The sequence below is a fragment of the Lepidochelys olivacea genome (assembly GCF_965140295.1).
Source record: "Lepidochelys olivacea isolate rLepOli2 genome assembly, chromosome: 14".
Lineage (NCBI taxonomy): Eukaryota > Metazoa > Chordata > Testudines > Cheloniidae > Lepidochelys > Lepidochelys olivacea.
Window position 1 is genome coordinate 37,607,799 of NC_140424.1, and position 71,882 is coordinate 37,679,680.

The 71,882-nt window shown below is 45.1% G+C and overlaps 3 protein-coding genes and 1 pseudogene across 4 annotated transcripts; 1 reads left to right on the forward strand and 3 right to left on the reverse strand.

Annotated features, from left to right (window-relative positions):
• Window positions 1–5,623: 5,623 nt before the first annotated feature.
• LOC311530604 (olfactory receptor 14A16-like) lies at window positions 5,624–6,583 on the reverse strand (the record flags this gene model as incomplete). The annotated part of the gene is made up of 1 exon (XM_084647421.1): window positions 5,624–6,583. The coding sequence occupies one exon, from the start codon at window positions 6,581–6,583 to the stop codon at window positions 5,624–5,626; it is 960 nt and encodes a 319-aa protein (XP_084503547.1).
• Window positions 6,584–15,926: 9,343 nt separating this feature from the next.
• Window positions 15,927–45,181, reverse strand: LOC311530305 (olfactory receptor 14A16-like; annotated as a pseudogene). Its single transcript has 2 exons — window positions 44,669–45,181; window positions 15,927–16,366 (listed from the first exon to the last, which is right to left on the reverse strand). The product of its transcript is annotated as an olfactory receptor 14A16-like (transcript).
• On the forward strand, window positions 32,807–33,787 carry LOC311530593 (olfactory receptor 11A1-like; the record flags this gene model as incomplete). Its single annotated transcript, XM_084647410.1, has 1 exon — window positions 32,807–33,787. The coding sequence occupies one exon, from the start codon at window positions 32,807–32,809 to the stop codon at window positions 33,785–33,787; it is 981 nt and encodes a 326-aa protein (XP_084503536.1).
• A 10,069-nt stretch (window positions 45,182–55,250) lies between the features above and the next one.
• LOC311530601 (olfactory receptor 14A16-like) lies at window positions 55,251–56,571 on the reverse strand (the record flags this gene model as incomplete). Its single annotated transcript, XM_084647418.1, has 1 exon — window positions 55,251–56,571. Exon 1 carries the CDS (start codon window positions 56,208–56,210, stop codon window positions 55,251–55,253), a length of 960 nt encoding a protein of 319 aa, XP_084503544.1. The 5' UTR covers window positions 56,211–56,571.
• Window positions 56,572–71,882: the final 15,311 nt, after the last annotated feature.

Consider the following 71,882-nt stretch of genomic DNA (forward strand, 5'->3'; position numbering starts at 1 on the left):
GACCAGTAAAAATACAGATAGACCAATAGATAGATAGACCAGTAAACCAATGGATAGATTTCACTTGGACCCAAGTTACTTGTTTAAATTCTATCCTCTTTCACATTCCTTTAACCATCCCACCTTCCCTCCCTCTCCAATAAGGATACACAGTTTCTGACTTGTAATTAATAAGGAACAGATTGACTACACTATATTCTAACTGACACACTATGCAGGTCCCCAGGTGGTGCAGATCAGCAAAGCTGCTTTGAAGTAAATGGAGCTATGCTGATTTACCCCTAGAATTCCATCTAATCAGCACAGAGTTTTCTGCCCTGCTCGGTGAATCTAAAGCAGGGGTGGGCAAACTTTTTTGGCCCGAGGGCCACATCTGGGTGGGGAACTTGCATGCGTAGCCATGAATGTAGGGCTGGGGCAAGGGGCTGGGGTGTGGGAGGGGGTGTGGGGTGTGGGAGGGGGTGCGGTGTGAAGGAAGGGGCTCAGGGCAAGGGGTTGGGGTACAGGAGGGGGCTCAGGGCAGGAGGTTGGGGTGCAGGAGGGTGTGTGGAGTGTGGGAGGGGGCTCAGGGCAGGGGGTTGGAGTGCAGGAGTGGGTGCAGAGTGTGGAAGGGGACTCAGGGCAGGGGTTGGAGTGAGGGGTGCAGGAGGGGTTTGGGGTGCAGGTTCCAGCCCTGCGCCATTTAACTTGAGTGGCTCCGGGGTGGCAGCAGTGCGCAGCGGGGCTAAAGCAGGCTCCCTGCCTGCCCTGGCCCCGCGCTCCTCCTGGAAGTGGCCGGCACCATGTCCCTGCGGCCCAGGGGGCGGGGGGCAGAGGGCTTCATGCGCTGCCCTTGCCTGCGGGTACCTCCCACGAAGCTCCCATTGGCCGTGGTTCCCCTTTCCCAAAGAATGGGAGCTGCGGCACATGGGGGCCGCAGGGACGTGGTGCTGGCCGCTTCCAGGGGCGGCGCGGGGCCAGGGCAGGCAGGGAGCCTGCTTTAGCCCCACTGCGCCAGAGACTGGCAATCCCATGTGCCGCCTCCAAAGCCCTAATGGGCCGGATTCGGCCCAAGGGCCATAGTTTGACCACACGTGATCTAAAGTATGAACACATTACCAGAGACCAGGAGGATGTGACGACAGATCTACCAGGAAATATAACAACTGTAAATAGCTATGAAGAGAGATGTAACAAAAAGTAGAGCTGGTTGAAAATTTTGAGGTAAATGTTTTCCCCATAACAAAATGCTAATTCAACAAAATCTAAATGTTTAGCTGCAATGCATTGATTTTGTCAAAATTTTCCAGAGGAAATTGATAAGATTGAAACATTTTGTTTTCTCTATATCATTTCATCTATCATATAATATAACGTAATATTATATAATATGATATAATGATAACGTCCAAATGAAATGTTTCAACCTTATTTAAAAAAACATTTTTCCTTATTGATATGCAATATTTCAGAATATTTTGTTTCATGACCAGCTCTGAAAAAGAGGTAAGGCATTGCTCTTATTCTAATTTGTAATGAATATATTATAATAATAATAATTAATAATAAGCCAATTCTTTGAGCCCATTATGCTCGACTTACTGATTGCCATTTCAATTGTTCCATGAGCAATTCCACAGAAACCATTGTGATAATTTACAGAACAAGGTCCCGTTCAATATGAAGGTATCACAATCTGTCACCTCTGAACTACGAACATCAGTTGTGTCTGCCTCACTAACTCTGGCTGAGGCAGGTCAGTATTTACCCCATTTCTGCAGATGGGGAAACTGAGGTACAGAGAGGCTAGACATGATTCTCTTCTCAGGTTGCATAGCTAACATGTGGCTGGGGCAGGAAGAGATTCCAGATCTCATAAATCACCCTGGTCTAAGCACAGAACTGCCCCTGAATATTCCCTCTAGATGTGAGAGTATACACCTCTGCAGAAAACCAAATATATGATTAATCAAACGACTGAGATGGGGGTCATGTATATATACAGAGAGATAGACAGACAAACAGTTCATTTCATGCGCCCACCAACCATCAACACAGTCCCATTCTTTGTAGTCTCAAGCTGCTCCATTCTAAAGACACCAGTTAAAGGCTGCATGAATACAGAGGCTGCAGAGACCAGAGCCTTGACAGCTTGGATTTGGTGAATAATAATTGTTAGTTTATGTTAATAATTCAGACCCCAGAAGGGGAGAGTAATTCCAATGCACCAATTGTAAGGCTTTCTTTGACTGGGAAAGGAGAGAAATGGAGACAGTGTCAGGGTCTGACACCAGTTTGTTGTTAGCCTTCAGCCCGAGGCATAGCCCTAACCCGTATTCAACAGGGACTTCAGCATGAGTTTACCTTTCAACCTTCAATGGGGCCACTCATAAGAATGTGCTGAAGTGGCTGTGAATCAGGGTCTTTGTATAGAATATTCAAAGGGAGTGAGTTTTAAATTCATACTCATGAGTGTTTGGAACGGATCTTCAGCTGGTGAAAATTCTCAGAGATCTATTGACTTCAATGGAGCTATGACAATTTAAACCATCTGAGGATTGGCTCCTTGATTTTTAAGGATCCCCAGTGTGATACTTTCATTTGTTCACAGAAGCAAAAGGGAGCATGTTAAAAATGTATCCTGTCAAAACAGCTCAAAGGTCAAACACCGAGTATTTTACAACGAACTGTTTGTAAATGACAGCTAGAGTAAGAGATAGCCATAAAAATCTTTGTTAAATAATGTTTAATAAGAAGTCCTTATAAGAAAATCATGATCTGGACATAGACAACCGTTAACAGGAAAAGAAGCACAATAATTTGCACAATAATTTCCATAGATTATTCATTATCTAGCAGGCTAACATAATTCACAATCAAATAGAAATCTATCATTATGACAAAATGAGGTTGTCCGTTCGGACAAGGAAGGTCCTGTCTGTCTGTCTCTCTATCTAATCACATACTCTGATTTTCTCTATCATATATGCCGTGTACACAACCATGCACAAAGATGATATCCTAATACTTGTAAGCAGTGTCAGGATGAGCTCCACCCTGACATCTGGTGGTGAGGTGTGGCAAGTTGTGGAAAAGAACTTCAGGGGCCGATCTCATTTGCATAGGCACACCCACCACGCCTAGAATGAGACCATAGCTGCCCAAATGGTCACTTTGGCTGCTGTGGGATCCCCAGTGTCTCTGTTATTGGGGCAGGAAGAATAAATTGTTATTACCCTGATTATGGGAACTGTGCTTGGAACTGTATGTGGCCTTTTGTTATGATGGAGGGATTCACCATCATCTAAGTAGCACTCGCTAGGCAAGGGTCATGGGTTCCAAAACTGTGTGAATGGAGAGAGGCTGGGGACAAGTATTAATACTTGGTGGCATAGGCCCCTTGGTGAGGGCCTTACATGCTGATTGCACTTCCTCCTCTCTCCACTGTGGAATATCAGAGCTAATTTTGATTTCATTAGAAGTCTAGTTATAGGCTGCTGAGCTCACTTTGGGCTGACAGTGCACCAGCACTGGGGCTCCCCTACTATAAGCTGAATTCACCTAAGAGCTGACATCACTGAGTGTTGTGTTAAGTAGTGGGGGAGCCTGAAGATATATTGCGGAGCAGTTTGCAGGACAGCTGGTGAAGCAGTTCGACGCGGAGCAGTGTGTGGATGGCAGAAGCTGCTTGTGGGCCGTGGAGCTGAGCGAAGGAGTTCGTGGGGCGGCTGGCGGAGCGGAGCGCAGCTGAGCGAAGGAGTTCGTGGGGCGGCTGGCGGAGCGGAGCGCAGCTGAGCGAAGGAGTTCGTGGGGCGGCTGGTGGAGCGGAGCGCAGCTGCGCGAAGGAGTTTTGTGGGGCGGCTGGCGGAGTGGAGCGCCGCTATGGAGCTATGGGGTGGTCAGCTTCAGATCACGTAAGGTGCCTCTTACCCCCGTCCCATTTCCACCCAGGTTGGGAGGTAAAGCTCCGCCGATAAACTTTCGAACTCTGGGGCTGCCCTGACCAGGGACAGAGACTTTTGGGGCATTGGACTTTTGGGACTTTGGGTGATTTGGGGTTGCTGGACTCAAGAACCAAAGGGAAAAGGGCATGCCCCAATTTGCCTGGGGTGGGGTTGTTTTTGCTCATGGGTTGTGTTAGGAATCCTGTTGGTGGTGTTTCCCCAACATAATGCCACATTGTTTCTCTCTGTTATTAAAAGACTTTTGCTACACTCAGACTATGTGCTTGCGAGAGGGGAAGTATTGCCTCTTGGAGGCGCCCAGCGGGGGTGGTATATATTTGTCCCAGGTCACTGGGTGGGGGCTCGAGCCGGTTTGCATTGTGTTATTGGAATGGAACCCCTAGATATTGAACCCGGCCCTTGTTGCTGCCAACTCTGACGGGCAGAAGGGTTACATACTAATCACTGGCCAGCTTCTGAGATCCTTTCTCAGTTTGGATGTGAGTAGATCGACACGGGAAGGCGTATGGAACACCAGATCAGTGTAAATGATGGCACTTTTCCATCTACACCAAGGTTAGAACAAAATGACCCCAGACAAGAAGCTTACACCAGTGTTCATGTCACTACTGAGTGCTGCCCCGTGACTTTGGGCCAGAACCACATCAGTAGGAAACGTGTGATGTCATTGGGTCTACTCTGCATTGGTGCTGGTCTAGCTGAGTTGGGAAATCAGACCCTGACCTCTCTGTCACACTCACTTTCTTCAGGGTGCTGTCAGCCAAATCTGAATCCTTGTGTATATAGGTTATTGGCCAAATCCTGATCTCCTTTAAGTGATGGGCTAAACCCTAATGTCTTCCATGGAATACAAATCTGACCTCATTATCCTGTGTCAGGTTTTCTTTAGGAAACTCTGGAAAAAGTTTCTCTTCAAAACACCCTTTTCACCATAGCAAGAATGACACCGTTTTTACATATTCAATAGGTAAAAATAATAGAAAAGATGCCTACCTCAGATTGTTATTTCTCTAACATCATTAATAATACAATAATACCCCAACAGTCGATACATAATCATTTCATCAGGAACTCAGCCAAGCAGAAACCTCTTTTGCACCCTTTTATCATTGTGGGGAGCAAACCTTCAGCTCACTCAGAGAACCCCATCAAAGAGATGACATAGTGGCACTTCCAAGGGAGGACAAACATTGAAAATTCTGTCAAACCAAACACTCACCATCTCCCCAGGCTTTCCCACCTCCACAACTTCCTGGAACAAAGAAACAAAACAAACCACCAACCAACCAGTTAAGCCACAAAAAAAATGCTAAAAATCTGACAAACAAACAAACAAACAAAAAGCACAAAGAACAAATGCATTGATACCTCAATCAGAGATTTTATCCCCCAAAACAGGAAGAGCCAGAGATCTCACTACGGACTTTGCTTTGGCTACTGATTTTATGGGCAAAGTGCTCAGATAGTATGGTGATGGGTAGCAGTATATGATAGATAGATTCCGATCTTATTTACATTGGTCTAAACCTATAGTAACCCCATTTTTCTGAGTCATGTTTGTCTGGATTTTTCCTAGTGTAAATACCAAATTCTGCATAAACAGAGTGCACAGTATTTTCTCATGCAGGCGATAATGTCATCAGCTGATTATATTTATAAAGAAACACAGAATGAAATTGTTACTGAAGAAGAAATAAGGACATTTTATTCTTAGAGAATAACCTCCAAACTATCAGTTTACTCAATGCACCTTTGAGCTCCTTGCTCCTCATGCCGTAGATGATCGGATTCATCATTGGTGGCAACACAGAATAGAGAACAGCCACCACGAGATCCAGACCTGAGGTAGAGCTGGAGGTGGGTTTCAAGTAGGTAAAGCTCCCCGTGCAAATAAACAAGGAGACCACAATGAGGTGAGGGAGGCAGGTGGAGAAGGCTTTATGCCTGCCCTGCTCAGGGGGGATTCTCAGCACTGTGGTGAAGATCTGAACATATGACACAATTATGAAAATAAAGCAGCTTGAGGCTAAGCACACACTAAAGATGAGAAACCCAACTTCACTGATTTCTGAATCAGAGCAAGCGAGCTTGAGTAGCTGGGGGACTTCACAGAAGAACTGATCCACCATGTTCCCTCCACAGAAGGATATTGCAAAGGTGTTTCCAGTGTGCACTGCAGAGTAGAGAAGAACACTGATCAAGGCACTGGCTGCCATTTGGACACAAGCTCTTCTGTTCATCACTGTCTCATAGTTCAGTGGTTGGCAGATGGCAGTGTATCGGTCGTACGCCATGATGGTCAGTATGGCAAAATCTGCTGAAGTGAAGAAGACGACGAGAAAGACTTGGGCAACACATCCAGCATAAGAAATCGATCTTGTGGTCATGAGGGAGTTAGCCATGGATTTGGGGATGGTGGCAGAGATGGAGCCAAGGTTTAGAATGGACAGATTCATCAGGAAGAAGTACATGGGGGTGTGAAGGTGTCGGTCTAGGGCTATGGCTGTGATGATAAGAAGGTTCCCCAGTAGGGATATCAGGTAAAGCACTAGAAACACCACAAAGCATAAAATCTGCAGTTCTGGAACATCAGAGAACCCCAGGAGAAGGAATTCGGTCATGGTGGTTTGGTTGGACATTTTCTTCCTCAGTACACTGTGTGATGGCTGCTGGGGGAATGAGAAGGACCATGGTCAGGATTAGAGCAACAGAGGGAATTGCCCTGATTCCCCTTTCTCTAATATCTCATTATATGAATGTCAAAGGTGCACAGAACTCGTCACTTACAATGAGTAGGTGTTGGCAGTGCTCCTCACCTCTGACAATCAGTCAGTAATGTTATCACACTATTGTAAATTGGGTCAGATCCTTTAAAGTCAATGGAGCTTCGTTACTTTACCCTAGCTGACGATTTGGCCCAAGATGTGGCTTGTTAAACGCAGCCTGATTCCCATGTACACTCACCCTGCATCATAAGTAGCAGCTCAGCTCTGATTTTTCTACCCCAAGCTCTCTGCCTAGACGGCCGGCTGCCTGCTTCCAAATTGATTTATGGCACCAACTCCCAGCTGCACTTTGGCCTGCGTGTTACAATGGACTAGCAGCATCCCTCCATCATCACTATGTTGTATCATTTACTCTGTGCTGTGCGGTGCAGGGGTTGCCAGGACACTTGGGCTCTACTCTTGTCTCTGCCAGTGACCTGCTGTGTGACCTTGGGCCAGTCATTTCCCCTTCTTTCTGCCATGTCTACTAGGACTGTAAGGGCTTTTGGAGAGGGGACGTGGGGCAGATTTTTAAAGGTATTGATGCACCTAGTGGGATTCTCAAAATCATCAGGGCCCTCAACACCCCTTGAAATCAACAAGTTATAAGCTCCTAAGTGCTTCTGAAAATCCCACTAGGTGCCAAAATGCCTTTGGCAGCAGTGTGAAAATAGGACAGGAGCTCTCAGTTCTACTCTCAGTGAGCTCCCGTATGTCCTTGAACGGGTCAGGATAGACAGGGGTTGTCTGCTTGGCTCAACTCTAACTCAGGGTTTAAAGGGGCTAGTCTGTATAAAACAGAGTCTGTGAGCTGTCAACTTTACCGGTTATTCAGTTGTTACCTCCTCGCAACTATCCCTTTGAAGGAGTAATCACACAGATACAATAGAATAAATGGTTTGAAATTAAGGGTTTATCAGGCAATATTAATGTTCTCCAGTTTATTTGAAGTTTAAAGCTGGTTGGAAATTTTCAGCTGTGTTCTTTTTAATCAAGACTGGGTTTTCAGCTAAACAACAACAAATCTCAGAATCTGTCTGCTTTTCTCTAAACATTTTTGGATTGTTCACTAAAGAAACTGAAAACTCAAAACCCAAACATTTTTGTTTTTTCGATTAAAAAAATCCACTTTTCAGCAGAAAGTTTTCATTTGCCAAAAACTGAGCGGGGGCGGGGGGGAATGGATTTGGGGTTTTCAGTGAAAACTCAAAATTTTCCTGAAAGGTGGAAAAATTCCAATCAGCAGTAAATATCTGATTAATTTGAGAGTAAAAGTCTTAACGAGTTAAGATCGTAATTCATATTTATCCTCTTAATTTTCCCTCTATGTTCATCCCCAAACCTAGTTAATTGAAAAAGCAAACTTACTGTGCTGATCTTTGTGGATTTTTTCCCCAATGTATGATCCAATCAGTCATCCAGCACTACGATTCTTTGGTCAATATCTATCTATGTACCAGAATCTAGAAGCGAAAAGCACATGCATCTGAGAATTCTTTCCCCCTTCATTTTGAGACTGCACTGCCAGAACTAGACTCATTCCTGTTGCTCTCTGCAGATGAACTGCGTGTAGCTGGTGCTGGGCATCACTGGCATTAAAGGACTGATGCTGCAGGAAGGTAATTTATTCATGTCTATTTCCTAAGGGCGGGTGAGACTCACTCCCTGGAGCTCTGCACAGCTCAGCAGCAGAGGCCCAGAGGCAAGTGCAGAGATGCCTAGCTGATGAAGCCAAGAGAGCCATTCTGTCCCTCCAGTCCGACCCTCACATAGCTTGGGGCCTATGATCTCCCCCAGCATTCCCTGATTCCAGCCCTGCTTCTGTGTTATCTGTGGGCCAGGATCACAAAGATGGAGACAGGCACCTATGGGGATTTATCAATGCTCCGAAATGAGCTCGGTGCCTAAGTCCCATGGTCATTCAGTCGGAGTGAGGAGCATAACCTGCTTAGATGCTATTGTAAATCCCAATAGGCAGCTATCTCCTTCTTTAGGTACCTAAACCCCTTTGTAATCCTGGCCCTGTCTCTCTCATTAACTTCCAAGGCCTGGGCTTCTCCTGAATTTCAGAAAATCGTGCCTGGGATTGGCAAAGGAGCAGTGTCATGGAAAAATTAACTGCACGGTGTGTTTGGATCAGAACAAAGCCTGAGGTCCGTTTATTCAAGCGTGCGCATACAGGGAGAGTCAGCCGGAGCTCCTCTGCCGCAAACAGAAAATACAGGAGCTAATAAAGCTGAAAACCACAATCTGTTAAGCACACTTCCTTCAACAGCATTTTTCCTTATTTGGCCTACAGTGCAAGCTTCAACGGTAGCTTTACCTAATTTGGAATATAGCAAAACAAGCTTTACCGGTTATTGACAGGTGCTTCCTTTGCGGTTAACGGTCTTTTCTAACTTCTAGTCGTTGTGGTTACATTTTTAAGCTGACCTACTAGATTTTTCCTCCACAGCAGTAAGGCATGTACATCTTGGGCTCCTAACTCCCTTAGATGCCCTATCAGCATGTAATGATAACTAGGACAGCCAGTAGAGGTGAAATTAACTTACAGGACGTACCGGTACGCCGGAGTCCTGAGCAGGGGGGCGGGGCCTGAACCGGAAGAGGTGGGGCTTGATATCCCTGGGAACTTTAAATCGAGATTTAAAGGGCCTGGGGCTCTGGCTGCAGCAGCAGTGTCTGGAAGCCTTTCAATTACGGCCAGAGCTACCAGATACGGAGGCACCTGGGAGCCCCGGGGTTTGGGGGCAATTTAAAGGTCCCGGGACTCCCCACAGGGACAGGAGCCCCAGGCCCTTTAAATCACCACCCGAGCCCTGCTGCTGGAATCCCCGGGGTAGCGGTGGTGGCCGGGGGCTCAGGCGGTGATTTAAAGGGCCCGGTGCTCCCGGCTGCCGCTACTGCAGGGGCACCCCGTGCCCTTTAAATCGCCACCCGACCCCCGGGGTTCCCGGCCACCTCCACTACCCGGGGGCTCCAGCAGCATGGCTCTGGCAGCAATTTAAAGGTCCCGGGGCTCCGGCCGCTGCTGGGAGCCCCAGGCCCTTTAAATCGCCAGACGGGGAAGCTGGTCCGGTCTGGTGTACGGGCTTTTGCTGGTATGCCAGACCGGACCGGCTTACTTTCACCTCTGACAGCCACGCATCTAGAGAAAGGAGCTCAAGATGCTAAGAATTCCTGTGATCTAAGCCCAGCTATGCAGCTATGTTACCTCAACTCTCTGTGCCTCTCTTTACCAAAACCTGGGGGATAATAATTGAGACTGGATCAAAAATTCATTAAGAAACTTTGTTTAGAGATGATCCATGATTCACCCAATGAACCCATCTTACCCGAGACTAGTGGTTCTCAAACTTTTGTACTGGTGACCCCTTTCAACTAGCAAGTCTCTGAGTATGACCCCCACCCCCTTAGAAATTAAAAACACTTTTTTATATATTTAACACCATTATAAATGCTGGATGCAAAGCAGGGTTTGGGGTGCAGGCTGACAGCTCACGACCCTGCATGTAATAACCTCGTGACCCCCTGAGGGGTCCTGATCCCCAGTTTGACAATCCCTGCTCTAGACTCTGAGTGTTTCCTTCCCTCTCCCTCACTCAGGCCACACCCCCAAGCAAACACCCACAGCCCTTAATCTTCTCCCACCCCTCTCACAACCCCCACCCCACAGACCCTCTCAGCCCTTGTTCTTTGAGATTTCCCCCTTCCATGGCCAAGAGCCAATTCCCCACCCAGAGTTCCTGACTCAGCTTCCTCAGAGATCCCTGTTCAACCCCTCTGCCCACCAGTCCCCTCTTCTACCACTAGTCCTCTCCTCTGCTCAGGCCCACTCCCATGACATGGCGCCAGCCCCAGGGAACAGCCACTCACCCCGGCTCCAAATACTTGCCCATTCTCTCCTCCTTCTCCCCATTGGCAAGCCCTGGACACCACTTCCTTCCTTCCCCACTCTCCTCCTTCCTCTTCCTGGCCCAGCCCCTTTTCTGAACAGTATTTTCAGGGTGGCCTCTGCCCAGCACACAGCTAAGCTGGGGAACTCACTGCCACAAGGGATTGCTGAGATAAAATGACCAGCAGGGTGAGACATTGCCATGGATCACCAGAGCCTTCATGGTTACATTAGATCACAGAATGAATTAAACTGCCATGGTGTAGGTCTCCAGCCAGCCATTAACTCACAGGGAACATCCCTGACACGGAGGTTATTGCAGAACTGTCCACTGAGGGGGTTCCTCTCCCTCCCTCTCCAGCAGCTGGTGCTGGTCCCTCCAAGAGTCACAGCTCTGAGCCGAGCTGTTTCCAGGAGCCTGTGGAAAGAGGCACAGTTAATCCCATAAAGCTCTGCTGACTCTCAGGACTGGATTCAGACACTCCAGGGGCATTCATGGGGTGGGGGGAGGCTTCAAAGAGAGGCTGGGCCAATGGCATGGAACCCTGCTCTGTCCCAGAAGAGGAGCAGGTGAGTCTCCCCCAATCCCTTGGGATCGGCTAGGTGCCCACAGACAGGCAGGGGGCAGTCATGGTCCCCCAAGTCCTTACCTGGGGCAGTTCCCCTCTCCCAGAGCCATTATCTCAGGCTTTTTTCAGACTCAGGCTGCAGCTGCTGCAGTGGGGGCAGATCTCCTCATCCCACCCCAGTTGTTCCAGGCTGTGGGTGACGCAGCATCCGTTGCTGGCCCCAGTCAGACCCAGGGCACGGGACACCCCCACCCCAGCATGCCCCGCTCCTGGTACCGAGTCATGCCGTACTTGGCGTGGTACAGCAGGCTCTCTGGTATCAGGGGGTCTCCTTGAGATTCACCAGGTGTGGGGTTTGCAGCAGGGGGCAGAGGGATAGAAAAGTAGGGAAGGAGACACTATGGTCAGTGGGGGCTGGAGGGCAGAGCACCCCATAAAGAAGGGCCATGCCCCAGGGGATTCTGGGATTGAGGGTCCCAACATCTCATAGAGAAGGGCTGTGCCCCAGGGGATTTGGGATTGAAGGGCCCAGGACCACACAGAAAAGGGCCACACCTCAGCAGGGGCTGGAGTCAAAGGACTTGAATCTCCTCTTCCTGAGACCAGACATACTCCATTGGAACACCATGGACTTACCCTGGGGTGAGGGAGGGAGAAATCAGCCCCATTGAGTCCAATGGAGTTACTCCTGATTTACATCAGGGTGAGTGAGAGGGAATCAGCCCCATCGACTGGAAAGAAGTGACTTCTAACTTTTCTTAACGTTGATGTGTTTTGGTGCTCATTTATTGTGCCCAGACAGAGATCAAACCAGGGCTCAGATCCTCATAGCAGGGAGCATTTCCAGTATTCAAGGGCCACTCACCAGCTCTTTGGAGGAAATAAAGTCATAGTGTTATTAGCCAAAAGGTTTAGCTCTCAGTTAGGCCTCTCAGCCTTGGAAGTGCTTGGAATCGCGCCAAATGGATTACGCTGTGCACGTGTATGGAGAGAGGATGAGCTGGTTGAAAGCTACCTCTGGCTCACCGGCTGTGAGTCCTTGAAGGGGGAATGTCCAGTAGCGGCTGACAAACCCGCATGCCATCTGGGCACTTTGAGTTCAGATCTAACCCTTAGCTGAAATCTGAACCTAAGAATAAGGAGGTACCTGGCTCTGCCTGAGGGTTTCGAATTGTGGGGAAATGTCACCTGGGCACCACAGGATATTTAGTAGGTGATGGACCAATTTTTGAAATGCACTTACCTGCTGGGAGGGGAGGATGATGGGGGTGGGAACTGGGGAGGCGGCTTTTTGGGGCAGCGAGGGGAGGGGTGATTATGGAGTGGGGGACAGAAAGGGTGGGTGGGTAGGAGATGAGCTGGGGGTCAGGAGATGAGGAGGGGTGGGACACTGGGAAGAGGGGACATGAGGGTGAGTGACAGGGGGCCTGGGAGAACAGAGGAGTGTGATGTCCCGTCTCTTTCAGTGTTCAGGGGGCTCTATGCTCTAAGAACATAAGACAATAAGAACGGCCATACTGGGTCAGGCCAAAGGTCCATCAAGCACAGTATCCTGTCCTCTCTCAGTGACCAATGGCAGGTCCCCCAAAGGGAATGAACAAACAGGTTATCGTCAAGTGATCCATGCCCTGTCACCCAATCCCAGCTTCTGGCAAACAGAGGCTAGGGACACCATTCCTGTCCATCCTGGCTAATAGCCATTGATGGACCTATCTTCCATGAATCTATCTAGCTCCCTTTTGAACCCTGTTATAGTATTGGCCTTCACAACACCCTCTGGCAAGGAGTTCCAGAGGTTGACAGTACGTTACATGAAAAAATACTTTCTTGTGTTTGTTTTAAACCTGCTACCTATTAATTTCATTCGGTGGCCCCTTGTTCTTGTATTATGAGACGGAGTAAATAACACTTCCTTATTTACTTTCTCTATACCACGCACGATTTTATAGACCTCTATCATATCCCCCCTTATTTGCCTCTTTTCCAAGATGAAAAGTCCCAGTCTTATTCATCTCACCTCACACGGAAGCCGTTCTATACCCCTAATAATTTTGGTTGCCCCTTTCTGAACCTTTTCCAGTTCCAATATATCTTTTTTGAGATGGGGTGACCACATCGGCACGCAGGATTCAAGGTGTAGTCATACCATGGATTTACGTAGAGGCAATATGATATTTTCTGTCTTATTATCTATCCCTTTCTTGATGATTCCCAACATTCTGTTTGCTTTTTTGACTGCCGCTGCACATTGAGTGGATGATTTCAGAGAACTATCCACAATGACTCCAAGATCTCTTTTTTGAGCGGTAACAGCTAATTTAAACCCCATCATTGTATATGTATAGTTAGGATTATGTTTTCCAATGTGCATTACTTTGCATGTATCAACATCAAATTTCTTTGGTCATTTTGTTGCCCAGTCACCCAGTTTTGAGAGATCCTTTTGTAGCTCTTCGCAGTCTGCCTGGGACTTAACTCTCTTCAGTAGTTTTGTATCATCTGCAAATTTTGCCACCTCACTGTTTACCCCTTTTTCCAGATCATTTATGAATATGTAAAATAGGACTGGGCCCAGAACAGATCCCAGGGAGACACCACTATTTAGCTCTCTCCATTCTGAAAACTAACCATTTATTCCTACCCTTTGTTTCCTATCTTTTAACTAGTTAACAATCCATGAAAGAGCTTTCCCTCTTATCCCATGACTGCTTATTTTGCTTAAGAGCCTTTGGTGAGGGACCTTGTCAAAGGCTTTCTCAAAATCTAAATACACTATATCCACTGGATCTCCTTTGTCCGCATGCTTGTTGACCGCCTCAAAGAATTCTAGTAGGTTGGTTAGGCGTGATTTCCCATTACAAAACCATGTTGACTATTTCCCAACAAATTATGTTCATCTAGGTGTCTCACAATTTTGTTCTTTAAGATAGTTTCAACCAATTTGTCCAGTACTGAAGTGAGGCTTACCAGCCTGTAGTTGCCAGGGTCATCTCTGGAGCCCTTTTTAAAAATTGGCGTCACATTAGCTTATTACTGTTTAGTTTATCAGTTTGTTGCAAAACCTCCTCTAATGACACCTCAATTTGGGACAGTTCCTCAGATCTGTCACCCAGAAAGAATGGCTCAGGTTTGGGAATCTCCCTCACATCCTCAACAGTGAAGACCGATGCAAAGAATTCATTTAATTTCTCTGCAATGGCTTTATCATCTTTGAGTGCTCCTTTAGCATCTCGATCATCCAGTGGACCCACTGGTTGTTTAGCAGGTTTTCTGCTTCTGATGTATTTAAAAAAAATGCTATTACTTTTGGAGTCTTTGGCTAGCTGTTCTTCACATTCTTTGTTGGTCTTTCTAGTTATATTTTTACACTTCCTTTGCCAATTTATGCTCTTTTCTATTTTCCTCATTAGGATTTATCTTCCACTTTTTAAAGGATGCCTTTTTGCCTCTCACTCTCTCTCTCCTCCCCAGCGCAAAGCTTCACTTTCCTGTTAGGTTCAGTTTTGCAGTGGGAACAATAAAGCAAGCACAGCACCCAGCTGTGTTTCCGTTAGCGATATCTGCGCCTGTGTGACTATCTCCTTCTCTGCTGGATACAGAACTAGAACAAGGGGCAGGGGGCCTGACAACCCCACATTCCCCTACCTTGTGTGTGTCAATATCAGAGGGCTCTCGATGCATCTATGGGTGTCCGATATGCCTCCTTCTCCCCCTTTTGTGATCTTGGGGGCTTTCTCCTTGCCTTTTGGCACGAGGGGGACTGAGTCTGTCTCCCTAATCACCACTCCCGATGTGTGCCAGGGTCTAGGGAATTGCTGCCCCTTGGGGTGTGAAGCTGGGAAGAGGCAAAGGGGGACATGAACCCACAACACACTGAACAGCCTGCTGGCACCTGGGTGACCGATATGAGTGGAGCAGTTCACACCTCTCCAAGCATTTGTTTCAGGCTGTACCATCTCCTGCAGGTGTTTCTCACTCCACTGAGAATAGCTCATTGAGATGAACAGGCCACTTCATCCCTCTCTGAGCCTGCATTACTGCAGATGGCTGTGTCCAGCTTTGCGCTGCGCTTACTGACAGATTTGGGTGTGAGGAGACGATGTGACGGGAACCCAGATTGGCCAAGCAATGCACAGAATACAGCTCCTTTCCAGTAAAATGTGATCATTCTTAAAAGCACCTTTTGCTTCACTCATCATCCGTATCCATGGCCACCTACAGCTGCCACAATGACCACTGACTCCAACCAACAAGCTTGCTTTCTCTTAAAAAACTAGGAAATAAAATGGTAACAAACTTCATTAACACAGAGTTAAGGTTTCCCAGTGACAGCTCATGCCTGTTCAGAAGGTCAAGTTCATAGAATCCCAGGAGATCATCTCATCCAACTGCTGCTCAAAGCAGGACCAAGCCCCAGTTTTTCCCCCGGATCCCTAAATGGCCCCCTCAAGGATTGAACTCACAACCCTGGGTTTAGCAGGCCATTGCTCAAACCACTGAGCTATCCCTCCCTTAAACTCATGCATCTCACAAAGAAATGCAGAATTGAATTAAATGCCCTCATAATGTAGATAGATAGATTCTTCTCTAATTCCCAGTAGAGTAACTCCACAGACTTCAGTGAACTTAGTCTGGATTATTACTACTGTGAAGACAACATTTTTGCATAAAAAGCCTGCACATCACATTCCCATGGAGACAATCATGTCATCGGTTGATTATATCGGTAAAGAAGCAAAGAATGAAAACATGGTCATGGGAGAAATCTGGAAATTTTATTCTTTTTGAATAACTTCCCCTCAGTCAGTTTCCTCAGGGCACCTTTGAGCTTGTTCCTCATGCTGTAGATGGCTGGATTCAGCACTGGAGGCACCACGGAATAGAGAACAGCCACCATGAGATCCAGAGCTGAGGCTGAGCTGGAGGTGGGTTTCAGGTAGGCAAAGGTGGCAATGCAAATGAAGAAGGAGACCACAATGAGGTGAGGGAGGCAGGTGGAGAAGGCTTTATGCCGGCCCTGCCCAGAGGGGATTCTCAGCACTGTTTTGAAGATGTGAACATATGACACAATTATAAAAGCAAAACATCTTAAGGCTAAGAACGAGAGAAAAGAAGTAACAACAACTTCACCGAGCTATGAGTCAGAGCAGGTGATCTTGAGCAGCTGGGGATTTCACAGAAGAACTGATCCACCTGTTGCCGTCACAAAAGGGTAATGCAAATATGTTCCCAGTCTGCGTAGTAGCAACGGGAATTCCACTGATCCATGCAATGGCTGCCATTTGGACACAAGCTCCCCTGTTCATTATAGTCTCATAGTTCAGTGGTTGGCAGACGGCGACATATCGGTCGTACGCCATGATGGTGAGAAAAGCAAAGTCAACCGAGGTGAAGAAAATGAAGAGAAAGACTTGGGCAATGCACCCAGAATAAGAAATCGACCTGGTGTTCAATAGGGAATTGGCCATGGACTTGGGGACGGAGACCGAGACAGATCCGAGATCTAGTATGGATCTAGTAAATTCATCAGGAAGAACTACATGGGGGTGTGAAGGTGGTGGTCGAGCACCACAAGGATGATAACAAGGAGATTTCCCACCAGGGCTGCCAGGTAAATCCCTAGAAACAGCAGAGTGTAAAATCTGCAGCTCCCGAACCTCAGACAATCCCAGGAAAAGGAACTCTGTCACGGTGGTTCGGTTAGACATTTGCTTTCTCAGTACATCATGGATTGCCTGTGGAAGGAAGGGCAAGGGTAATGGTCATGCTAGAGTCCTCCTGCCTCCTCACCTCTGACAATCACACCACTAATGAAGAGCATTGTCACACCAGTGTAAATTTCCACAGCTCCCTTACAGTCCAAGGATGACATCCGTTTCCTCCATCTGAGGATCTGGTCCAAGATGAGGCTTGATAAAATGCAGTGTAAATATGGAACAAGTTACAACCCAAACCCAACAATCTTAGGAATTATGGACATCCTATTGCTACAATGGAGAGCGAGTTTAGGAAAGAAGAGTAAGTCTATGTCTACGCCACGAGCTAGGGGAGTGATTCCCAGATCACATACACTACTTGCAATAGCTCGAGGATGGCTAGCACAAGTCTAAAACGTAGCATAGCCATGGCAGAAGGGGAAACTGTGCTGAATACAAAGCCCCAGGGCTCAGGTGGGCTTGTACTCAGCATGGCTACCACAGCCACCCTGCTATTTATGCTCCCCAAACTAGCCCACGAGTACAGGGATGCAAGCTGGTGAATCACAGCCCTAACTTGCTGAGTAGACATATCCTAAAAGAGTTTGGCTAATTTAACCTAGCACAATGCTGGCTGAGAGAGGTTATAATCACTCTCTATAAATACATTGAGGGGGTAAACCCCAGGGAGGAAGAAGAGCTATTGATGCTAAAGGACAATGTCGGCACAAGGAGGAGCGGGGATAAATTGGCCAGGAGTAAATTCAGCTTGAAAATGAGAAGAAAGTTTGTCCCCATCGGAGGAGGGACAATCTAGAGCAGCCTCCCAATAGGAGCCGTTGGGGACAGACAACTTAACTGGTGTTAACACGGAGCTGTGTCAGTTTAGGATGGAGGTTATATGACTGGGTTGCCAGTGAGAGCAGGGGATTGGACTCGGTGACCCAGGTCCCTTCCAGGCATTTCTTCTTTGGACAAACAGCAGGCTAACAACTTGGACAGGAAACTAGACTTCTAAACCAGCAGCACAGCCTGATCCCCTCTTCCAAGGGAAACAAAACACGGACATACCCCGCGCCCCGAGCGACAGCTCCTCTGTGATGATTCCACACCAAGTTCTGTGCAGAGACGGCCTGCTCCCTGCTGACAGATCGATTCATGGTCCCTGATACCTACAACACTTGTGTCTCTGTGTAAGGATGGGCTAGGAGCACCCCTCGGTTACTGCTGTGGTTTATCATTTCCCTCTCTATCTTCATGTGTGTGCTAGGCAGGACAGTGGCAATCAGGAGACTTGGTTTATGTTCTTATCTCTGCCACTGACCTTCTGCGTGACCTTGAGCAAGTTGCTTCCCCTTTCTGTGCCTCTCTTTCCTCTTCCCCCCTTTCTCTGCCTTGTCTACTAGGCCTGTGATCTCGGGTAGGGAGGGGCTGTGTTTTGCTGTGTGTATGTTCTGTGCACCAGTTTGCAACATTGCTGTTCAGCTGGCAGCAGTGTGGGACAGAGGATATGGGGCTGGAGAGGGAGATCTTGCTTCTGTCCCCCTTCATTTCCTCTGTGTCCTTGGGCAGGGTTGAGATAGACAGGCTTCAGGTGGCTGGTGCAACGCTGACTCTGAGTTTACAGGTGCTAGTGTGTACAAAACACAATCTGCAGGCTTTGCTGCTAACCTGTTTTTTTACCTTCCCATAACTATTTCTTTGAAACAGGAATAAACACGGTTGCAATAGAACAAACAGGTTTGAAATGGCTGTATTATTAAATATAAGAATAATGTTTCCCATCTTTGTTTAAAGCTCAATTTCCAACTAAAACTAAACAAAAATGTCCAGGGAAAGTTGCTGCTATACTTGAAACAAATTTTTAAAAAAACCACAAAACCTGAAAACCTCAATTTTCCTTTGTTGGCAATGTGACATTTTCACTTAACACTAGTATTTTGCTAAAAACAAACACGTCTGGTTGCCAAATCCTGAATCTTTTTCTGATTTTGGGGTATCTGATGCAAAGTCAAAGTTTTGCGCTGATTTTTTTTTTCCTGACTGGCTCTAGTTCTCTGACTTAATTGACAGCTAAAGCCTTAAAGGGTTCAAATGATCATTTATGTTTAAGGTCTTACATTTGTTCTGTATATTAATCCATGACTGTATTTAATTGAAATAGTGAATTTACTGTGCTAGTCTCTGTGGATTTTTCCCCAAACTTGTGATTTATCTCGGATCGACAGAGCATGGTAGTGTAGACCAGCCCTAAAACAGTTCAGATTGTAATTTCACATTTATGGTCTTAAATATTAATAGCCCATATTATGGAACTGAAATAGCAATCTTACTGTGCTGGTGTTTGTGGAATTTGTCTCAGCTTGTGATGCAGTCGATTCTCAGGCATCAGAATTGTTTGGACATTAGCTAGCTAGCACCTGTCACTGTGTTATCCAGCACTCCTTTGCTGTCCTCTTGCTGGATGTCCTGAGTTGCTGACAGTCTCTGCAGTTCCTAGCAGACCAGGATCTACTCCACGGATGGGTGCTTCCTGCTCCCCTCCTAGGGCAGGCTTGGCTGAGAGGCGATGGACTAAATGGGATCAGGGACTGAAAGCCCCTCCCAGCTCTAGAGCTGATCCCAGCTTGTTCAGGCTTCAGACACGGCCACAGCCCAGGATGTCCCTGCTCTGGGGCTAAAGAGCCGAATCTGGTCTCCAAGGCTGTGAGCCCAGCTCTGATCTCACCACAGGAACAAACCATCCTGACAACCTGCCCTAGTTGATCCTAACCCCACAAAGGTGAAACAGCACCCGCCCTGGATCTCTCATGATGGCAGCATCCCTGGAAGAATCCTTGTGTTGGAGACCCCAGGGCATGGCCACTAGTTAAGTCGAGGGGATGGAAAGCCATAAGGGTTGAGGAAGTCTCCTTGCTGAAGGCCTAAGGGCTTCTTTTTAACCCCCCTTAATAGAATTCAGGCCTGGCTGGTTGAGTAAGCTCTTTTGCTTTTAAAACAATGTTGCAGCCGCAGATAATGCCTCATAGTGTAAGGTTTGCTGACACCAAGCTAAAGATAATAGGAGATAGTTACAAGGCCAGACAGAATGTGCTGGTTGTTTAAGTTGCTAGGAATTCTTGTTTGAGGTTGCAGGAAATAAACATTGTTGTAATCCATATAAGGAAGGCAGAGTATTTGTGCAAAGTTTTAATTGGCTGATGTGTAGCGCAGTAGCATTAAGGAATATAAAAGTGTGTGTAATAACCTGCTCTGGTGTGCAGGATTTGAGATTCTCTTCTCCCTGTACCTTGTTTGCAGCTGCAAATAAATTTTTCTGCTTCTCCACCCCGTTGTGATTATTGAGTGAAACACACCAGGTAACGAAGCCCTGCTATTGTTTTGCCTCTCGGCACTGGGTGCCGGCAACAGCTTTTGGCGTCCCTGGGTGGGCAATGAGGCTGCAATTTAGCCTTGCCCGGATCCCTTCCGGAGGTCGAGGATTGCAGTGACAACCGACGCCCAGCGCGCACCGGTGAGTTCATTGGGGGCATCGGAGGAGACGCAGTTTGATCGACCCCGGAGGGCACAACGATGCAACGCACTCACATAGTCGAAAAGCAGCTGTGGGCGATGGTGGCGGAACCGGTCCCTTGGATAAAGTAGGAATCTTTTAAAATCTGGATTATATGCTCTGTTGGAACCTGGGGATGCCCAGAGTTACCCTGTAGGTATGGGACAGCAACAGAGCACGGGAGGTAGGGTACGGTGCACGCCCCTAAAGTGTATTTTAATAAATTGAAAGGTATTTGAATCAGATCCAATAACTAAGGCTAAATTGAAGAGATTTTGTACGGTTAACTGGCCTCAGTACCAATTAGAGGACCAGGAACAGTGGCCTCCCGGAGGATCACTAAATCATAATACAATCCTCCAGTTACTCCTGTTCTGTCAGCAAAGAGGGAAGTGGAATGAGCATTCGTATGCTTATTTGTTTATGACCTTGTGGTCTCATATTGATATTTTACGATGCTGTAATTTAACCCCGATTGGCCCGGTAGCAATTAATGTCAGTCCCCGGACCTCCACCCCAAATGTAATGGCAGATCCGGTGTCTCCTTCGGCCCTTACACCCGCACAGAGTGAGGCTCCTTCGGCCCCTACACCCACACAGAGCGTGTCCCCTTCGGCCCCTACACCCACACAGAGCAAGGCTCAAAGTAAGATTCCTAGTGAAGCTCATAGTGAGGTTCGAGCTCCATCTGCTGGACTATACCCTTTACTTACCGAGACTAAAATCGCCTGTAATGCAAGAGAAAGAACAAGCTGCTGCTACTATGCAGATCTATACTCATGCACCTTTTAATCCTATGGACCTGGCCGCTTTCAAAGCACAGGCTGGAAAATTTTCTATCAACCCAAGCAAGTTTGTATCGGTTTTTGAGGGATGTCTTAGCAGCTATAAGCCAGACTGCAATAATTGTAATGTCCTTCTGCGAACATTATTGACTGAGGTTGAACGAGAACAGGTCATAGCTAAAGCAAGGGAGGAAGCAAAGAGGCAATATGACCAGGACCGTAACAATATCCCGACCCCAGATGATCAGGTTCCTATAAAGGATCCTAGGTGGGACCCAAATGACAATCAGGCTATGACCCACCTCACCTCCTATAAGGAGCTGCTAATGTATGGACTCCGTCACGCAGCTGTCAGACAGAATAATTGAATGTTTAAATTGTATGTAATGATCAGTGGGTCAGAGAAGTGCCCAATGCAGAGAGAGTACCCCAGAGTGGGGACACCCTAGCCCCTGTGCACAGCAGGGTTGGGGGTCGAGCCCCCCAGGAATCCTAGGCCAAGCCTTGTTGGTGTTACGAGGATTCTGCCAGACAGGAGAGTGGAAGGGGAGTCCTCAAGAGCAGGGAGGCCTCTGGGTAAAGGAAGTGGGAGCGAAGACTCGGATCCTTTCGCTAGCCCACTTCACCAGGGTAGTGCAGAAGCCAGGAAAGTTCCCCACAATAGCGGGACTATTCCCCCACTTACAAATATAGTAGTCTAGTATCATATGGCTCAGTCTTTTTACTCATCCACTTTTTCTTGTTAGTTGCATTTCTCATAGGATTAGTTAGCAAGATAGGTTAATTAATTCAGTCTTTATGTTTCTATTTCTAATGTCACAAGTTACACTTAAATTCTTTTTGGTTGCATTTTCTCAGAAGCCTGACATAAAAGTGAACTTTTAAACTGAGCTGCTCTACCTTTTTTATCATTGTCACAGGGTCCGCACAGGTTTCCCCTTTCTCTCCCCTGTGCCCTGTGCTGAGGCTGGCAAAATAAGAGTCCTCACACCTTCTTCTGGTGTTTCACCCTTGTGCTTTTATTTACAGTGCAGTCCTGTCATAAATCTAAAGGGAAGGGTAACCACCTTTCTGTAAACAGTGCTATAAAATCCATCCTGGCCAGAGGCAAAATCCTTTCACCTGTAAAGGGTTAAGAAGCTAAGGTAATCGCACTGGCACCTGACCCAAAATGACCAAGAAGGGGACAAGATACTTTCAAATCTGGAGTGGGGGGGGAAGGCTTTTGTCTGTCTGTGTGATACCTTTGCTGAGAACAGATCAAGGATGCAAGCCCTCCAAGTCCTGTAAAGTTAGTAAGTAATCTAGCTAGAAAATGCATTAGGTTTTCTTTGTTTTGGCTTGTAAATTCGCTGTGCTGGAGGGAATGTGTATTCCTGGTTTTGTGTCTTTTTGTAACTTAAGGTTTTGCCTAGAGGGATTCTCTATGTTTTGTATCTGACTGCTGTGAGATTATCTTCCATTCTAATCTTACAGAGTGTTTCTTTTACCTTTGTTTTCTTCTTCTAATAAAATTATTTTTTTTTTAAGAATCTGATGGGATTTTTAGGGTCCTAAGAAACCCAAGCTGGTCTGTGCTCAACTTGTTTATTCTCAAGCCTCCCCAGCAAAGGAGGTATAAGGGCTTGGTGGGATAGCTGGGGGAAGAGGAACTCCAAGTGGTCCTTTTCACTGGTTCTTTGTTAAAGCACTTGGTGGTGGCAGCATACCCTAGTCCAAGGGCAAAGATTTTGTCTCTTGGGAAAGTTTTAACCAAAGCTGGTAGAAATAAGCTTAGGGGTTTTTTTCATGCAGGTCCCCACATCTGTACCCCAGAGTTCAGAGTGGGGAAGGAACCTTGACAAATCCCCTTTATCCCCCAACAGTTATCCCCTTTCTAACCCGTTCCAGGGTCTCCTGGCCTATGAGGCACCCTTCCTCTGGTGAGGAGACAGAGCTGTAGCCTCCTGTCCCCTCCCAGGCTAGCCTCCTGACTGAGCTTTCTCCAGGGCTTTTATAACCCTTCCCTTCCTCAGCCCAGCTGCCGCTACTTACCTACCAGAAAGCAGGGCTTAGCCACCATTTTGGCAGGGCATTCAAGGGGTTTTACCCCTGCCCTGCCACAATCATGAAAGACATATAAGGTATCTTTTTTATTGAAATTAGAATATAAAGTGAAAAATATTATCATACATTTTCCAGTACTTTGCAGAGATAAAAATAAAAAGTACAAAATAAAAATTAAATTAGTCTTTTGGCTTTCCTTTTCTTCCCCCTGTTCTCCTTTTCTCTTTCTTTTTTCATTAGAATAAGGAGAGAAGTAAAAAAAGAGAAAAATGGGACAGAAGTAGTAAAAAACAACGAAAGGAAACAAATGTGTTCCACCGTGAAAACTAATTTGTCAAGAAAAATAGATAGAGAGCCTGGTAAAAAAGCATAGGTGATGTCAAGTCCACAAGGTCAACCAATTTAGAAATGTGGTAGGCAATTCTAAAGTGAAGGGTTTTTTCTACAATTGGCAAGCCCGCAGCCTTACAAGTTACAACTCTATTTTTCTCTATTCTATCTACTCTAAGTTGTACAGATGGATCTATTCTACTAGTAGAGTTGGGTCTGTTCTATTGTATTTTGAACTAGTACAGGATGGTCTATTCTAATCTAAACTAGTCCAGGTGGGTCTATTGTATTCTGTTCAAAATTGATATTGAACTACCCAGTGAAATTAGGAAATAGACTATTTTAATTGAGATGTTTATACCACTGCCATAATCAATTACCATGTTTCTGTTGAGCTAGAATGCTGAAATGTGGGGACATTAATTGGCTGCTGAGGCCAAAATGAGATCAAATTTAAAGTTGACTTTTCAATCAGAGGTCATCTAAAGCTCATCAGTATTTTCTTCTCCCCCTTCTTCTTTCCACTACATCCAAGTCACTTCCTGGACCTGGCATAACCCCAAGAAGTCTTGACTACCCCTCTCCAGCTCTAACCCTAGAGTCAGGTTTATGTCTCAGAGTCAAGAAGAGAAGCCAGGGGTCAGGAAGCAGGGCCTGCAGCAGAGCGAGTCTCCAGGCAGCCCCATCAGTACAGCTGGCCGGCAGCAGGGTGCCTGATTAGCTACGCCACCTGATTGGCTGCAGAGGCCAGCAGGCTGGCTGCAGAGGCCAGCAGCTGGAGCAACTCACTAGCCTTGCCATGCTCATGCTCACCACTGAGCCTGCTTATGTGTTACCTTGTTCCTGCTGCTCCTGCCTCACACCCAGACTTGCCTCTGTCCTACCCCGCCTTGAACCCCTTGTTGCCTGCTACCCGGCTCACTCCAGTTCCTGCCCTCTGTGTTGACCCCTGGCTTTGGCGCCGAACTACTGATGCTTGCCCCGATCTACTGATGCTTGCCCCGATCACTAGATGTCATGCCTGCTCAGACCACTAGGCTAGAACACCCTCCTCCGGGTGGGCTGACACCAGGAGACTTGGGATTTCCTTTCTTTGAAGGCTAGACAAATACCCAAGTCATCCCATTTCCCAAGTATCCTCCTCATGTCCTAAGTCTTGGAGCACTGGGGAAATTCCAGAAGACTGGAAGAAAGCTAATGTTGTGCCAAGGGTAAATGGGATGATCTGGGAAATTATAGGCCTGTCAGCCTGCCATTGATCTTGGGCAAAATAATGGAGTGGCTGATACTGGACTCAATTACTAAAGAATTAAAGGAGGATAATGTAATTAATGCAAATCAACATGGGTTTATGCAAAAGAGATCCCATCAAACTAACTTGATCTCTTTTTCTAAAGTGATTACAAGTTTGTCTGATACAGGTAATAATCTTGACCTAATATACTTAGTCTTCTCTCAGGCGTTTGACTTGGTACCTCACAACATTTTGATTCAAAAACAAGTAGGATACAAAATTAGCATGGCACATGGTAAATGGATTAAAAAATGGCTAAGTGAAAGGCCTCAAAATGTAACTGTAAATGGGGAACTGTCATTGGGCAAGTGTGTTTCCACTGGAGTCCCACAGGGAACAATTCTGGGGTCAACAGTATTTAATATTTTTATTAAAGGAAGGATAGATAAAATCTGAAAGGAAAGATAAAATCATCACTGGTAAAGTTTGCAGATGACCCACAATTTTGGGGAGTGGTAAATAATGAAAAGGACAGGTCACTGATTCAGAGCAATCTGGATTGCTAGGTAAATTGGGCACAAGCAAATAATATTCATTTTAGCACAGGCCAAACGTAAATGTATACATCAAGGAATAAAGAATATAGGCTGCACTTAAAGGATGGGGAAGTCTATTCTGGGAAGCAGGGACTCTGAAAAGGATTTGGGGGTCATGGTGGATAATGAGCAGAATATAAGAGCCTAGTGTGACACTCTGGCCAAAACAGCTAATGCGATCCTGGGATGAATAAACAGGGGAATCTAAAGCACTTATTCAACCACTGCTAGACTACAGAGTCCAGTTTTGGTGCCACAATTGAGGAAAGATGTTAAAAAATTTGGAGAGGGTTCAGAGAAGGGCCATTAGAATGATTAAAGGATTAGAAAACATATCTCTTAGTGATGAAGCCAAAGAGCTCAGTCCATTTAGTTTAAGAAAAAGAAGGATAAGGGGTGACTTGATTACAGGCTACGTAAGTATCTACACAGGGAACAAATATTTAATAATGGGCTCTTCAATGTAGCTGAAAAAGTTCTGACGTCATTAAATGTCTGAAAGTTGAAGCTAGACAAATTGAGAGTGAAAATAAGGTGTAAATTTTTAACTGTGAGAGTCATTAACCTTTGGGATAAAATACATGCTGTAAGAATTATTTGGGGGAAATTGTCTGGGCTCTGTTATACAGGAGGTCAGGCTAGATGATCACAATGGTCTCCTATGCCCTTGGAATCTATGAGTCTCTGAAGTCCAGTAAACTTTGTAAATTTCCAAAGACTATTGAGTTTGGGTGGCTAATGATAAACATGAAGCAAATGAAACACTAAATGAACTTATTAATGATTGCCCTTGTGACAGAATCCCCAAAGCTGTGAAGTAGCATCTTCTTGATCAGGCCCGGATCAAGCTCAAGGGGATTTCAGAGAGTCTTTGCTGTTAGTACCAGTCTTAGCACATGGGTCAGATATGGTATAAGGGGGAGATTTCTGGGGCTTTCTCCTCTTTCGAATAAGATTCCCTTCCCCTGCCTGTTCAAAGAGCAAAGATCAGCCTTGAAATGTGACTTCCCCTGGCCATCCTCAATTGTTAGGATATAAGTATTCAGGCCTGTCTGTAAAGGCCTATACTCTAAGAATTTAGGTGTATTCTTATCACTTAGCTAGTTATAGAGGTATAAAAGAAAGAAAGAAAGAAAGAAAGAAAGAAAGAAAGAAAGAAAGAAAGAAAGAAAGAAAGAAAGAAAGAAAGAAAGAAAGAAAGAAAGAATCAAAATCACTGTCTGACTGTATAAGGCCTTTTCTCACTGTGACAGTCTGAGGCCCTGCTCTTAGACTAAGGCCTTTGGCTAAGCAGCAGAGGCAGCCATAAGCTAGGAAGCGAATGGTCACATACTTACATTCCAACTAGTCACATTGAAATAAGGCAATTAATTTTGCTGGGTGTAAACTAATTATTTTGCTGGTTGTAAACTAATTAAGGTGCTGGGATATAATTGGTTAAATAATCGTGTTACAATATGTTAGGATTAGTTAACCAATCATTTTACTGAAATTAAACTAAGGTATAGCTAAGCAGAACTCAAGTTTTACTATACAGTCTGCAGTCAGTCAGGAAGTAAGGGGGGAATGGGAACAGAGAATGGGGGTGGGGAAATTGGAATCATGTTTTGCTAACGGGGAGAACGGGAACAGGGACACAGGTAACCCTCTGTGGTCTCAGAGCTGGGAAGGGGGGACGCTAAGGAAGGAAACTGGAATCATGCTTGCTGGAAGTTCACCCCAATAAACATCAAATTGTTTGCACCTTTGGACTTTGGGTATTGTTGCTCTCTGTTCATGTGAGAAGGCCCAGGGAAGTAAGTGGGTGAAGGAATAAGCCCCCTAACACCAGGCAAGGTATTAGTTTACCTTTGTTTTCTCAACTTGTGAATTTTCCCTTTGCTAGAGGGAGGTTTATCCCTGTTTTGTTGTAACTTTTTGACACTAAGGCTAGAGGGGGTTCCTCTGTGCTTTTTCAATTTTCTGCTACTCTGTAAGGTGAACTACCAGCCTAAGTTTACAGAGGTGATTCTTTTACCGTTTTCTCTTGAAATAAAATCCTTCTTTTTCAGAACCTGACTGATTTATGCATTGTTCCAAGATCTAGGGGTTTGGGTCTTTGATCATTTTGTAACCAACTGGTTAGGATATTATTCTCAAGCCTCCCCAGGAAAGTGGGTGTATAGGCTTGGGGGAATATTTTGGGGGAATAGGACTCCAAGTGGTCCTTTCCCTAATTGTTTGTTAGATCACTTGATGGTGGCAGCGATCCCAAGGCAAGGAGGAAATCTGAGCGTTGGTAAAAATAAGATTTGGGGGTCTTTCATGCAGGTCCCCACATCTGTACCCCAGAGTTCAGAGTGGGGAAGGAAGCCTGACATATGTTAATAAGCCAGACCAGAAGAAGGGAAACATGAGCCTTTGTGGAGTTATTGAGGAGCAACAAGGAAGGAAATGAAGGCCAGGCACTGCAGAGTCATCCCAAGTTACGACGTGGCACTCCAAAGGTGGCCACACTATTTATACATCCCTTTACCAAACTACCCTTTCCTATCCTATTCACATAATTTGTGGATATTGATGTAGTAGAGTTGTGTGCAGGGAGGGGCTAGTTTGATCCATGGTGGAGACAGAAGACTGGCATTCCCAGCAGAGCAGAGTTAAGGTTGCTCGAGGAAATCTGCCTTTAGTTTTTCCCTTAACTTCTTTCAAGGGCTGTTTGGGATTTTTCACTTGAGAGATTTTTCCCTTGAAAAATGTGATTTCATCAAAATTTACATTTCCTGCTGGACAGCTGGAAAGCCAGACAGCATAGGTATCTGGGCAGCCGAGGAATCAGGCAGCAGTCAAGCTGAAAGTCAACCAGGAGCTTCCCTGGTTTCCACTAAAAGTTTCAATGGATTCAACACACTCCCATGAAAAGTTCCTATTCTGTCAAAACAGTATGTTCCAGTGGAAAATTGTTCCATAGGATAATTTTTGACCAGCACTAATCATTATATTTTACTGTATTTATCCACTGATGGGGGTGATGTGCAAGTTATTATCAAGGTCACTCGAGACAAGAAAGGGAAATCTGATTCAGAGATCCTCAGCTTCTCTGCTCAGCCCATTATGTGAGTAAGATTTTGGGTGCAACATTGCGTACCAAACTATAGTGCCCAGTTTCTTGTCTGCAAGGATCAGTGGGAAATTTGGGTAAGCAAGGAAAGCAGGGTTATGATTCCAGGACGTTACTGCTTGTAGTGATAAATTATTTATTGCTTCAAATTTACCAGATCACTTATCCCGTATTAAGCCAACCGCTAACTGATTAGGATACGTGGAGACTTTTCATGGGGTCATAGTGTTCCACCTCTCAGTCTTATCAAAAAGAAGACTGAGAGGTGACTTGATTAAAATGTATATGTTCCTTCATGGGGAGAAAGTACCTGGTCCTAAGGGCACTTTCAAATTATCAGGATAAGAACCAATGGCTGGAAGTTGAAGCCAGACAAATGTAAATTAGAAATAGGGCACAAATGTCTAACAGTGAGGGTTTGAAGGGGTACAATGACCCCACAGTGGCTGGAAAGAAGCCAATGAGAGCCCAGGTGCTCAGTCAGCCCTACCTTGTTACACCTATGAGAGGGGTCAAAGCCTGGAGGGAGCAGTTGAAAAAGGAAAAGCCCAATACAGTAAGGGCTGAGCAGGAGAAGGAGTGGACCTCTTGTGCTAACACCTTGAAGGAAGGTGTCAGAGAAAACCTATAGATTGTGTGGAGGCAGGCTGGTCTGGGGCCAGATGCTGTCCTGAGCCTGCTAGGTGCCATATCCTCTTTGGGGCAGATAGACCCCACCTTGGACCTGTACATTTCCTTTGTTCACCATAACGAATCCTCTTTCCCTCTGGGATCTGTGGAGGAGTGAGCCTGAGAAGGAGCTGTGAGAAAGGCTAAAGGCCAGGCTCGTTGGTCAAGGGGTATGAGTCTCACTCGCTCTGGGTGCAAGAGGTCCCGGGTTCAAATCCCAGGTGAGCCCTCTTGAGTTTCCCTGCAGGAAAGGACCTGGGGATTGCAGTGGACAAGAAACTAGATGTAAGTCAGCAGTGTGCCGTTGTTGCCCGGAAGACCAACGGCATATTGGGCTGTATTAGTAGAAGTATTGCCAGTCGATTGAGGGAAGTGATTATTCCCCTCTTTTCTGCACTGGTGAGGCCACACCTTGAGTATTGTGTCCAGTTTTGGTCCCCCCACTACAGAAGGGATGTGGACAAATTGGAGAGAGTCCAGCAGAGCTCAACAGAAATGATTAGGGGGCTGGGGCACATGACTTACAAGGAGAGGCTGAGGGAACTGTGGTTATTTAGTCTGCAGAAGAGAAGAGTGAGGGGGGATTTGATAGCAGCCTTCAACTACCTGAAGGGGGGTTCCAAAGAGGATGGAGCTAGGCTGTTCTCAGTGGTGGCAGATGGCAGAACAAGAAGCAGTGGTCTCGAGTTGCAGTGGGGGAGGTCTAGGTTGGATATTAGGAAACACTATTTCACTAGGAGGGTGGTGAAGCACTGGAATGGGTTACCTCGGGACGTGGTGGAATCTCCATTCTTAGAGGCTTTTAAGGCCCGGCTTGACAAAGCCCTGACTGGGAAGATTTAGTTGGTGTTCGTCCTGCTTTGAGCAGGGGATTGGACTAGATGACCTCCTGAGGTCTCTTGCAACCCTAATATTCTATGATTCTATGACAGGCTGAGTTAGAAAGTAGCCCAGGAGGAGGCAAAGGGTGTGAACAGACAGAGCTGAACTGCTTACTACAGGGTATCCAGAGTAGATAGTAAGCCTGGGTTCCCCTCCCAGCCCCCCCGACGATGGTGGCACAAAGACCCCCAGAGATGAGCTGGAAGGCCAATAAAGCCTGAAATCAGCCTGAAGACCTGGCATGAAGCCACTGGACTACTGAGGAGCTAGACTGGGTTTACCTCAGATTAGATGGGAATACATGTGACTTGGCCGGAGGGCTGAGTTACGAGAAGTAGATCACAGCACAGCCAGAGTGACAATCAGCAAAGAGTGCCGAAGAAGAAGATGACCTTGCTATGAATCATAGAATCATAGAATATCAGGGTTGGAAGGGACCCCAGGAGGTCATCTAGTCCAACCCCCTGCTCAACGCAGGACCAATCCCCAACTAAAACTATGCCATGCCCAACCATGAGGAGGCACGCCAGCCAGGGAGTCACACTTCTAGAGAAGTTGGTTAACCATTGGAAAAAGCTACCAAGAGAAGTGGTGAATTCTCCATCTCTTGATATCTTCACATAAAGACCAGATGCTTTTCTGAAAGTTGCTTTAACCAAACACATGTTATTGGGCTAAATACAGGGGTAACTGGGTGAAATGTAACATCCTGCTATGTACAGGGAAGGTGATTCAATGTCCCTGCTCTCCTAAGATGGTTGAATCTATGAACCCTCTTCTAAAGCAGTTGGTATAGCTAATTCAGAGACTGGAGAGTGGACAAGGTGGATGACTGGCCTCCTCCAGAATGGCAATTCCTATGTCCCTTAGAATTGGTAAAGAGAAACACCTCCTTTGATGTTAAACATTTTCCTGTCTCCATAACTATTCCTTTGAAGCTAGAAGTTGTCCTATTTCCACAACTTTCTCTCTGAGGTTAGGAGTTCATGTATTAAACTTGTTTGTAAGTTCTAAAAATAAAATGGAGCATTAACGCTGCCTTTGCGGCAATTGTAAATTCCCATTAGCATAAGTTTCCAGGGAGTTGTTTCACTCTCGTATAACAAATCAAAGAAGGCATTCACTTTTTGGGATCAGATAAAAGCCAGCTGTGACAAGCAGGAGAATAGAACAGGGGATCCTCTGTAGAACTCTTAGGTCTCTTTACTGTGGTCCATGAAGAAGATGGTGATAGACTCTGGATCCTGGATCCTGGTCTCTGAAAGGCTGCATGAAGAGGTCACATCAGAGACTCCAGCTTTTATTATACCTGTTTTTGAGGAAGCACAACCTTTCTCATCAGATTCACAGAAGGTAAAGGATGATGTATATTGTCATGAATAATGTGTAACAGAGATTCTGTGTTTCTGTGAGACACACCCTGAACAGACAGTTTTAGACGTATGTAGAACACCCTGGGTTTACTCAGAGTCAGCCCTAGCCAGAGCTAGATGGCAAGAATTTGTGAGGATTTATGAGAATTTGTCCCTCCCCAGTCATTCACTGCACAAAAGCCACATATTCAGTAGGAGGAACAAACCTTAAAATAGGAAATTTTCAATGAGGTATCTAGCTAGCTAACTCTGTCTGCCAATCTGTCGCTATCTAGCCTTCCCTCCACAGTCTAGCTTTATTTCTGCCTGTCTATCTGGCAGTGTCTCTGTCTCTCCTTCATATATCTATCTACCTATCTATCTAACTTCATTATTTTGCCATCAGAGTGATTTCTAAGTTACAGAAGATAAAAGAAGCCCTAAAACACATGAGTTTACAGTTCAATATGACTGCAAAAAATGCAATGTGATGCGGATATGAAGAAGAAATAGGCAAGTATTAAAATGAATATTGTATTGTATCTCATATTTGCATGGCTAGTCATTCTGTTAAAACTCCCTAAACAAAGACATAGAATAACAAACAAACAACTACTATTGTATTCCTTAATTCAAAATTCACACACAAATTCACCACTAACTAAGGTATCAGTAAAAAATACAGATATGTGTGTGAGAAGGAGGTAGAATAATGAATCATAGAACTGAAGGGCTGGAAAGGATCTTGAGAGGACACCAAGTCCAGCCTCCTGTGCTGACCATCTAGACCATCTCTGACAGGTGTTTGTCTAAGCTGCTTTTTAAAAAGTCAGATAATGGGGATTCCACAACCTGCCTTGTAACCTGTTCTGGGGCTTCCCTATCCTTAGAGTTAGAAAGTTTTTCTACTGTCTAAACTAAATCTCCCTTGCTGCAGATAAAGCTGATTGCTTCTTGTGAGACCCTTAGTGGACATAAAGAACAAGTGATCCCTGTCCTCTTTGTAACAACCTCTTACATGTTTGAAGGCTCATCAGGTTCCCCCTCCGTTTTTTCTTCTCTAGACTAAATATGCCCAGTTCTTTCCACCTTGCTTCATAGGTCGGATTTTCTAAACCTTTTATCGTTTTGTTGCGTACTTCTAGATTCTCTCCAATTTGTCCACATATTTCTTATTCTGTGATTGCCAGAACTGAACCTAGTCCTCCAGCTGAGGCCTTCTCGGTGAGCTTATGCTCAAATACATTTGTTTTTGTTAAAAGAAGAGGAGTACTTGTGGCAACTTAGAGACTAACAAAGTAACTCCCTCCCCACAAAGGTATCTGTTTCATGTCATATTTCACAAGCTATCATTACTACTTTTTAAAAATTACTTTTCTTGCTAGAATCCATGGCAGACACAAAGGAGATAAATCAAACGTCCATCACAGGATTTATCCTCCTGGACTTTGGGAATCTCCATGAACTGAAAATTCTTCTCTTCCTGCTGTTTCTGGCGATCTACATTGTGACAGTGGCTGGGAACATCCTCATTGTTGCACTAGTTGTGTCCGATCAGCACCTTCACACCCCCATGTACTTCTTCCTGGGGAACTTGTCCTGCTTGGAGACCTGCTACACCTCCACCATCCTGCCCAGGATGCTGGCCAGTCTCCTGACTGGGGACAGATCCATTTCTGTTTGTGGCTGCCTGGTACAATTTGATATCTTTGGTTCTCTGTTAGCTGCAGAATGTTGTCTCTTATCAGTGATGTCTTACGATCGGTATTTAGCCATATGCAAACCACTGCATTATGCAGCCCGCATGAATAGTAGATTTTCCTTCCAGCTAGCAGCTGGGTCTTGGCTAAGTGGGTCTGTAGTCAGCAGCATCACAGTATGTTGGCTATCACAATTGATTTTCTGTGGCCCCAATGAAATTGACCATTTCCTTTGTGATTACACCCCATTGATAAAACTGTCCTGCAGTGACACCAGCTTGATGGTTCTTGTGATTTCCCCTCTCTGCTTCATATTCATTCTTCTCCCATTTCTATTAACCTTGGCATCTTACACGGCTATCATCAGCACTGTCCTGAGAATCTCTTCCAGCGCTGGAAGGCAAAAGGCTTTTTCCACCTGCTCCTCTCACCTCATCGTGGTGACAATTTTCTATGGGACCCTGTTTGTTGTTTACATGCTCCCAGACACTGCTGCACTGCGAGACCTGAACAAAGTGTCCTCTGTCTTCTACACCATCCTGACTCCCGTGGTCAATCCCCTCATCTACAGCCTGAGAAACAAGGAGGTCAAGGAGGCCCTGAGAAAAGCTCTAAGTAAGACTATGGCTTTTATAACCAATCACAAACTTTTTTCTCAACATTTATTGTAAGTTGCAATAAAATGGATATAATGGGAGCTCATCAAGTGGTGTAATATAGCAAACCACAGCGCACGTGGGAGCCCTGAATTATTCGAGCTGTTCTATTACCTACAGTGAGACCCCTGGTGTACGGAAGGGCCAGTTTCTAAGTAATGATTGCAGCGCCAGGTACTCGCTGACTCACAAGGCGCGGTCTGGATGGACCTGGATCTGCCTGGGGTAAAGTGAGCTAAAGGAGCTGCACTGCGACATGGGCAGAGCATGTCCAGCCCACCCTCAACTGAACTCCACTGATGTCAGTGGGGACTTAAGGGGTTTATTCCTGATGAAGTTCCCTACAGTGCAGCAGGTCTATGCGAGGTATACGATGTTTGCAGTGTTGTTTTAGCTGTGTTTTTCCCCAGGATATTAGAGAGACAAGGTAGGTGAGGTAATATCGTTTATTGGTCCAGCTTATGCTGGTGAAAGAGACAAGCTTTGGAATTTACACAGAGGTCTTCTTGAGATCGGGGACAGGTACTCGGCATGTCACAGCTGCATACAAATGTGGAACAGATAAGGCCTTAACACGTTGCAAGAGGCTATTCAAGGTGAAGTGGGCAGTTAACACCTCTCCAGTCACAGGACAAAAAGGGTTGGGGTATGTCTACACTTACTATTTAAAGGGCAAAAAGTCCCTTTTTTGCGTTTAAACCGCTGGACTGTCTACTCTTGTTATTTGCAGTGAAACTTACAGCTCTGGGATAGCTGCCCTACAGCGCTGCTCTCATCGGGGATGGAAGTGCTGGTAGTGTAAACACTCTCTGTCGCCTCAGGAATTGAGTGAGTACACAAACCAGCACTTTACTTTCACCGGTCCCCTATCACCAGTGAAACTTACAGCATTACAACTTACAGGTTACAATTAATAATTAAGGCCATGATTTTTGCTGTGTAGCGGATTTATGAATTTAAGTATCATGAAACAATTACAACCCATACTCACTGGGGACCACATCCTGAATGATATCTTTCCGGAACCCCCTCCTCTGGCCTTCAAACACACCCCTGCAACCTCTTCAACCTCATTATCAGAAGCAAGCTCCCCACACACCAGGAGCCACCAACTCAAAGCGGCACCAGCCCCTGCCATTACAACAGATGCAAAACCTGCCAGCATATCTCCACTGCCACAGTAGTCAAAACCCCCCACAACACACATTTCCAGATCCATGTACCCTACACATGCCTATCACAACATGTGGCATACCTCAGTTGATAGGCAGTCTCAGAGCAAGCCCAACCACATACCAAATAGCAGGGAGAGGAGAAGGCCTCTCTTATAAACTTTAGCCCACTGCTTAGGGCACTCACTAAGAATGTGGGAGACCCACAGTTCAATTTCCCCCTCTGCCCGAGAGGAAGAAGGGAATTGAACAATGGTTCTCTACATTTTAGATACATGCTCTAACCATTGGGGAAAAGATAGGCTTGAAGGATTAGATTTGTATCTCTAAATGTCCCATACACATCAATTTTACAGTACACACAAAAAAGAATGAAAAAAATATTTCCGTTGCTAAGAATAGAAATTTACAGATAGGCAAAGTAAGAAAAATGCTGCTTGAGAATTTATTAGAGTTTGATTTAAGGATATTTGCCTTGTATATTTGGACACGTGATGTTGTCAGCGTGTGTTGTAATGGTTGTAAAGCTTTAACTTTTAAAAACCAACATCTCCTGTCATTAAAGAATTATTGTCTGAGGAGCTCTGTTGTGTGACTCACCCTCACAATTTCCCACACCTCTGATTGATCAAATAAAATAATTGATTTTAATTTAATTTTATTGATTAAATCAATAAAAATCTGGAAAAAACAATACTTAAAACTCAAATGCAAAAATTGATAAAAATAGAAAAAAATGCTTAAAAGTACACACTGATATTATACGCTGAAATTATAAAAAAAATAAAAATTGAATTCTGCCAAACCTAACTAAAGGATATCCCAATGTGGTGCTCTTCCAGTCTCTCCTGTTGAAGCTGTTGTACTGTATATAAACAATTAAATATGCACTGGGCCTCAGAGTGAGCAAAAGTGACTCTGTATCCCAGTGGTCAGGTCAGTCATTGGAGAGATGGAAGATCCTTGTGCTAATTCCTTCTCCTCATCAACCAGAGGCCCTGCCCCCGCAACGCCTCTTCCCCAAGGCCCTGCCCCCACACTGCTCTTCTCTGAGGCCCCGGCCCCACACCGCCTCTTCCCCCAAGGCCCCGCCTCCACTCCACCCCTTCCCTCGAGGCCCCACCCTCATCCTGCACCTTCCCCCGAGGCCCTGCTCCGGCGCCACCTCTTCTCCTGAAGGCCCCGCACCTTGCTCGCTCTTCTCTGCCGCCTCCCGCCTCTCACTTGCCCTTAAGGCCAGTAAAAAGTGATGGGGCCGTGGCTCCCTGCCTCCCCCTATTCCAGCACCCCTGTGTCCCTCTGGCCATTTTGTGTAGAGTTATGTGTGTTCAGAGCCTGCCTACTGGGCAAGGTTTCGCAGGTGAGATAAGCTGGGCAACACCCATCTTCACGGGTTTGTGGATCATGCTGGGGCTTCCACGGACGCACGCCCAGAGACACAAAATAAGATACTTTGGGAATTGTTTACAGTGCAAATTTAGGTGCCTAGGTCCAGATTTTTAAAGGTATTTTTAAAGGTAGGGATTTCAATGAGTGTTAGGTGCTCAGAGGCTTTTGAAAATCCCACTAGGCACCGAAATACCTTTAAGAATCTGCCCAGAAGTAAGTGTAGGTGCCTACAGAATTAAGTGGAAGCAGAGCGAGTGTTTGTGGATTGCAGTGGTGCCTAAAAGTGCCTAAATCTAGTCTTGAGGTGCCTAAGTCCCTTTGTGGATCTGAGCCTGGGTAACTAGAGATTACTGGAGTCTTTTTCATTCATTGAAGCAGGAAGCCACTCATATACTATGAATTTTAGTTCCTTTTCACCTGGTCTGCTGCTACCAGACCTATTGATTGAGACCTTTACAGAATGGCTCTGAGATATTTGTGTGTTACTCCAGTTACACATTGATAGAAACTCCTGAAATCAAAGCTATTGTGCTGACATAAAGCAGGGTGCTGAATCATGGCTAGTATGTTGAAAGTTCAGTCAGAATATCAAAGTGTTAATCTTCACAGGGCTAGATAGTTATCATTTTCCCCATTTTGTAATCAGGAAGATCAAACAGAAAATTATTCTTATTTAGCATTTCTAGAACACCACAAATGGTTGCGTGGGAATTTAACATACAAATAAAGAAAAAAATATTTTGCCCCCAAATCACATTGTGCTAACTACTCTGATTTTGTATGATTAATTATTATTATTATCGTTGTTGTTACTGTTGGTTTTTTTTATTTTAAATTCATATAAGAACATTTTATAAAATGTTAAAAACATGCTTAAAAACATGACAATACATCAAATTACCAGCCAGCCATATAGATAGATAGACCCCACTCTCAGTGTCACCCACTGACTGGCACGCAGCTCCCAGTGTCCACTGGGCACCCAGCTCCCTGCGCCTCCTGGGAAATTCCCAGCCCAGGAGCCTCCCCCCAGCAGGATATTTTGCAAATGGCAAAATTTGGAAAATGGTAAGAAAGTGCGGGGGAAAAGGCCCTACTTCTTGACCTTCCTCTAACTTTTGCCATTTGGAAAATAAAAATTAAGGGTTGAAAATATTACTGTCAGACATAAAGCATACTTTCACTGTTAAAGAAAATGCTTTCAACACTTAACAATAGTCAGTGTTCGGTGGAAATAGTTTGGAAACAGGAAGAAAGTGTGAAAAAACCCAATGCTTTCCCATAATACTTTCCTATGGTTTCAAAATTTCTTTCAGGAAAATTGGAATTTCCAGACAGGAATCTTTCTAATGGGGATATTTCCCATACAATTTTCCACAGAAAAAATCCTCATTTTCCCACCAGCTCTACTCAACATCAAGAGTTTTCACATTATCCCCAGAAAGAACAGGGAATCTCTATCCATTCACAGAACAGGTCAAGTGTTCACTTCAGCAATGCTCCGCCCACCTCAGATCCGCATCATCTCAGTTAAACATGACCCATGTGCAGTGACGATCAAAGAGTTGTTTGTGAGCCACGTGTTCTACATCGAGCTCTCAGTGATAGCTTCAGAATGCATCATTTGGGGTGAAATATTACCCTCCCCAGAGTGCCAGCATTAGGCCTACACAACACTTCAGACATATTTTGAGGACTTAACTGGGAGTCAGGTGGTGCACAGGTCTTGTATTGATCTTCTGAACAGCAGTGAGTTTCACCCTTTAAGAATTTGGGCCTGGTCCAAAGCTCACTGACTTCAATGGGAGTCTCCCCATTGACTTCATTGGGCTTTGGCTCCTTCCCTAATAGGATTGAGAGACTCAGGAGTTGGCCAAAGGTTCCCTGAGAAAAATTCTTTTTTGTAGTGTACCTAGAATGGAAAAATTGGAGAACAACCAGCCAACTGGCCTACTTTATATGAGCCAGTTCGAGGAAGGAGAGGGAAGTATGAATGTCTACTTCCTTGCAACTTGTGCAATCATTCACACCTCTGAATGAGAATATAAATGCTCAGGACCTATTTCCTCATAGACTCATAGATATTAAGGTCAGAAGAGACCAATATGATCATCTAGTCTTACCTCCTGCACAATGCAGGCCACCAAATCTCACCCACTCACTCCTGCAATAAACCTCTCACCTATGTATGAGCTATTGCAGTCCTCAGATCATGGTTTAAAGACTTCAAAGTACAGAGAATCCTCCAGCAAGCGACCCGTGCCCCATGCTGCAGAGGAAGGTGAAAAACCCCCGGGGCCTCTACCAATCTGCCCTGGAGGAAAATTCCTTCCTGACCCCAAATACGGCAATCAGCTGTACCCTGAGCATGTGGGTAAGACTCACCAGCCAGATACCCAGGAAAGAATTCTCGGTAGTAACTCAGATCCCACCCCATCTAACATTCCATCACAGGCCATTGGGCCTATTTACCATGAGTAGTTCATGATCAATTAATTGCCAACATCATGTTATCCCATCATACCCTCTCCTCCATAAACTTATTCAGTTTAATCTTGAAGCCAGATAGGTCTTTTGCCACCACTGCTTCCCTTGGAAGGCTGTTCCAGAACTTCACTCCTCTGATGGTTAGAAACCTTTGTCTAATTTCAAGTCTAAACTTCCTGATGGCCAGTTTATATCCATTTGTTCTTGTGTCAGCATTGGTACTGAGCTTTTGCCTCTGATGGCCGTGCAGTCCCTTCTGATTGACACTGGTGTCAGTCAGAGAAGAATCAGGCACTATCATTCTGCTCTGCTAGCATTTTACATCAGCTCTGTGATTGCTTTCTGCAAGTGTAATCGACTACAGAAGCTGCAAGGCCATGGAGAGTCATGCCATCATACTCCATGGTTTCTTTCAGACCTTGGCCAAACAGGGCAGGGATAAATGAAAATTTGGAGGAACTTTCCTCAGATATTACGGCTAGATTCTCACTGGAAAGTATTAAGGGAGACTATGTTAGGCTGGGGAGGACGCTTAAGGAAATTGAGGCTCAGGTGATCTTTAGTGGGATTCTGCCTGTTCCTAGAGAAGGGCAACAAAGGTGTGACAAGATTATGACTATCAATAGATGGCTTAGGCAGTGGTGCTATAAGGAGGGCTTTGGGATGTATGGCCATTGGGAGGCATTCATGGATAGAGGACAGTTCTCTCGGGATGGACTTCATCTGAGTAGGGAAGGAAATAGACTTCTAGGATGGAGGCTGGCACAACTGATTAAGAGAGCTTTAAACTAGGAATTTGGGGGAGATGGTTGGGAGATGTCCAGGTAATCTCCACGCCAGAATTTAGCATAGAGTGGAAAGAAAATGAAGTAAGAGTGGATACAGCTGTAGGTAGGAGGAAGGGCAGTGTAGATACAAGTCTAATAGGTTATACTGGTAGTAAAATAACCGTGCCTAATAGGGTACAGAATGTGAGTGAGGCCAAACAGCAAAAATTAAGATGTTTGTACACTAATGCAAGGAGCCTAGGTAACAAAATGGAGGAACTAGAGTTACTGGTGCAGGAAGTGAAACCAGATATTATAGGTATAACAGAGACCTGGTGGAATAGTAGTCATGACTGGGCTACAGGTATTGAAGGGTATGTGCTGTTTAGGAAAGACCGAAATAAAGGTAAAGGTGGTGGAGTAGCACTGTATATCAATGATGAGATAGAATGTAAAGAAATAAGAAGCGATGAAATGGATATGACTGAGTCTGTCTGGGCAATAATTAAATTGGGGAAGAAAACTATTAGAGCCTCCCCTGGGATAGTGCTTGGGGTGTGCTATAGACCGCCGGGATCTAATTTGGATATGGATAGAGCCCTTTTTAATGTTTTTAATAAAGTAAATACTAATGGAAACTGTGTGATCATGGGAGACTTTAACTTCCCAGATATAGACTGGAGGATGAGTGCTAGTAATAATAATAGGGCTCAGATTTTCCTAGATGCGATAGCTGATGGATTCCTTCAACAAGTAGTTGCTGAACCGACTAGAGGGGATGCCATTTTAGATTTGGTCTTGGCGAGTAATGAGGATCTCATAGAGGAAATGGTTGTAGGGGATAATCTTGGCTCAAGTGATCATGAGCTAATTCAGTTCAAACTGAATGGAAGGATTAACAAAAATAAATCTGCAACTAGGGTTTTTGATTTCAAAAGGGCTGACTTTCAAAAATTAAGGAAATTAGTTAGGGAAGTGGATTGGACTGAAGAATTTATGGGTTTAAAGGTAGAGGAGGCCTGGGATTATTTTAAATTAAAGCTGCAGAAGCTATCGGAAGCCTGCATCCCAAGAAAGGGGAAAAAATTCATAGGCAGGAGTTGTAGACCAAGCTGGATGAGCAAGCATCTTAGAGAGGTAATTAAGAAAAAGCAGAAAGCATATAGGGAGTGGAAGAAGGGAGGGATCAGTAAGGAAAGCTACCTTATTGAGGTCAGAATATGTAGGGATAAAGTGAGACAGGCTAAAAGTCAAGTAGAGTTGGACCTTGCAAAGGGAATTAAAACCAATAGTAAAAGGTTCTATAGTCATATAAATAGGAAGAAAACAAAGAAAGAAGAAGTGGGACCGCTAAAAACTGAGGATGGAGTGGAGGTCAAGGATAATCTAGGCATGGCCCAATATCTAAACAAATACTTTGCCTCAGTCTTTAATAAGACTAAAGAGGATCTTAGGGATAATGGTAGCATGATAAATGGGAATGAGGATATGGAGGTAGACATCACCATATCTGAGGTAGAAGCGAAACTCAAACAGCTTAATGGGGCTAAATCGGGGGGCCCAGATAATCTTCATCCAAGAATATTAAAAGAATTGGCACAAGAAATTGCAAGCCCATTAGCAAGAATTTTTAATGAATCTGTAAATTCAGGGGTTGTACCATATGATTGGAGAATTGCTAACATAGTTCCTATTTTTAAGAAAGGGAAAAAAAGTGATCCAAGTAATTATAGGCCTGTTAGTTTGACATCTGTAGTATGCAAGGTCTTGGAAAAAATTTTGAAGGAGAAGGTAGTTAAGGACATTGAAGTCAATGGTAAATGGGACAAAATACAACATGGTTTTACAAAAGGTAGATCGTGCCAAACCAACCTGATTTCCTTCTTTGAGAGAGTAACAGATTTTTTAGATAAAGGAAACGCAGTGGATCTAATTTATTTAGATTTTAGTAAGGCGTTTGATACTGTGCCACATGGGGAATTATTAGTTAAATTGGATAAGATGGGCATCAATAGGAAAATTGAAAGGTGGATAGGGAATTGGTTAAAGGGGAGACTACAACGGGTCCTACTGAAAGGTGAACTGTCAAGTTGGAGGGAGGTTACCAGTGGAGTTCCTCAAGGATCAGTTTTGGGACCAATCTTATTTAATCTTTTTATTACTGACCTGGGCACAAAAAGTGGGAGTGTGCTAATAAAGTTTGCAGATGATACAAAGCTGGGAGGTATTGCTAATTTAGAGAAGGACAGGGATACCCTACAGGAGGATCTGGATGACCTTGTAAACTGGAGTAATAGGAATAGGATGAAATTTAATAGTGAGAAGTGTAAGGTCATGCATTTAGGGATTAATAACAAGAATTTTAGTTATAAGCTAGGGACGCATCAACTAGAAGTAACGGAGGAGGAAAAGGACCTTGGAGTATTGGTTGATCATAGGTTGACTATGAGCTGCCAATGTGATATGGCTGTGAAAAAAGCTAATGTCGTCTTGGGATGCATCAGGAGAGGTATTTCCAGTAGGGATAAGGAGGTTTTAGTACCGTTATATAAGGCACTGGTGAGACCTCACCTGGAATACTGTGTGCAGTTCTGGTCTCCCATGTTTAAGAAGGATGAATTCAAACTGGAACAGGTACAGAGAAGGGCTACTAGGATGATCCGAGGAATGGAAAACTTGTCTTATGAAAGGAGACTCAGGGAGCTTGGCTTGTTTAGCCTAACTAAAAGAAGGTTGAGGGGAGATATGATTGCTCTCTATAAATATATCAGAGGGATAAATACCAGAGAGGGAGAGGAATTATTTAAACTCAATACCAATGTGGACACAAGAACAAATGGATATAAACTGGCCACTAGGAAATTTAGATTAGAAATTAGACGAAGGTTTCTAACCATCAGAGGAGTGAAGTTTTGGAATAGCCTTCCGAGGGAAGTAGTGGGGGCAAAAGATCTATCTTGCTTTAAGATTAAACTCGATAAGTTTATGGAGGAGATGGTATGATGGGATAACATGGTTTTGGTAATTAAATATTCATGGTAAATAGGCCCAATGGCCTGTGATGGGTTTTTAGATGGGGTAAGATCCAAGTTACCCGGGAAAGAATTTTCTGTAGTATCTGGCTGATGAATCTTGCCCATATGCTCAGGGTTTAGCTGATCGCCATATTTGGGGTCGGGAAGGAATTTTCCTCCAGGGCAGATTGGAAGGCCCTGGAGGTTTTTCGCCTTCCTCTGTAGCATGGGGCACGGGTCACTTGCTGGAGGATTCTCTGCTCCTTGAGGTCTTCAAACTACAATTTGAGGACTTCAATAGCACAGATATAGGTGTGAGGTCTTTTTTAGGAGTGGTGGGTGAAATTCTGTGGCCTGCATTGTGCAGGAGGTCAGACTAGATGATCATAATGGTCCCTTCTGACCTAAATATCTATGAATCTATGAATCTATGAGATATAGACACCTGTCCCATGAAGGAATGACTGAACCACCAACTTACCTTGCCACAGTCAACCAATCACAGACATTCATGATTAAATGAATAGCATTTGGACAACATTAACCCTAAAGGGGCAATGAACCGAGACGTGATGCTGTCCACATGCCCTTCCCAGATCCATGCAAGCCCTTCCCAATAAATACAGGTATCTAGAAGACAATCATATACACATGTGATTTTTTCAGTGTTTCAATCAGCTACAGAGATGATCATTATTTCTGAAACCTTGATGACTTTTTTTGCCCAAATTTTCTAATTCCAATGCACGCAAAAAGTTGACAGAAGGGTAACATTTTATTTGTTTCTTTTTGCAGTTTTTCGACACCAGTTCAACCATAGCATTGAATGCCATTGACTTCAAAGGAGCTACTCCAGATTTGCACAGTTGTGTAACTGACATCAGAAAAAAGATGTGTACCCAAATTACTTTCTATGGGAAAATATTTTTCTCTTCATCATGTCCCGCAATATTCTCCTCAGAGCCTCTTTCACCTCCTTCTTCCTCAGGCTGTAAATAAAGCGGTTCAAGGTGGGTGTGACGGTTGTGTAGATCAGAGATAGCACTTTCTTGCTGTCTGGTAAGTTAATGGGTCTTAAAAGATCAGGCTGCTGCTCCCATAATACAGTGTCACCACAATGAGGTGTGAAAAACAGGTGGAGAAGGCTTTGTGTCTGCCTTCAGCCAATGCCATCTTTAAGATGGTGGAGATAATAAAGATGTAGGACACAAAGATGAGAGTAAATGGCATGAAGATGACCAGTATAGCAGTTGTAAACAACTGCATTTCATACTGAGAGGTGTCAATGCAAGAAAGTTTAATCAATGGGGGAATGTCACAGAAGAAATAGTTAATCTTATTGGAGACACAAAATGGAAAGGTGAAACCCCGGACTGTCTGTTCTAGGGACACCACACTACCACTGAACTATGAGAGAACTGCCAATGAAAGGCAGACCGTCCTGTTCATGATGAGCCTGTACCTCAGTAGGTTGCATATGGCCACATAGCAGTGTCATAAATATAAAGAAAAGAGTAGCACAAAATCCCTCCTTGGTGGCTGTACTGAATCGCTTTAGCTGTAAGGGGTTAAGTAGCTCAAATCACCTAGTTGGCACCTGACCAGAAGGACCAATGAGAAAAGAAGATACTTTCAAATCTGGGGTGGGGGGAGAGAGGGCTTGTTTGTGGCTCTCTTTGTTTTGTTCCCTCTCTGGATGGAGGGAGAGACCAAGCAGGTACAATATCTCTTGAAAACATACCTGGAAGAATCCATCTAAAATTACAGAAATTGTAAGTAAGGCAAGGAATTGCATTCGGTTCTCTTTTGTTTTGGCTTGTGAATTTTCCTCTGCTAGAAAGGTAGTTTTATTCCTGTTTTTGTAACTTTCAAGCTCAGCCCAGTGGGGAATCCTCTCTGTTTTAAATCTTTGTATTACCCTGTAAAGTTACCTTCCATCCTGATTTTGCAGGTGTGATTCTTTTACTTTTTTCTTTATCAGTAAAGTTCTTCTTTGAAGAACCTGATTGATTGTCTGTGTCCTAAACACAAGGGTAGCTGGGGGACTTCACAGAAGAACTGATGCACCATGTTGCCTCCACAGAAGGATATTGCAAAGGTTTTTCCAGTGTGCACTGCAGAGTAGAGAAGAACACTGATCAAGGCACTGGCTGCCATTTGGACACAAGCTCTTCTGTTCATAACTGTCTCATAGTGCAGTGGTTGACAGATGGCGACATATCGATCGTACGCCATGATGGTCAGTATGGCAAAATCTGCTGAAGCGAAGAAGATGACGAGAAAGACATGGGCAACACATCCAGAATAAGAAATCGATCTTGTGTTCATGAGGGAGTTGGCCATGGATTTGGGGATGGTGACAGAGATGGAGCCAAGGTCTAGGATGGACAGATTCATCAGGAAGAAGTACAGGGGGGTGTGAAGGTGGTGGTTGAGGGCTATGGCTGTGATGATGGGAAGGTTCCACAGTAGGGATATCAGGTAAAGCACTAGAAACACCACAAAGTATAAAATCTGCAGTTCTGGAACATCAGAGAACCCCAGGAGAAGGAATTCAGTCATGGTGGTTTGGTTGGACATTTTCTTCCTCAGTACACTGTGTGATAGCTGTACTGGGAATGAGACGGACAATGGTCAGGATTAGCGCAACAGAGGGAATTGCCCTAATTCCTCGTTCTCTAATATCTCATTATATGAATGTCAAAGGTGCACAGAACCCGTCACTTACAATGAGTAGGTGTTGGCAGTGCTCCTCACCTCTGACAATCAGTCCGTCATGTTATCACACTATTGTAAATTGGGTCAGATCCTTTAAAGTCAATAGAGCTTCGTTACTTTACCCCATCTGACGATTTGGCCCACGATGTTGCTTGTTAAACACAGCCTGATTCCCCCGTAGACACACACAGCCTTGTAAGTAGCGTCTCATCTGTGATTTTTCTACCCCAAGCTCTGTGCCTAGAGGGCCAGCTGCCTGCTTCCAAATTAATTTATGGCACCAACTCCCAGCTGCAGTTCGGCCGGCATGTAACAACGGACAAACAGCATCTCTCCATAATCACTGTGTTGTACTGTTTACTCTGTGCGTGTGGTGCACGGGTTGCCAGGACACTTGGGCTCTACTCTTGTCTCTGCCAGTGACCTGCTGTGTGACCTTGGGCCAGTCATTTCCCCTCTTTCTGCCTCAGTTTCCCCTCCCTCCATTTCTCTGCTGTGTCTACTAGGACTGTGAGGGCTTTCAGAGAGGGGCTGTGGGGCAGATTTTTAAAGGTATTGATGCACCTAGTGGGATTCTCAAAAGCATCAGGACCCTCAACACCCCTTGAAATCAACGAGTTATAAGCTCCTAGGTGCTTCTGAAAGTCCCACTAGGTGCCAAAATTTCTGTGGAAACATAGCCCCATGTCTCGTTATGTGTATGTTCTGCACACCCATTGACACCGAGTATACTCAGCCAGCAGCAGTGTGAAGCTAGGACAGGCGCTCTGACTTCTATTCGCAGTGAGCTCCCGTATGTCCTTGAACGGGTCAGGATAGACAGGGGTTGTCTGCTTGGCTCAGCTATAACCCAGGGTTGAAAGGGGCTAGTCTGTACAAAACAGAGTCTGTGAGCTGTCAACTTTACTGGTTATTCAGTTGTTACCTCCTCGCAGCTATCCATTTGAAAGAGTAATCACACAGATGCAACAGAATAAATGGTTTGAAATTAAGGGTTTATCAGGCAGTATTAATGTTCTCCAATTTATTTGAGGTTTAAGGCTGGTTGGAAATTTTCGCCTGTGTTCTTTTTAATAGAGACTCGGTTTTCAGCTAAACAACAACAAATCTCAGAATCTGTCTGCTTTTCTCCAAACATTTTTGGATTGTTCACTAAAGAAATTGAAAACTCAAAACCCAAACATTTTTGTTTTTTCGATTAAAAAAATCCACATTTCAGCAGAAAGTTGTCATTTGCCAAAAACTGAGGGGGGAATGTTGCGGTTCAATGACAAGACAGCACAGAGCTTTAAGCGAGCAAGCAAGCTGGTCTGCTAACGGGCTTCTTCTGCCTGTCAGCTTTCCACCCTCTCCTTTATTCTTTTCTCACCCCCCGCGCATTACATTCTCCAACAGATAAAAGGAATACATTGGCTTTGTTTAAAATTCTTATTTACCAATTTCTATCTACCGCATTCCTTGCTCTCGGGCCTTGAGCCCAGTCCTGGGAGGCTTCCCACGGTTCATGTCATCTGGGCGAGATTCCAAGGTTCATGCCCTCGAGAGGAGCCGTGTGTGCAGTGCTCCTACACAACACTCCGGGTGTGAAGGTAATTTATTCATGTCTATTTCCTAAGGGTGGGTGGGACTCACTCCCTGGAGCCCTGCACAGCTCAGCAGCAGAGGCCAGGGGCAAGTGCAGTGATGCCTAGCTGATGAAGGCAAAAGAGCCATTCTGTCCCTCCAGTCCGACCCTCACATAGCATGGGGCCTATGATCTCCCCCAGCATTCCCTGATTCCAGCCCAGCTTCTGTGTTATCTGTGGGCCAGGATCATAAAGATGGAGACAGGCACCTATGGGGATTTATCAATGCTCCTAAATGAGCTCGGTGGCTAAGTCCCGTGGTCATTCAGTGGGAGTGAGTAGCTTAACCTGCTTAGATGCTATTGTGCATCCCAATAGGCAGCTGTCATAAATATAAAGGGAAGGGTCAGCACCTTTACAATCCCTCCTGGAAAGAGGAAAAACTCTTTCACCTGTAAAGGGTTAAGAAGCTAAGATAACCTCGCTGGCACCTGACCAAAATGACCAATGAGGAGACAAGATGCTTTCAAAGGTGGAGGGGGGGAGAAACATAGGTTCTCTCTGTCTGTGTTGTTTTTGCCGGGACCAGAGCAGGAATGCAGGTCAGATCTCCTGTAAAGGGCTAATAAGCAATCTAGTTAGATATGTGTTAGATTCTGTTTTGTTTAAATGCCTGAGAAAATAAGTTTTGCTGAATGGAATGTATATTCCTCTTTTTTGTGTGTGTGTGTGTGTGTGTCTTTTTGTCACTTCAGGTTTTGCCTAGAGGGATTCCCTATGTTTTGAATCTGATTACCCTGTAAGGTATTTACCATCCTAATTTTACAGAGGTGATTCTTTTACATTTTCTTCTATTAAAATTATTTCTTTAAGAACTGATTGCTTTTTCATTGTTTTTAAGATCCAAGGGTTTGGGTCTGTGTTCACCTATGCAAATTGGTGAGGATTTTTATCAAGCCTTCCCCAGGAAAGGGGGTGTAGGGTTTGGGAGGATTTTGGCAGAAAAGACGTTTCCAAGTGGGCTCTTTCCCAATTATATATTTGTTAGACGCTTGGTGGTGGCAGCAAAAAAGTCCCAGGGCAAAAGGTAAAATAGTTTGTACCTTGGGGAAGTTTTAACCTAAGCTGGTAAAAATAAGCTTAGGGGGGTTTGCATGCAGATCCCCACATATGTTCCTGAGAGTTCAGAGTAGGGAAGGAACCTTGACACGGTGGCAGAGCGGTGGGATTAACTTAAAATCATTTTGAGATTTTTTTGAACCAGAAGCACAGATTTTTTAAAAGGAAATATTTTTTTTTTCCTTTGGGCTGCTGGAAAGCAGGTTTTAAGCTGAAAGCAGTTAGAGGTTTTTCTCTCTCTGCTTGGGGGCAAGAGCAGAGACAAAAGGGAATTGTCTTTTGTGAGCTGGAGTTTTCTTTACCTAAAGGCAGGGTAGTTAACCTCCTGCAGGGAAATTCACAAGTCTTCAAAGACCTGAAGTTGTTTTTTACCTAAGAGCAACTAGAGGGGTTTTGCAAAAAGAAAAGGAGTACTTGTGGCACCTTGGTGTTAGGGATTTTTTTAAGGATTTTTCTGTAGGCTGACAATCACTATCAGACAACATAGGTATCCTGTTACAGCACAACCTATATATATATATATATATATATATATATATTTTTTTTTTGACAAGCCAAGTTTTTTGTTTGTTTGTTTGTTTTATTTCTAACTCTCTCTCTAACACTCTCCTTAAAATTCCTGAAGCTCACCAGATGACCACATTGGCCGCAAAATTAACTGGATGAGCTCTGGACATATTCAATAAGATGCCTATTGATGAGGCTTCTGACTATAATAAGATCAAGGATTTGTTTTAAAGCAATTTCAAATTACATCTGAAACGTACAGAGTAAAATTTCGAACCCTTAAGAGAGGGCCTGGACTAAGTAATGTGGCTTATCTAAACCAGATGAAGGATCTGTTAGAGAAATGGGTGCAAGGAAGGGGTGTCACTAGCTTTGACGGAATGTGTGAGTTGATAGCTCAGGAGCAATTCCTGAATATGTCCAAGGAAGAAATAAAACAATGTTTATGGGATAAGGAAATGGACTCAGCAGAAAGTCTTAATTCTTATGCTGATCGATACGAGCAGTCCCAGACCACCAGAGAGGCGGGGCAAGCCAGAACAAAACAGGTGGAGGGAGGAGAGAGGAACAACCCTGGTCGCAGTTGGAGCGGATGCCAGAAGGAACAACCTCAGACCACACCCTACTACTGGAGGCAGCCCAAGGCCCCAACTATACACCAAGGAATACTCCAGACACCTTATCATCCGGCCACACCATTCTCCAGCAACCCACCTCGCCCCAGTGACCCGTCAGTTGGACGATGTTTTAAATGTAACGAGCCGAGGCATGTAAAGGCCAACTGCCCCATGAACCGCAACAGATTACAGTTCATTGCACCGGAATAACACCAGAGGTCCTTAGGCCCAGATACCTCCCAGATACCCTTTGGAGTGGAGGGAAACTGTGAGTGTGGGCGGGAAGAAGGTCACCGCTTGGAGGGACACCGGAGCACAAGTGTCAGCTATCCATGCTTCCTCAGTGGACCCCAATTTAATTGATCCAGAGATCCAAGTGACAATTCAACCCCTCAAGTTGAACTCTTTCAATGTGCCTACAGCCAAGTTGCCTGTCCAGTACAAGGGCTGGTCAGGAACGTGGACTTTTGCAGTCTATGATGATTATACCATCTCCGCGCTGTTGGGGGAAGACTTGGCCAATCATGTGAAACTAGCCAAGAGGGTGGGAATGGTCACCGGCTGCCAGTCTAAGCAAGCCATCCCGCCTAGCTCTGTTATGGAAACTTCTACCAGGACCCAGTCAGAGGTGATGGACCCAGACCACATGCCAACGTCTGCAACAGCAGTAGTGGATCCAGTCCCAGAGACCCAGAAAGAGCCAGTCCCAGAACCTGATTGATTTTCAGTATCCTAAAGACAAAGGGTCTGGTCTGTGCTCACATTGCTAGCCAATTGGTTGGTATATTATTCTCAAGCCTCCCCAGGAAAGGGGGGCGAAGGAGTTTGGGGGGATATTTTCTGGGGATCGGGATTCCAAGTGACCCTTCCCTGAATTTTTCTATAAATCACTTGGTGGTGGCAGCAATACTGTCCAAGGACAAGGAAGGAATTTGTGCCTTGGGGAAGTTTTAACCTAAGTTGGTAGAATATAAGCTTAGGGGGTCTTTCATGTGGGTCCCCAAATCTGTACCACAGAGTTCAGAGTGGATGGGGGGGGGAATCCTGACAAGTGGTCATACTCCATGGCGGCCAGAAGGAATCCCTCAGAGGCCCCAAGGAAGAGCAGGAAATCCATTTGTACAACACAGCCCATGTAGGAAATGTTCTTGTCCTCTGAGAGGAAGTTCACCAGAATCTTGGGGACAGTGACCGAGGTGTAGCAGGATAAGACCCGGAGAAAGAAATACGTGGGGGTGTGAAAGGCTGAGTCCATGGTGATGGTGTTGAGAAGGATGTTCCCAGTCAGGGTAATGGTGTAAAATAACAGATAGATGGACAACAGAGGTACCCCCAGCTCGCGGTGGTAGGACAATCCCAGTAGAGTGAATTCAGTCACCACAGTGAGGTTCCCCCATCTTGATTCTTCTGCATATTTCATCTGTGGGGGGACAATAAATATCTAGATAACATGTGAAGGAATGACCCATTTCAGGAACTAAGGAGGAGATGTTCAAAGGCACACATGGAAGTTATGGACTCAATTCCCGAGGACATTCAATAGGAGTTGTGGCCCACATCCCCAAAGGTATGTGAGTGGCTAACTCCCATCGATTTCTAGTGGGGTTAGGCACCTAAATATTTTAAAGTGTCTGGGAGCCTGAATGCCACATGTGCCTTTGAAAATCTTCCCCAAAAGTCATAGGAGCAAATTCTCTCTTCATGTCACCAAGTTCAAATCTCATGGAGGGTCCTTCCAAAATCCCTGTGTGGATTGACTGGCATTTCCATATTCTCGATGTCGCCAGAAAATGGAAAAAAAATGTCTCAAGAGAAAGAATCATCCCCAAAAGTTCATAATTTCTCTGTGAGCAGTCAGGACTGCTTGGAAAGGGCCCCTCAGTTAGACAGATAGACTCACAGATAGACCAACAGAAAGACAGACAGACACATAGGCAGACCAGTAAAAATACAGATACACCAATAGATACATAGACCAGTAGACCAATGGATAGATTTCACTTGGACACAAGTTACTTGTTTAAATTCTATCCTCTTTCACATTCCTTTAACCATCCCACCTTCCCTCCCTATCCAATAAGGATGCGCAGTTTCTGACTTGTAATTCATAAGGAACAGATTGACTACACTATGTTCTAACTGACATACTATGCAGGTCCCGAGGTGGTGCAGACCAGCAAAGCTGCTTTGAAGTAAATGGAGCTATGCTGATTTACCCCTAGAATTCCATCTAATCAGCACAGAGTTTTCTGCCCTGCTCGGTGAATCTAAAGCAGGGGTGGGCAAACCTTTTGGCCCGAGGGCCACATCTGGGTGGGGAACTTGCATGCATGGCCATGAATGTAGGGCTGGGGCAAGGGGCTGGGGTGTGGGAGCGAGTGCGGGCTGTGGGAGGGGGTGCGGTGTGTGGGAGGGCTCAGGGCAAGGGGTTGGGGTACAGGAGGGGGCTCAGGGCAGGAGGTTGGGGTGCAGGAGGGTGTGTGGAGTGTGGGAGGGGGCTCAGGGCAGGGGGTTGGGGTGCAGGAGCGGGCGCAGAGTGTGGAAGGGGGCTCAGGGCAGGGGTTGGGGTGAGGGGTGCAGGAGGGGTTTGGGGTGCAGGTTCCAGCCCTGCGCCATTTAACTTGAGTGGCTCCGGGGTGGCAGCAGTGCGCAGCGGGGCTAAAGCAGGCTCCCTGCCTGCCCTGGCCCCGCGCTCCTCCTGGAAGTGGCCGGCACCATGTCCCTGCGGCCCAGGGGGCGGGGGGCAGAGGGCTCCATGCACTGCCCTTGCCTGCGGGTACCTCCCACGAAGCTCCCATTGGCCGTGGTTCCCCGTTCCCAAAGAATGGGAGCTGCGGCACGTGGGGGCCGCAGGGACGTGGTGCTGGCCGCTTCCAGGAGCGGCGGGGGACTAGAGCAGGCAGGGAGCCTGCTTTAGCCCCACTGCGCCAGAGACTGGCAATCCCATGTGCCACCTCCAAAGCCCTAATGGGCCGGATTCGGCCCAAGGGCCATAGTTTGACCACACGTGATCTAAAGTATGAACACATTACCAGAATCCAAGAGGATGTGACGACAGATCTACCAGGAAATATAACAACTGTAAATAGCTATGAAGAGAGATGTAACAAAAAGTAGAGCTGGTTGAAAATTTGGAGGTAAATGTTTTCCCCATAACAAAATGCTAATTCAACAAAATCTAAATGTTTAGCTGCAATGCATTGATTTTGTCAAAATTTTCCAGAGGAAATTGATAAGATTGAAACATTTTGTTTTCTCTATATCATTTCATCTATCATATAATATAACGTAATATTATATAATATGATATAATGATAAAGTCCAAATGAAATGTTTCAACCTTATTTAAAAAAACATTTTTCCTTATTGATATGCAATATTTCAGAATATTTTGTTTCATGACCAGCTCTGAAAAAGAGGTAAGGCATTGCTCTTATTCTAATTTGTAATAAATATATTATAATAATAATAATAATTAATAATAAGCCAATTCTTTGAGCCCATTATGCTCGACTTACTGATTGCCATTTCAATTGTTCCATGAGCAATTCCACAGAAACCATTGTGATAATTTACAGAACAAGGTCCCGTTCAATATGAAGGTATCACAATCTGTCACCTCTGAACTACTAACATCAGTTGTGTCTGCCTCACTAACTCTGGCTGAGGCAGGTCAGTATTTACCCCATTTCTGCAGGTGGGGAAACTGAGGTACAGAGAGGCTAGACATGATTCTCTTCTAAGGTTGCATAGCTAACATGTGGCTGGGGCAGGAAGAGATTCCAGATCTCATAAATCACCCTGGTCTAAGCACAGAACTGCTCCTGAATATTCCCTCTAGATGTGAGAGTATACACCTCTGCAGAAAACCAAATATATGATTAATCAAACGACTGAGATGGGGGTCATGTATATATACAGAGGGATAGACAGACAAACAGTTCATTTCATGCGCCCACCAACCATCAACACAGTCCCATTCTTTGTAGTCTCAAGCTGCTCCATTCTAAAGACACCAGTTAAAGGCTGCATGAATACAGAGGCTGCAGAGACCAGAGCCTTGACAGCTTGGATTTGGTGAATAATAATTGTTAGTTTATGTTAATAATTCAGACCCCAGAAGGGGAGAGTAATTCCAATGCACCAATTGTAAGGCTTTCTTTGACTGGGAAAGGAGAGAAATGGAGACAGTGTCAGGGTCTGACACCAGTTTGTTGTTAGCCTTAAGCACTAGGCATAGCCCTAACCCGTATTCAACAGGGACTTCAGCATGAGTTTACCTTTCAACCTTCAATGGGGCCACTCATAAGAATGTGCTGAAGTGGCTGTGAATCAGGGTCTTTGTACAGAATATTCAAAGGGAGTGAATTTTAAATTCATACTCATGAGTGTTTGGAACGGATCTTCAGCTGGTGAAAATTCTCAGAGATCTATTGACTTCAATGGAGCTATGACAATTTAAACCATCTGAGGATTGGCTCCTTGATTTTTAAGGATCCCCAGTGTGATACTTTCATTTGTTCACAGAAGCAAAAGAGAGCATGTTAAAAATGTATCCTGTCAAAACAGCTCAAAGGTCAAACACCGAGTATTTTACAACGAACTGTTTGTAAATGACAGCTAGAGTAAGAGATCGCCATAAAAATCTTTGTTAAATAATGTTTAATAAGAAGTCCTTATAAGAAAATCATGATCTGGACATAGACAATCGTTAACAGGAAAAGAAGCACAATAATTTGCACAATAATTTCCATAGATTATTCATTATCTAGCTAGCTAACATAATTCACAATCAAATAGAAATCTATCATTATGACAAAATGAGGTTGTCCGTTCGGACAAGGAAGGTCCTGTCTGTCTGTCTCTCTATCTAATCACATACTCTGCTTTTCTCTGTCATATATGCAGTGTACACAACCATGCACAAAGATGATATCCTAATACTAATCACTGGCCAGCTTCTGAGATCCTTTCTCAGTTTGGATGTGAGTAGATCGACACGGGAAGGCGTATGGAACACCAGATCAGTGCATGTGATGGCACTTTTCCATCTACACCAAGATTAGAACAAAATGACCCCAGACAAGAAGCTTACACCAGTGTTCATGTCACTACTGAGTGTTGCCCCGTGACTTTGGGCCAGAACCGCATCAGCAGTAAACGTGTGATGTCATTGGGTCTACTCTGCATTGGTGCTGGTCTAGCTGAGTTGGGAAATCAGACCCTGACCTCTCTGTCACACTCACTTTCTTCAGGGTGCTGTCAGCCAAATCTGAATCCTTGTGTATATAGGTTATTGGCCAAATCCTGATCTCCTTGAAGTGATGGGCTAAACCCTAGTGTCTAAACCCTAGTGAAACACCCTTTTCACCACAGCAAGAATGACACCGTTTTTACATATTCAATAGGTAAAAATAATAGAAAAGATGCTTACCTCAGATTGTTATTTCTCTAACATCATTAATAATACAATAATACCCCAACAGTCGATACATAATCATTTCATCAGGAACTCAGCCAAGCAGAAACCTCTTTTGTACCCTTTTATCATTGTGGGGAGCAAACCTTCAGCTCGCTCAGAAAACCCCATCAAAGAGATGACATAGTGGCACTTCCAAGGGAGGACAAACATTGAAAATCCTGTCAAACCAAACACTCACCATCTCCCCAGGCTTTCCCACCTCCACAACTTCCTGGAACAAAGAAACAAAACAAACCACCAACCAACCAGTTAAGCCAAAAAAAAATGCTAAAAATCTGACAAACAAACAAACAAACAAACAAAAAGCACAAAGAACAAATGCATTGATACCTCAATCAGAGATTTTATCCCCCAAAACAGGAAGAGCCAGAGATCTCACTACGGACTTTGCTTTGGCTACTGATTTTATGGGCAAAGTGCTCAGATAGTATGGTGATGGGTAGCAGTATATGATAGATAGATTCCAATCTTATTTACATTGGTCTAAAGCTATAGTAACTCCATTTTTCAGAGTCATGTTTGTCTGGATTTTTCCTAGTGTAAATACCCAATTCTGCATAAACAGATTGCACAGTATTTTCTCATGCAGGCGATAATATCATCAGCTGATTATATTTATAAAAAAACACAGAATGAAATTGTTACTGAAGGAGAAATAAGGACATTTTATTCTTAGAGAATAACCTCCAAACTATCAGTTTACTCAATGCACCTTTGAGCTCCTTGTTCCTCATGCCGTAGATGATCGGATTCATCATTGGTGGCAACACAGAATAGAGAACAGCCACCACGAGATCCAGACCTGAGGTAGAGCTGGAGGTGGGTTTCAAGTAGGCAAAGGTCCCCGTGCAAATAAACAAGGAGACCACAATGAGGTGAGGGAGGCAGGTGGAGAAGGCCTTACGCCTGCCCTGCTCAGAGGGGATTCTCAGCACTGTGGTAAAGATCTGAACATACGACACAATTATGAAAATAAAGCAGCTTGAGGCTAAGCACACACTAAAGATGAGAAACCCAACTTCACTGATTTCTGAATCAGAGCAAGCGAGCTTGAGTAGCTGGGGAACTTCACAGAAGAACTGATCCACCATGTTCCCTCCACAGAAGGATATTGCAAAGGTGTTTCCAGTGTGCACTGCAGAGTAGAGAAGAACACTGATCAAGGCACTGGCTGCCATTTGGACACAAGCTCTTCTGTTCATCACTGTCTCATAGTGCAGTGGTTGGCAGATGGCGACATATCGATCGTACGCCATGATGGTCAGTGTGGCAAAATCTGCTGAAGTGAAGAAGACGACGAGAAAGACTTGGGCAACACATCCAGAATAAGAAATCGAACTTGTGTTCATGAGGGAGTTAGCCACGGATTTGGGGATGGTGGCAGAGATGGAGCCAAGGTCTAGGATGGACAGATTCATCAGGAAGAAGTACATGGGGGTGTGAAGGTGGCGGTCAAGGGCTATGGCTGTGCAAATGAGAAGGTTCGGCAGCAGGGATATCAGGAAAAGCACTAGAAACACCACAAAGTGTAAAATCTGCAGTTCTGGAACATCAGAGAATCCCAGGAGAAGGAATTCGGCCATGGTGGTTTGGTTGGACATTTTCTTCCTCAGTACACTGTGTGATGGCTGCAGGGGGAATGAGAAGGACCATGGTCAGGATTAGCGCAACAGAGGGAATTGCCCTGATTCCCCTTTCTCTAATATCTCATTATATGAATGTCAAAGGTGCACAGAACTCGTCACTTACAATGACTAGGTGTTGGCAGTGCTCCTCACCTCTGACAATCAGTCAGTCATGTTATCACACTATTGTAAATTGGGTCAGATCCTTTAAAGTCAATGGAGCTTTGTTACTTTACCCCATCTGACGATTTGGCCCAAGACTCTGTATAAAACAGAGTCTGTGAGCTGTCAACTTTACCGGTTATTCAGTTGTTACCTCCTCGCAACTATCCCTTTGAAAGAGTAATCCCACAGATGCTATAGAATAAATGGTTTGAAATTAAGGGATTATCAGGCAATATTAATGTTCTCCAATTTATTTGAAGTTTAAGGCTGGTTGGAAATTTTCAGCTGTGTTCTTTTAATCAAGACTGGGTTTTCAGCTAAACAACAACAAATCTCAGAATCTGTCTGCTTTTCTCCAAACATTTTTGGATTGTTCACTAAAGAAACTGAAAACTCAAACACAAACATTTTTGTTTTTTTGATTAAAAAAATCCACTTTTCAGCAGAAAGTTTTCATTTGCCGAAAACTGAAGGGGGAAAGAAATGGATTTGGGGTTTTTCAGTTAAAAATCAAAATTTTCCTGAAGGGTGGAAAAATTCCAATCAGCAGTAGGCATCTGATTAATTTGAGAGTAAAAGTCTTAACGAGTTCAGATTGTAATTCATATTTATCCTCTTAATTTTCCCTCTATGTTCATCCCCAAACCTCGTTAATTGAAAAAGCAAACTTACTGTGCTGATCTTTGTGGATTTTTCCCCAATGCATGATCCAATCAGTCATCCAGCACTACGATTCTTTGGTCAATATCTATCTTTGTACCAGAATCTAAAAGCGAAAAGCACATGCATCTGAGAATTCTTTCCCCCTTCATTTTGAGACTGCACTGCCAGAACTAGACTCAAACCTGTTGCTTTCTGCAGATGAGCTGTGTGTAGCTGGCGTTGAGCATCACTGGCATTAAAGGACTGATGCTGCAGGAAGGTAATTTATTCATGTCTATTTCCTAAGGGCGGGTGGGACTCACTCCCTGGAGCTCTGCACAGCTCAGCAGCAGAGGCCCAGAGGCAAGTGCAGAGATGCCTAGCTGATGAAGCCAAGAGAGCCATTCTGTCCCTCCAGTCCGACCCTCACATAGCTTGGGGCCTATGATCTCCCCCAGCATTCCCTGATTCCAGCCCAGCATCTGTGTTATCTCTGGGCCAGGATCACAAAGATGGAGACAGGCACCAATGGGAATTTATCAATGCTCCTAAATGAGCTCGGTGGCTAAGTCCCATGGTCATTCAGTGGGAGTAAGGAGTGTAACCTGCTTAGATGCTATTGTAAATCCCAATAGGCAGCTATCTCCTTCTTTAGGTACCTAAACCCCTTTGTAATCCTGGCCCTGTCTCCCTCATTAACTTCCAAGGCCTGGGCTTCTCCTGAATTTCAGAAAATCATGCCTGGGATTGGCAAAGGAGCAGTGTCATGGAAAAATTAACTGCGCAGTGTGTTTGGATCAGAACAAAGCCTGAGGTCCACTGCTGGGAGCCCCAGGCCCTTTAAATCGCCAGCATAGGGAAGCCGGTCTGGTCCGGTGTATGGGCTCTTGCTGATATGCCGGACAGGACCGGCTTACTTTCACCTCCGACAGCCATGCATCTAGAGAAAGGAGCTCAAGATGCTAAGAATTCCTGTGATCTAAGCCCAGCTATGCAGCTATGTTACCTCAACTCTCTGTACCTCTCTTTACCAAAATCTGGGGGATAATCATTGAGACTGGATCAAAAATTCAAAAATTTTTGGTTAGAGATGATCCATAATTCACCCAATGAACTCATCTTACCCTAGACCAGTGGTTCTCAAACTTTTGTACTGGTGACCCCTTTCAACTAGCAAGTCTCTGAGTATGACCCCCACCCCCTTAGAAATTAAAAACACTTTTTTTATATATTTAACACCATTATAAATGCTGGATGCAAAGCAGGGTTTGGGGTGCAGGCTGACAGCTCACGACCCTGCATGTAATAACCTCGTGACTCCCTGAGGGGTCCTGACCCCCAGTTTGACAACCCCTGCTCTAGACCCTGAGTGTTTCCCTCCCTCTCCCTCACCCAGCCCAGACCCCCAAGCAAACACCCACAGCCCTTAATCTTCTCCCGCCCCTCTCACAACCCCCACCCCACAGAGCCTCTCAGCCCTAGTTCTTTGAGATTTCCCCCTTCCATGGCCAAGAGCCAACTCCCCACCCAGAGTTCCTGACTCAGCTTCCTCAGAGATCCCTGCCCACCAGTCCCCTCTTCTACCACCAGTCTTCTCCTCTGCTCAGCCCCACTCCCCTGGCATGGCCCCAGGCCCAGGGAACAACACTCACCCCTGGCTCCAAATACCTGCCCATTCTCTCCTCCTTCTCCCCATTGGCAAGCCCTGGACACCACTTCCTTCCTTCCCCACTCTCCTCCTTCCTCTGCCTGGCCCAGCCGCTTTTCTGAACAGTATTTTCAGGGTGGCCTCTGCCCAGCACACAGCTAAGCTGGGGAACTCACTGCCACAAGGGATTGCTGAGATAAAATGACCAGCAGGGTGAGACATTGGCATGGATCACCAGAGCCTTCATGGTTACATTAGATCACAGAATGAATTAAACTGCCATGGTGTAGGTCTCCAGCCAGCCATTAACTCATAGGGAACATCCCTGACACGGACGTCAGTGCAGAATTGTCCACTGAGTGCGTTCCTCTCCCTCCCTCTTCAGCAGCTGGTGCTGGTCCCTCCAAGAGTCACAGCTCTGAGCCGAGCTGTTCTTAGGAGCCTGTGGAAAGAGGCACATTTCATCCCATAAAGCTCTGCTGACTCTCAGGGCTGGATTCAGACACTCCAGGGGCATGCACGGGGTGGGGGGAGGCTTCAAAGAGAGGCTGGGCCAATGGCATGGAACCCTGCTCTGTCCCAGAAGAGGAGCAGGTGACTCTCCCCCAATCCCTTGGGATCGGCTAGGTGCCCACAGACAGGCAGGGGGCAGTCATGGTACCCCCAGTCCTTACCTCCACAGCCAGGGTGTGTGCTTGGGTGAGGGGGTCAGGACTGCTGTGCTCTTCCCCTCCCCCTGCATAGAGAGCCCCCTGCTGGGGTGGGGTTGGTGGGGTGCTCCAGAGCAGTGGGGCTGGGAGTTCAAACCCCATGGAGATGCCTGGGGCAGTTCCCCTCTCCCAGAGCCATTATCTCAGGCTTTTTTCAGACTCAGGCTGCAGCTGCTGCAGTGGGGGCAGATCTCCTCATCCCGCCTCAGTTGTTCCAGGCTGTGGGTGACGCAGCATCCGTTGCTGGCCCCAGTCAGACCCAGGGCACTGGACACCCCCACCCCAGCATGCCCCGCTCCTGGTACCGAGTCATGCCGTACTTGGCGTGGTACAGCAGGCACTCTGGTATCAGGGGGTCTCCTTGAGATTCACCAGGTGCAGGGTTTGCAGCAGGGGGCAGAGGGATAGAAAAGTGGGGGAGGAGACACTATGGTCAGTGGGGGCTGGAGGGCAGAGCGCCCCATAAAGAAGGGCCATGCCCCAGGGGATTCTGGGATTGAGGGTCCCAACATCTCATAGAGAAGGGCTGTGCCCCAGGGGATTTGGGATTGAAGGGCCCAGGACCACACAGAAAAGGGCCACACCTCAACAGGGGCTGGAGTCAAAGGACTTGAATCTCTTCTTCCTGAGACCAGACATACTCCATTGGAACACCATGGACTTACCCTGGGGTGAGGGAGGGAGAAATCAGCCCCACTGAGTCCAATGGAGTTACTCCTGATTTACATCAGGGTGAGTGAGAGGGAATCAGCCCCATCGACTGGAAAGAAGTGACTTCTAACTTTTCTTAACGTTGATGTGTTTTGGTGCTCATTTATTGTGCCCATACAGAGATCAAACCAGGGCTCAGATCCTCATAGCAGGGAGCATTTCCAGTATTCAAGGGCCACTCACCAGCTCTTTGGAGGAAATAAAGTGATAGCGTTATTAGCCAAAGGGTTTAGCTCTCAGTTAGGCCTGTCAGCCTTCGAAGTGCTTGGAATTGTGCTAAATGGATTACGCTGTGCACGTGTATGGAGAGAGGATGAGCTGGTTGAAAGCTACCTCTGGCTCACAGGCTGTGAGTCCTTGAAGGGGGAATGTCCAGTAGTGGCTGACAAACCCGCATGCCATCTGGGCACTTTGAGTTCAGATCTAACCCTGAGCTGAAATCTGAACCTAAGAATAGAATAAGGAGGTACCTGGCTCTGTCTGAGGGTTTTGAATTGTGGGGAAATCACCTGGGTACCACAGGATATTTAGAAGGTGATGAACCAATTTCTGAAATGCACTTACCTGCTGGGAGGGGAGGATGATGGGGGTGGGAATTGGGGAGAAGGCTTTTCGGGGCAGCTAGGGGAGGGGTGATTATGGAGTGGGGGACAGAAAGGGTGGGTGGGTAGGAGATGAGTTGGGGGTCAGGAGATGAGGAGGGGTGGGACAGTGGGAAGAGGGGACATGACTGATAGGGGGACTGGGAGAACAGAGGGGTGTGATGTCCTGTCTCTTTCAATGTTCAGCGGGCTCTATGCTCTAAGAACATAAGACAATAAGAATGGCCATACTGGTTCAGGCCAAAGGTCCATCCAGCGCAGTATCCTGTCCTCTCTCAGTGGCCAATGGCAGGTCCCCCAAAGGGAATGAACAGACAGGTTATCATCAAGTGATCCATGCCCTGTCACCCTGTCAAGGTTCCTTCTCCACTCTGACCTCTAGGATACAGATATGGGGACCTGCATGAAGACCCCTAAAGCTTATTTTTACCAGCTTAGGTTAAAACTTCCCCAAGGTACAAACTATTTTACCTTTTAGCCTTGGACTTTTTTGCTGCAACCACCAAGTGTCTAACAAATATATAATTGGGAAAGAGCCCTCTTGGAAACGTCTTTCCCCCAAAAATCCTCCCCAAACCCTACATCCCCATTCCTGGGGAATGCTTGATAAAAATCCTCACCAATTTGCATCAGTGAACACAGACCCAAACGCTTGGATCTTAGAACAATGAAAAAAGTAATCAGGTTCTTAAAAGAAGAATTTTAAGAGAAGAAAAAGTAAAAGAATCGCCTCTGTAAAATCAGGATGGTAAATACCTTACAAGGTAATCAGATTCAAACAATAGAGAATCCCTCTAGGCAAAACCTTAAGTTACAAAAAGACACAAAAACAGGAATATACATTCCATTCAGCACAGCTTATTTTCTCAGCCATTTAAACAAAACAGAATCTAACGCATATCTAGCCAGATTACTTACGAAGTTCTAAGACTCCATTCCTTTTCTGTTCCTGGCAAAAGCATCACACACACAGAGAGAGAATCTTTGTTTCTTGCCTGCCCCCCCTCCAGCTTTGAAAATATCTTGTCTCCTCATAGAATCATAGAATATCAGGGTTGGAAGGGACCTCAGGAGGTCATCTAGTCCAACCCCCTGCTCAAAAGCAGGACCAATCCCCAATTAAATCATCCCAGCCAGGGCTTTGTCAAGCCTGACCTTAAAAACTTCTAAGGAAGGAGATTCCACCACTTCCCTAGGCAAGTTTTTCCTAATATCCAACCTAAACCTCCTGCACTGCAACTTGAGACCATTACTCCTTGTCCTGTCCTCTTCTACCACTGAGAATAGTCTAGAACCATCCTCTCTGGAACCACCTCTCAGGTAGTTGAAAGCAGCTATCAAATCCCCCCTCATTCTTCTCTTCTGCAGACTAAACAATCCCAGTTCCCTCAGCCTCTCCTCATAAGTCATGTGTTCCAGACCCCTAATCATTTTTGTTGCCCTTCGCTGGACTCTTTCCAATTTATCCACATCCTTCTTGTAGTGTGGGGCCCAAAACTCGACACAGTACTCCAGATAAGGCCTCACCAATGTCGAATAGAGGGGACGATCACGTCCCTCGATCTGCTCGCTATGCCCCTACTTATACATCCCAAAATGCCATTGGCCTTCTTGGCAACAAGGGCACACTGCTGACTGATATCCAGCTTCTCGTCCACTGTCACCCCTAGGTCCTTTTCCGCAGAAGGTCATTTTGGTCCTCATTGGTCATTTTGGACAGGTGCCAGCGAGGTTATCCTAGCTTCTTAGCCTTTTACAGGTGGAAGGGTTTTTCCTCTGGCCAGGAGGGATTTTAAAGGTGTTTACCCTTTCCTTTATATTTATGACACGTCCCCCAAATCACAGATAGGGTGAAATGCTTTCTGGGATTTCTTTCTGGAGCTCTAGGAGAAAAGAGAGTTAATAAGACACATGCACCTCTAAATCTACTAACAAGTATATAAAGACTAACAATATTTTCCACATCTCAAGGACGATTTTAACCAGTTGATTCTGGGAAACTTTCACGGGACAGTGCATCAGCCACTTTGTTAGAAGCTCCTGAGATGTGTTGGATGTTGAAATCAAAATCTTGGAGATCTAAACTCCACCGAATACATTTTTTGTTATTTCCCATGGCGGTATGAAGCCACTGTAGCACAGCATGGTCGGTTTGCAGGTGGAAACGCCGTCCCCAAACATATGGGCGTAGCTTTTCCAGAGCGTAGCAAATGGCTTAACGTTCCTTTTTACTGACTGACCAGTTGCTTTCCCTCTCAGACAGCTTCTTGCTGAGAAACACAACAGGATGGAATTCTTGATCCACTCCTTCCTCCATTAAAACTGCTCCCACACCACGCTCGGACACATCTGTGGTTACGAGGAATGGTTTGTCAAAGTCTGGGGCCCTTAGTACAGGGTCAGACATGAGTGTCGCTTTAAGCTTGTTAAAGGCCTTCTGACACTTTTCGGCCCACTGAACAGCATTTGGCTGTTTCTGTTTGGTTAGGTCTGTTAGTGGGGTGGCGATTTGGCTGTATTGCGGTACAAATCGCCTGTAATAACCGGCCAAGCCTAAGAAAGATTGAACCGGTTTCTTTGACTTTGGGACAGGCCACTTTTGGATAGCATCCACTCTGGCCTGTAGGGGGTTGATAGTTCCTTGATCCACTGGTGTCCAAGGTAAGTCACTCTGGTTAGGGCTATTTGACACTTCTTAGCCTTAACAGTTAGTCCTGCCTCCCTTATGAGCTTGAAGACTTTCTGTAGATGTTCCAGGTGTTCTGCCCAGGAATCCGAAAATATGGCCACATCGTCAAGGTCGGAGACTGCATAGTCTCCTAATCCCACTAGGAGACCATCTACAAGTCTTTGGAAGGTGGCGGGTGCATTTCACAACCCGAAAGGGAGTATGTTAAATTCATACAGCCCGACATGGGTGGTGAAGTCTGACCTTTCCTTGGCAGATTCATCTAGCAGTACCTGCCAGTACCCCTTGGTTAAGTCCAAGGTAGAGATGAACTGGGCCCATCCCAGTTTCTCTAATACTTCATCTGTGCGTGGCAATGGATAGTTGTCTGGGCGAGTTACAGCATTTAGTCCATGCAAAAACGTATCTCCCCATCTGGTTTAGGAACTAGAACCACTGGAGATCCCCATGCACTGCCAGAGGGGTGGATTGCACCCACCTGTAACATATCCTGCATCTCCCATTCTATAGCAGTTTTAGCTTGAGGAGACACCCGGAAAGGTTGGACTTTAATTGGGTGAGTATTACCTGTATCAATGGAGTGGTATGCCCGTTCAGTCAGTCCTGGGGTGGCTGAGAACGTTGGCGCGTAGCTAGTGCACAGCTCCTTGATCTGCTGTCGCTGCATATGCCCAAGGGTCATGGAGAAGTTCACCTCTTCCACGCCACCAGCACTTTTCCCTTCGTAGTGGACACCTTCAAGCCACTCAGCGTCATCTCCTCCCTGGGCTGTAAACTGACAAACCTTTTATTCTCTGGAATAAAAGGGCTTTAGAGAATTAATATGGTACACCTCAGGCTTTCAGTTTGAGGTGGGGAGTGCTGTGAGATAATTAACAGCTCCCATGCGCTCCTGGACCGTGAATGGCCCTTCCCATGATGCTTCCATTTTATGGGCCTGGAGCGCCTTTAAGACCATGACCTGGTCCCCTACTTTGAAGGAACACTCTCTGGCATCTTTATCACACCAGGCTTTTTGCTCTTTTTGAGCATCCTGTAGGTTTTCTTTAGCAAAGGCTAGAGAGGTTTGGAGGGTGTTTTGTAATCCCACCACTCTGCCACCATGTCAAGGTTCCTTCCCCACTCTGAACTCTTGGGTACAGATGTGGGGACCTGCATGAAAACCCCCAAAGCTTATTTTTACCAGCTTAGGTTAAAACTTCCCCAAGGTACAAACTATTTTACCTTTTGCCCTGGGACTTTTTTGCTGCCACCACCAAGCGTCTAACAAATATATAATCGGGAAAGAGCCCACTTGGAAACGTCTTTCCCCCCAAAATCCTCCCCAAACCTACACCCCCTTTCCTGGGGAAGGTTTGATAAAAATCCTCACCAATTTGCATCGGTGAACACAGACCCAAACCCTTGATCTTAAAAACAATGAAAAAAGCATTCAGGTTCTTAAAAAAGAATTTTAAGTGAAGAAAAAGTTAAAGAATCACCTCTCTAAAAACGGGATGGTAAATTCCTTACAGGGTAATCAGATTCAAAATATAGAGAATCCCTCTAGGAAAAACCTTACATTACAAAAAGACACAAAAACAGGAATATACATTCCATTCAGCACAGCTTATTTTCTCAGCCATTTAAACAAAACAGACTCTAATGCATATCTAGCTAGATTAGTTCTAAGACTCCATTCCTTTTCTGTTCCTAGCAAGAGCATCACACACAGAGAGAGAACCTTTGTTTCTCTGCAACCCCTCCAGCTTTGAAAGTAACTTGTCTCCTCATTGGTCATTTTGTTCAGGTGTCAGCAAGGTTGTCCTAGCTTCTTGTCCTTTTACAGGTGAAAGGGTTTTTCCTCTGGCCAGGAGGGATTTTAAAGGTGTTTACCCTTTCCTTTATATTTATGACACACCACAACCACTAGCCCAAAGTAGGTCTCATGCTGAAACCTAGGCATCACTGATTTCAGCTTTACAGCATTTAGCAAGACTCCTAATTGAGTCTAAATTAACTCTGTTATTACACAGTGGTGAGAGAAAGGGGCAAATTGGTGTTTGGGGCAACAGGCAAGCAATATTAGTGCCACTTATTTCTTTTAATTCATTGGGCTTTGGAACCCATGTCCCTTACCTAGTGAATGCTACTAAGTTGAGGGTGAGTCCCTCAGTCATAAGGTGCCAAGTACAGTTCTACTGTCCTTGATTCACATAACTAGGATAACAACCCTTTATTACTCCTGCCCCAAAAACAAAGAGACTTGGGATCCCACAGCAACCAAAGTGGCCATTTGAGCAAGCAGTCCCGTCATGCTAGGCAGGATGGGGGTGCCCATGCAAATGAGAACAGCCCTGAAGTCCTTTTCCACAGCTCACCACCAGATGTCAGGGGAGAGCTCATTCTGCCTCTGCTTACAAAATAATGCCAAATAGTCAGAACCCTGCTTCAGAAGGAATGAACAGAACAGGGCAATTATCGAATGATCCGTCCACCATTGTCCAATCCCAGCTTCTGGCAGTCAGAGGTTTAGGAACATCCAAAGCATAGGGTTGTGTCCCTGACCATCTTGGCTAATAGCCATTGGTGGATGTATCCTCCATGGACTTATCTAATTCATTTTTTAAGCCAGTTATACTTTTGGCCTTCACAAAATCCCCTGGCAATGAGTTCAACAAGTTGACTGTGCGTTGTGGGAAAAAGTACTTCCTTTTGTTTGTTTTGAATCTGCTGCCTATTAATTTCATTGGGTGACCCCTGGTCCTTCTGTTATGTGAAGGGGTAAATAACACTTCCCTGTTCACTCTCCCCACAGCATTCATGATTTTATGGATGTTTATCATATCCCGCCTTCGTCCTCTCTTTTCTAATCTGAACAATATCAGTCTTTTTCTCTCTCTCCTCATATGGAAGCTGTTCCATACCCCTAATCTCTGTCCCTTTTCCAAGTCTGTCATAAATATAAAGGGAAGGGTAATCACCTTTAAAATCCCTCCTGGCCAGAGGAAAAATCCTCTCACCTGTAAAGGGTTAGAAGCTAAAGGTAACCTCGCTGGCACCTGATCAAAATGACCAATGAGGAGACAAGATACTTTCAAAACCTGGGAGGAGGGAGAGAAACAAAGGGTCTCTGTCTGTCTGTGTGATGCTTTTGCCGGGGACAGAACAGGAATGGAGTCTTAGAACTTAGTCAGTATTCTAGCTAGGTATGTGTTAGATTATGATTTCTTTAAATGGCTGAGAAAATAGCTGTGCTGAATGGAATGAATATTTCTGTCTGTGTGTCTTTTTTGTAACTTAAGGTTTTGCCTAGAGGGATTCTCTATGTTTTGAATCCAATTAACCTGTAAGGTATTCACCATCCTGATTTTATAGAGGTGATTCTTTTTTACTTCTATTAAAAGTCTTCTTGTAAAAAAACTGAATGCTTTTTCATTGTTCTAAGATCCAAGGGTTTGGGTCTGTGGTCACCTATGCAAATTGGTGCGGATTTTTACCAAACCTTCCCCTGGAAGTGGGGTGCAAGGGTTGGGAGGATTTGGGGGGGAAAGACGTTTCCAAACGACGCTTTCCTAATAAAAATAAACCCAGATAAATGTTTGGTGGTGGCAGTGAAAGTCCAAGGGCAAAGGGTAAAATAGTTTGTACCTTGGGGAAGTTTTAACCTAAGCTGGTAAAAGTAAGCTTAGGAGGTTTTCATGCAGGTCCCCACATCTGTACCCTAGAGTTCAGAGTGGGGAAGGAACCTTGACAAGGTCTAACCTGTCTTTTTTTTTAGATGGGGTAACCAGAACAGCACACAGTTTTCAAGGTGTTTGCACGTACCATGGATTTATATAGTGGCATTGTGATATTTTCTGTTTTATTATCTATCCCTTTCCTAAAGGTTCCTAACATCCTGTTCGCTTTTTGCACTGCTACTGCATATTCAACAGATGTTTTTAGAGAACTATCTATGATGACACCAAGATCTCTTTCTTGAGTAGTCATAGCTAACTTAGACCCCACCATTTTGTATGTATCGTTGGAATTATGTTTTCCAATGTGCATTACTATGCATTTATCAATATTGAATTCCATCTGCCATTTCGTTGCCCATTCACCCAGTTTTATGAGATCCCTTTTTGACTCTTCACTGTCAGCTTTGGACTTAACAGTCCTGAGTCATTTCGGATTGTCTGCAAATTGTGCCACTTCACTGGTCGCTCCAAGATCATTTATGAATATGTTGAACAGCACAGGTCTCAGTACAGATCCCCGGAGAATGCAGCTATTTCCCTCTCTCCATTGTGAAAACTGACTATTTATTCCTACCCTTTGTTCCCTGTCTTTTAACAAGATACTAATCCATGAGAGAACATTCCCTCTTTTCCCATGACTTCTTACTTTGCTTAAGAGCAGTTGGTATGGGACTTTGTCAAAAGCTTTCCGAAAGTCCAAGTACCCGATATCACCCTTGTCCACATGCTTGTTGACTCCCTGAAAGCATTCTGGAAGTCACATTATCTGAGCAATTTCCCCCTAAAATGAATAGCCATAATCAAGTCCCTAGTGTACTTCATGAGGTCTTTTCCTTTTGGGGGGTATAAACTCTGCTGGGGTGCCATGGCTTTTGGTTAATTGTTTGCTTGTGTGACAGCGTGGGGTATGATGGTGTCACTTTGTGAACTTTGTGTGCAATATTGGTGGAAATATTGGCATGGTGACTGCATAAGTCTGGCCTGGCTCAATGGCAGCCTATTGTGTTGTATTCCAGACAGCTGACCTGCCTGGGAAAGGTGTTTGACATGTCATTGAAGGACCATCATTCAGAACCCATCAAGACTAGAGTCTGGGGCTATTGATTTTTATAATGTCTCAACAACTTGGCCACCCCCAGAGAAAAATGAGTTTTCTATACAGGGGGCCCACAGGCATGAATGTCGGAGATGGAGCTTCACAGTTTGAACCCATGGCCCAGAGACTGGGGCCTACTTAACAGTGCAATTCCATTCTTGGGGCCAACCATGGCCATGTGTAGAAAAGACTTTCAGGAGCAAGATGGCAGGAAGGACTCTGCCCAGCTTGAAACACTGGTGAACCTTGGACTCACAGAAACAGTGAGATCAGACCAGGAGAAGGGGGTGTCTCATAACTGTCTTGTTTTACAGATCTGTATCTGTCGAGGGCTGACTGCATACAGTTTCCTCTTACTAAACCCTTTGCTAAAGCCGTGTTCCTTGCCTCTCTGCCGTATTCTTCTTAAAGGGGTTCAGCTAGAAGCCCAGAGTGAGCACAGCTGAGGTGAAGCTCTGGCCGAGTTCTAAGGCAGCTGGACAATGGCCTCCCATGGCCAAAGGAAGGGTGTCAGAAAAGGGGTCTGAGCTGGAGAGTGTTTCCTACAACCCCAGAGCTAGAAACAATGAAGAGACTCTACCCAGATGCACTTATCTTTGAAGTACATGGCTCCCACTGATTGGGCACTCTTGCAAGAGACAGGGTGACTGTACTGCTGGACAAAGGGCCAGCTTGTAACACCTTGTTTATCTGGCTTTTCTTGTATTTGATCAGTTTGTCAATTTGGTTTTAGTTCTTTTTTCTATTTTGGGGAGGGGAGGGAAATGTTTGTTACATGGGAGGCATCGATATTCTGTCTTGCCTTTGGGAAGCCAACGTGCCATCACTTTGATGTTGTTTTCTGAGTGAGCTGAAGGTTTGCTTTCCATGATGATCAAGGGGTGGAAAGGATTTGCTGTAGCTCTCTGGGTGGCTGAGTTCCTGTTGAAAGGATTCTTTTGATGGCGCTGGGATTTTATTGTATTAGTTATGACATGTTAGGGGCACTCGAGCCTTGGACGGGCGTCTGCATCATTTCAAACCTAAACTAAAACTACAGCCACACTCTCATGTATTCACTTAGATCGAATAAATGGGCTAAAGGTGTTAACATAATCCAGTCACTGTCCAACATTAAAGAGTGTTCAAGAAGGTCTGGAACTTGGTGTACAGAGACCTCAGCTTGCTTCGCACCGTGGCAAACACACCAGGAAAAATCCGCTATTAAGCCATGTCCTCAGCTGATGCAAAGCAACATAGTTGAAGTCAATGGAGCTGTGTTGATTTACAAGAACCAAGGAGGCAGATCATTGACTTCATCAGCTCCCATAAACTTCAGACCATGCACCGTAACCTGAACTCCACCTTCTCAACCTCCCTTTCGTCACACACTCTGTTACTGGGTGAGCCGGGCCTTTAGGAGGGAATGGATCCAACCCATCTGTGCCTTATTAACGCCTCTCAATGGGGCCTGAGAGAGAGCAGCTGGACTTTCTAAAGAGACAGAGAAGAATAGGAAATAGGAGAGGAAGCTGTGGCAGAGGCTGCAGAGCTGAGGAGGCACCTACACAGACCTTTGACTGAGGGGAGAGCAGAAGCAGAAGCAGATCCTGGGAAGGGATGAAAAGCTGTTCCCAACTTGGAAACTTGAAGATAGACAGAGAGCCCAAGGGAGGGGAGGCTGGGTCTAGCTTGAGACCGGGCTGGAAGACTCTTTTGTACTTACTTTGAATTTTATGTTGTCATAACCATAGGGGTATATTAGGATATAGATATTCAGGCCTCTCTGTAAAGGCCTATACTCTAAGAATGTAGGTGTATTCTTATCACTTAGCTAGTTCTAGAGGTATAAAAGAAAGAATCAAAATCACTTCTGCTGGTGTAAGGCCCTTCTCTTACTGTGGCAGCGTGAGGCCCTGTTCTTAGGCTAAGGCCTTTGGCTAAGCAGCAGAGGCAGCCATAAACTGGGAAGCGAACAGTCACATCCTCACATCCCAACCTAGTCACATTGAAATAAGATGCTTGTCATAAATATAAAGGGAAGGGTAATCACCTTTAAAATCCCTCCTGGCCAGAGGAAAAATCCTTTCACCTGTCAAGGGTTAAGAAGCTAAAGGTAACCTCACTGGTACCTGTCCAAAATGACCAATGAGGAGACGAGATACTTTTAAAATCTGGGAGGAGGGAAAAAAACAAAGGGTCTCTGTCTGTCTGTGTGATGCTTTTGCCGGGGACAGAACAGGAATGGAGTCTTAGAACTTAGTAAGTAATCTAGCTAGGTGTGTGTTAGATTATGATTTCTTAAATGGCTGAGAAAATAGCTGTGCTGAATAGAATGAATATTCCTGTCTGTGTGTCTTTTTTGTAACTTAAGGTTTTGCCTAGAGGGATTCTCTATGTTTTGAAACTGATTACCCTGTAAGGTATTTACCATCCGAATTTTACAGAGGTGATTCTTTTTACTGTTTCTTCTATTAAAATGTTTCTTTTCAAGAACTGAATGCTTTTTTCATTGTTCTAAGATCCAAGGGTTTGGGTCTGGGGTCACCTATGCAAATTGGTGAGGATTTTTACCAAACCTTCCCCAGGAAGTGGGGTGCAAGGGTTGGGAGGATTTCGGGGGGAAAGACGTTTCCAAACTACGCTTTCCTAATAAAAATAAACCCAGATATATGTTTGGTGGTGGCAGTGAAAGTCCAAGGGCAAAAGGTAAAATAGTTTGTACCTTGGGGAAGTTTTAACCTAAGCTGGTAAAAGTAAGCTTAGGAGGTTTTCAGGCAGATCCCCACATCTGTACCCAAGAGTTCAGAGTGGGGAAGGAACCTTGTCAATGCTATTGCTAGGCATTATCAGGACAGGATTGTATTCCTATCACCTCCAGAGAAAGGGAAGTGCCTAGAAGGTATAAAAGGAAACTTAGTTTGATAGCATCCTCTCTGGCAAGAACTCACTTCTCAGTAGCTGAGATGTGAAATCCTCATTTCTGTGTTGTTCTGTCATTGTAGTTCCCATTTCCCTTTTGTTTGTCTGTATAATCGCTGTCTGGTTCTGTGATTGTTTCTGTCTGCTGTATAATTAATTTTGCTGGGTGTAAACAAATTTTGCTGGGTGTAAACAAATTAAGGTGCTGGGATATAATTGGTTAAATAATCGTGTTACAATATGTTAGGATTAGTTAACTAATCATTTTACTGAAATTAAACTAAGGTATAGCTAAGCAGAACTCAAGTTTTACTATACAGTCTGCAGTCAGTCAGGAAGTAAGGGGGGAATGGGAACAGGGAATGGGGGTGGGGAAATTGGAATCATATTTTTCCAAGAGGGAGAACGGGAACAGGGACACAGGTAACCCTCTGTGGTCTCAGAGCTGGGAGTGGGGGACACTAAGGAAGGAAAGTGGAATCATGCTTGCTGGAAGTTCACCCCAATAAACATCAAATTATTTGCACCTTTGGACTTTGGGTATTGTTGCTCTCTGTTCATGTGAGAAGGCCCAGGGAAGTAAGCGAGTGAAGGAATAAGCCCCCTAACACCAGGCAAGGTGTATTAGTTTACCTTTGTTTTCTCAACTTGTGAATTTTCCCTTTGCTAGAGGGAGGTTTATCCCTGTTTTGTTGTAACTTTTTGAAACTAAGGCTCGAGGGAGTTCCTCTGTTCTCTTTCAATTTTCTGCTACTCTGTAAG